Here is a 72,089-nt window from a genome sequence, read left to right as displayed (position 1 = left end):
TCAGTCATGTAAGGGAAACTTTCACTAATCAGGGGCTCCCATTACATTGCTCAAGATTAGCATTTGATCTGAGTCCAGGGTCATTGACACAGTCAGCCACTTGGGTTAGTAAGGTTGAGGGGTTTCATATCATTAAAGTCCAGGGAATGGGCTTTGGTCAGTTCTGCAGGTCCACTGCACCATAGATGCATAGAGTCATAGAAACACATTCAGCACAACCAGTCCAAACTAAAATAATCCCACCTACCTGTGTTTAGCCATATCCCTCCAAATCATTCTGTCATGGTCTTATCCAAATGTTTCTTAAATATTATAACTGTACCTGCAATACCACTCCTGCTGGCAGTTCATTCCTCACATGAGCCAAACTCTGTAAAAAAAACTTACCTTTCATGTCCTTTTTAAAACGTTGTCCTCTCACCTTAAAAATGTGCCCCTTACTTTTGAGCTTCCTCACCTTTAGGAAAAGACCCTTACTAATCACCTTATCTATACTCCTCATGACTTTAGAAACCACTATACATCACCCCTCAATCTTCTATACTCCAGAGAAAAAAGGTCCCAGCCTGTCCTTAGTGTGGAAATGGTACATTTGGCCCAATGAGTCCACATCAAGCCTCAGAAGAGCATCCTACTCAGACACATCCCTCTACCCTATCCCTATAACTCTGCATTTCCCATGGCTAACCAACCTGACCCACACATCCCTGGGTAATTTAGCTTTGCCAATCCATTTAACTTGTATATTTTTGGACTGTGGTAAGAAACTGGAGCACCCAGCAGAAACCCACACAGATACAGGAAGAGCATGCAATTGCCACACAGACAGTCACCCGAAGGTGGAATTGAACCCAGTTCTCTGGTGCTGTGAGGCAGCAGTGCTAACTATTGAACCACTGTGGCACCCGTTGGGTAGGGATTGAATCTGCAATTTTTGGTTTGAGACCAACACCTTCCCACTTGGCTACATTTATAACTCAAACTCTCTATTCCCAGCAACATGCTGATAAATCTTTTCTGAAACCTCTCCAATTTAATAAAATCATTCCTGTAGCAGAGTGACCAGAACTTCACACAGTACTCCAGAAAAGGCCTCACCAACACCCTGTAAAACATCAGCATAACATTCCAACTCCTAAACTCCTATAAGCAATAAGGGAAGTGTGTTAAATGTCTTCTTAACCATCCTGTCTTCCTGTGATACAAATTTCAAAGAATTATGTACCAGAATCCCTAAGTCTGTCTGTTCTACAACACCACCCAGGGCGCAAGCATTAATTGTACAAGTCCTGCCCTTGTGTATTTGACCAAAATGCAATACCTCACACTTATCCAAATGAAACTTCATCTGCTACTCTTCAACCCATTCACCAATTGAACAAGAAAATCTTTGTAATCTTGGATAAACTTCTTCACTGCCAATTATACCACCAATTTTGATGTCATTCACAAACTTACTAATCATGCCTCCAATATTTTCACCCCAATCATTTGTATAAATGACAAACAAAAGTGCACCCAGCACCAATCCCTGTAGACCTCAAGTCTGAAAAACAATCCTCCACCAGCATCCTCTGTCTCCTACAATCAGGCCAATTTTGTATCCAATTGATAAGCTCACCTCGAATCCCATGTGATCTAACTTTACTAATTAGTCTACCATGTAGAACCTTGTCAAAGGCATTACTAAAGGCCATGTAAACAATGTCTACCACTTTGCCTTCATCAATCTAAATCAGGGGATTAGTAGAAAGTCAGTTGGGAAGCTGCATAAAGTCAGTCAAGGGTCTGTCATTCATCTGTCAGGATTGTTATTCCAAGTCATTTGGGCTCCATGGCCAGTCAATACAGTAATAAGACATTATGCTATGTTGGGTGTTAAGGAAAGGTTAGCACTTCCTTAACCATCATTCTAATATGCTATGCCACCAAGATGGGTAGCTTCTGTAGCTCAATAGTTGCAGTTACTATGATCGTTGATTAAGCCAATGATGATGTAAAATAGCAATACACTTATAAATGTGAAGATCTATTTCCAATGAAGTGTCACCCATGCTATCTTTGTTTCTCTCCTGACATGTGCTGTGATGGGCTAGTCATGCTGGCAGTGATTGACCTGACTACACATGGGCTTTAAATATCGTGCCAGTGTTGGAAAACTCACAAGGCCCCATGGATGGCAAGTACATCTGCCACTGGTGAGTGCAAGATACCAGTGCCAAGGGCATGGTGCAAACACATAGAGACGAACATGGAGAATTGCAATAATTCCCTGGAGCCCATGGAGAGAACTCCTCCATGAAACTCCACAAAATTGATACTTTCCAATTTTTGATAGAAGTCAGTCCAGAAATCTTGACATGTTATTCTTTTATCTATTAAAGTAAAATTTCATCTTAACTGAATTTTTTTAAAGATAGTATTCTCTTTGGTGGCTGTAGCAAATCATTGACTGTCTCTGCTTCCATGACCATTGTGGGTTGCATTAGAGGTCATTTCCATTTAGAATGTAACGGAGTTCTCTGCCCAACTGAAACTCTCACCCACAATCTTATATTTGTGTCCAATATTTCTTGTAGAATCAGGTAATGATGATAGTTTTTCATCTAAGCCAGTTATAATACCATATGCCTCTATCAAATCTCTCCTCAATTTCCTTTGTTCTAAGAAGAATAACCACAGATCCTCCAACGTAATGTTGTCATAAACATCCCTACCCCAGTAACTATTTGGTAATTCTTCACTGAACCCTAGTTAGAGCCTAACTAGAACATCATAACCATACAGCATAACCTCCCTGCTTTTGTACTTAATGTTTCTATTTCCAAGCCCAAGATCTCAAATAGTTTGCTAACCATACTCTCAGTATGTTATAACACATAAGGTTTCTAAGATCTATGCATGATCCCCCAGGTCACTCTTTCTCTTCAAACTCTTTAGAACTGTGCCTTTAAGTCTACAATACCTCTCCATAAGGACCATCTCACACTTCGCCGGACTAAATTCCACCTTATATTTGTCTCCCCAGTCTGCTAAACTATGTCCTGCTTCAGTCAACTTAAATCAGCCTCCTTCTTGGCCATTCTTTCAAGCTTGTGATCGTTGGAAAATGTTGAAATGTTACCATGTTCTAATATTCAATTCATTTACACATGCATCAAAAGAAGGCCCTATCACTGACCCTGAGGGACTATCATTGCCTGCCATCCTCAATTCTGTGAAACAACCAGTTATCATGACATGTTGTTTTTCTCTGAAGCCTTTTTTTTAATCCAAGCTGGCATTGGCCCTTTTATTCTGTAAGCCATGAATTTGTAAACCTGCCTTATATGGGGTACTTTGTCAAACACTTAATGTACAATCTGTCTTTTACAAATCTGTGCTAGTTTCCTTAATTAAATAAAACCTCACTAAAGGCCTAGGAATTTTTCCCATTGTTTTAAACATTTTACCCACTAGTGATTAAAGCTAATTGCCCTGTAATTCTGAGAACTGCCCTTTTTGAATTATAGTGCCATATTCATCACTTTCCAATCCTCTGGTACCTCGCCTATATCGGGGAATTTAGGAAGATCATGGCAAGCCCTTCCATTATCTCCACACACACACTTCCTTTGGCATTCTGAGATGTAAGCCCACTGGCAGCCTTTCCTGTACCTCCTACTTCAATTTCCACCTCATCTATTATTATCTCTACTTTAATAATATTTTGTCAGTTTCTTCTTCCTTAGCAAATACTGATACAACATATTCATGAAGTATTCTAGCCTTGTCTTATGCCTCTCAGCATATATCACCCTCTTTATCCATATTAACATCTGTTAGTATCCATTTTACATTATATGCCAGTCAAAGGTTTTCATGTTTCGTTTTTTTTTTATCTGACATTCTGTTCTTATGTTCTCCCATTGTTAGTCTTAATTTAATTCCCCTTTCAATTTATTGTATTTGTCACAGTTCTTAATTGAAGAATTCATCAGATGGGCAAAATAAATCTTTTATTTTGTATTTTGTCATAATCTCTATCTCGTTCATCACCCAGGAAGTCAGGTTCAAGTTCCACTAACTTTGACTTTGCTGAAAAGCACCTAGCCTGCCTCTAGCTTAAGGAGCACCGATTGCACTATTGATGCTTTCTCTGTCAGTTTTCAGATCTATTTTACCCTCTGCATCACACTGAAATTAGCCTTCTTCCAATATAAACATTCTACTTTATATTATCCCTTGATCTTCCGCATTACTAGCCTAAACCCCATGATATGATAATCTTTCTTAGCTGTGTATTCTACCACAGTCACTTGTTAAACTTGACCAAGCTCATTCCCCAACACCAATCCAGCAATGCATCTATTCTAGTTGGACCAAGAATAAACTGATCAAAGAAGTTCTCCTGAATATATTTCAAAAATTCCTCACCTCTTTGCCCTTTGCTTTAACTTCAATCGTTGTATATCTCTTGCATATTTCTGCAATTTACTTGCAGATTTGCTCCTCTATCTCTCTCATTATTTAGAAGTGTATGGCATCATGGTCAAACCAAATATATCCTATCCTTACACCATTATGGATGTCATTGCTGTCCAATTTTACAATGTCTTCCCCATCTTGCCATCGCATCTCCTTTTCACTTTACCTATCTTATGCCACAACATCACATTTTGAATTGTCTATTTATTTGTGCAACTCATCACATGTAGTGCATTTATACACATGCTTTGTAAGTCTGTCTTTCTATTTCTCACAGTTCTTCTATCTAAAATCAAATGACTCCCAATTCTGTAGGGATGCACCCCATTCCTTTTGCGTCACAGAATTCCTTTATTGTGGAAACAGGCCATTCAGTCCATTGAGCCCACAACAACCCTCTGAAAAGCATCCCGTCCAGAGCCAGCACCCCGCAGCCCCCACCCAATCCTTGTACCCCTGCATTTCCCACGGCAAATCCATGTAGCCTACACATCCCTGTACACAATGGGCAATTTAACATGGCTAATCCACCTAACCTGCACATCTTTGGACTGGTGAAGGAAACCCACGCAGACATGGGGAGAATATGCAAACTCCGCACAGATAGTTGTCTGAGGGTGGAATCAAACCCAGATGCTAACCACTGAGCCAAGGTGTCTCTGGTCCTAGAAATAGTTGAATTGAATTTATTGAATTGAACTGAATTTACTGTCACTTTGGTGGTCATTAAGTGCTTTGAAAGGCTGGTTGTGGCATTAATCAACTCCAGTGTCCCCACTACTCTTGACTCACTCTAGTTTGCCTATTGGACCAACAGGTTCACAGATGCCATATCAGTTGTCCTTCACTCCTCCCTAGAACATCTTGACACCAAAAACAGCTACGTAAGAATCCTACTCATTGACTACAGTTCAGCCTTCAATACTATTATCCCCTCTAGACTGAACACTAAACTTAGTGGTCTCGGACTAAACCCCATTCTCTCCAACTGGATCCTCAGTTTCCTGACCCACAGTCAGTGAAGATTGGAGACAATATTTCATCCTCACTAACACTCAACACTGGAGCATCCTTGGGGTGCATACTCAGTCCCCTACTGTACTCACTGTATACCCATGACTGCATTGCTAAATACCAGACTAATGCCATTTACAAGTTTGCTGATGACACTACCATAGTTGGTCGAATCTCAGACGGTGATGACACAGCCTACACACGAGAGGTGGAAGGCCTGGAAGAATGGTGCACTGAGGACAACCTAGCTCTCAATGCCTGCAAAACCAAGGAACTCATCATTGAATTTTGGCGGGATGTTACTCATGCCCCCTGACATGTCAACAGCACAGAGGTGGAACAAATGGAGAGAGTCAAGCACATGGGAGTGGTTATCCACAACAAGCTTTGCTGGACTCTTCATGTGGACACCCTGATTACAAAGACTCAACAATATCTCTTCTTCCTCAGGCAGCTGAGGAAATTTAACATGATGACGAATACCCTTGCCAACTGTCTGGATGTATCACTACCTGGTATGGCAACTGTACCATTCAAGATCGGAGATGGTTATAGAGAGGGGTGAACTTGGCCCAGATAATCACAAAGGCCAACCTCCCATCTATAGAATCCATCTACCAGGCTAACTGTCAAGGAAAGGTTGCCAACATTCTCAAAGATCCATCCCACCCTGGCAATGCTTTTCTATAACCTTACCATCGGGGAGAAGGTACAGAAACCTGAACACACACACACACACACACACACGTTTTGTAACATTTTCTACCTGACTGTTGTTAGAATACTGAATGGACTCACAAACTTTTAACATTTGCCTGTACCTGTGTTTTGGTTTTTGCCGCTGTTTACCTATTATTTACTTATCTATGCTATTTATCTCTGCCTGATTTGCTCACAAGACAAAGTTTTTCACTGTGCCTCGGTACACGTATTCCAATACCTTATGAATTTGAGTCACTGCCTTCCTCATTTTACATTTATCCAGGTCTTAATACTCCCTCCTTATATTGTAATGTAAAGGATTAATGTTAAATATATAAACAGACAGTCTATATTAGTGAAGATTACATGACAACAGAGTCTACTGTGAAGTGTTTCTATATGATGCTTCAGCCTTTGTTCTGTGTATACATAAAAGAAACCGGTCAATAAAATGAATGTTTACCAATAAGGGCGGCACGGTGGCACAGTGGTTAGCACTTCTGCCTCACAGCACCAGAGACCCGGATTCAATTCCCGACTCAGGCGACTGACTGTGTGGAGTTTGCACGTTCTCCCCGTGTCTGCGTGGGTTTCCTTCGGGTGCTCCGGTTTCCTCCCACAGTCCAAAGATGTGTGGGTCAGGTGAATTGGCCATGCTAAATTGCCCGTAGTGTTAGATAAGGGGTAAATGTAGGGGTATGGGTGGGTTGCGCTTCGGCGGGTCGGTGTGGACTTGTTGGGCCGAAGGGCCTGTTTCCACACTGTAAGTAATCTAATCTAATCCAATAGCTTAGCCATGTAAAGATTCTATGAACCCTAACCAAGAACATACGAAGATCGTATGAGGAAAGGCTGAGGCACTTGGGGCTGTTCTCATTGGAGAAAAGAAGGTTTAGGGGAGATTTGATAGAGGTGTACAAGATGATTAGGGGTTTAGAGAGGGTAGACAGTGAGAATCTTTTTCTGTTAATGGAGTCAGCTGTTACTAGGGGACACAGCTTTAAATTAAGGGGTGGTAGGTATAGGACAGATGTTAGGGGTAGATTCTTTACTCAGCGGGTTGTGAGTTCATGGAATGCCCTGCCAGTAGCAGTGGTGAACTCTCCCTCTTTATGATCATTTAAGCGGGCATTGGATAAGCATATGGAGGTCATTGGGCTAGTGTAGGTTAGGTAGACTTTGGTCGGCGCAACATCGAGGGCCGAAGGGCCTGTACTGTGCTGTATTTTTCTATGTTCTATGTTCTAAGAACAAAACACAAACTAAGATGCACGGCAATGATAACAGATAGCGAAAGTGATAAAATCAATAGGGAAATCACTTGTTTGAATATACCAGCAAAAATGTCAGAATGGAAAATCCACTAATTGTAAAAAGCAACATGCAAATAGACTGCAAGGAAAGCACAGCTCGGCAAACAACAAAATTTGTAGAATTGGCCAGTGATCAGAAGAGAACAGCAGGAAACCATAAAACCATAAGATTCATGAGCAGAATTAGGCCATTCCGCTCATTGAGTCTGCTCCATCGTTCAATCATGGCTGATATGTTTCTCAACTCATTCTCCTGCCTTTTCTGCATTACCCATGATCCCTTTACTAATCAAGAATCTATCTCTGTCTTAAATACTCACAATGACTTGATCTCCACAGCTCTCTGTGGAAATGAGTTCTACAGATTAACCACCCTCTGACTGAAGAAATTTCTCATCTCAGTTCTAAAGGTTCGACCCTTCACTCTGAGGCTATGCCCTTGGGTCCTAGTCTCTCCTACTAGTGAAAACATCTTCTACATGTCCACTGTCTCAGTATTCTGTAAATTTCAATGAAACCCCCACCCCAATCCTTCCAAACTCCATTGAGTACAGCCCCAGAGTCATCAACTGCTCCTCATATGACAAGCCTTTCATCTCCGAGATCATTCTTGTTTACCTCCTGTGGAACCCTCCAAGGCCAGCACATCCTTCCTTAGATATAGAAAACTGATCACAATATTCCAGATGCAGTCTGACCAGACTCTTATACAATCTCAGCAGTACATCTCTGGTCTTGTATTCTAACTCTCTTAAAGTGAATGATAACATTGCATTTGCCATCCTAACTGCCAAGTGAACTTTCACATTGACCTTCAGAGAATCCTAACTAGTACTCCCAACTCCCTTTGTTCTTCAAATTTCCAAAAATTTTCCCCATTTTGAAAATATTCTATGCCTCTATTCTTCCTACCAAAACATATCACCTCACACTTTCCCACATTCACCACACTTTCCTATCTTTCACTTCTTTGCCTGATCTCCTAGTACGTCCAAGTCCTTCTGCAGCATCCCTGGTTCCTCAATATTACCTGTCTTACCAGCTATCTTTGTGCCATCTACAAGTTTAGTAACAATGCCCTCAGTGCCTTCATCCAGATCATTCATGTATAATATGAATAGTTGTGGTCCCATCACAGACCACCTGTGGAACTCCAATAGTTACTGTCTGCTCTCCTGTAAAAGGCTCCTTTATCATTATTCTCTGCCCTTTGCCAGTCAGCCAATCCTCTATCCATGCCAGTACCTTGCCCCTAACACCACAGTCTTCTGTGCAGCACCTACTCAAAGGCCTTCTGGAAGGCCAACCAGATCATGTTCACTGACTCTCCTTTGTCTAACTTGTTGGTTACCTCTTCAAAGATTTCTAATTGATTTGTCAGGCATAATCTCCCCTTGATGGTGCCACACTGGCTCAGCCCCATTTTACCATGTAGAATATGTAAAATAAAGAGAAGCATTTGGAAAAACCATGCTCGGATAAAAGTGTTTCAAACATGTCAAAGGCTTGAATAAAGCTGAAAGATGAATGAACTGATATTGTACAAGTGCGAGGTACACAATCATTGGGACTATCAGAAAAACTTAAGAAGGAACAAGCCAGTAATATGTAATATGCCAATGACATATTGGTTAGACAGAGGTTTTATTAAGAAATGGTATTTGATACAAATTTCAATTTTAGGAGCAACATTATTATAGAAAGGTCTAAGTTCAATCACTACTCAATGAATGTAGATTCCTTTATGAAAGGTTTGTATTGATCAGCTGAGAAATAGGAATACATAGCCACAGAAGACAAATTAATTAGAATTACATTGTTGTAAGAATCTTAGAGGAGATTTAGCAGATTTTCTGTTTTCAAGGGAGGATTTAAAGCTATCAATGACTAAGCACTTAACTAGGTAAGCAGAAATGAGAAAGCAAAACTGCACATTTATTCAAGGTGACAGGGAGACTTTGTGGAGTAAAATGATTAACACCATGCAGTTTGGAGAGCACTGAATAGAAGCATACCTGCACAGAAACAAGAAGGGTGCAAAGAAGACATGAATGCCACCAGTGGTCAGAGTTTACACTGTCACAGAAAAAGACTGTATTGGCATGAAAACTGGTCTGCCCAAAATGCAGACTGTCAATCCTAAAAGAGGAGGGGACATTTTAAAGCCATGACCCAAAGCAAGAAGCTCCCAGCTGAGAAATTAAACAAAGAAATCTTTTAAAGCCAATAGCACTCACAAAATTGAATGCATAGAAGATGATAAAGTGCCATTGCTGGGAAAACAATACAAAATCCAATAAAAACGATTGGACTGCAAAAATTTTAGTCAATGAACATAAAACAAACTTCAAATTGAATACAGGAAGGGGTGTTTCAACTCTTTCATATGCAGAACCATGGCTAAAGCAAAACTTCTTTTAACCATCAACTGCTCAACTCCATGGACCAGGAGTTTATTGTCAAAGGACTGTTGATGATGACATTTCAGTACAATAGATGAAAAATTGCAAAAACCTTGTATGTGATTCTAACTAAGATTGTTTATTATTAAGTTAAATAGACCCTACCCATCCACAACTTATCTATAATGTCGAGGTATTCGGAAGCCTGGACAAATTGAAAGAATTCAAAACAGAATGTCCAAAATTATTAGTCTTAGGAAGCTGAAGCTACATTGTAAGATTAAAAAAAAGTGTTTTAACACCTCAAACAAGTTCCACACCCATGTCTACTGAAGATAAAGCAAGAATTTGAGTCAATGTTACACAAAGGAATTATCTCATTCTAACAAATTCTGCATGTTGATGCTCAGGTATAGTTCTGTGCCAAAACCAATGGGGTAATTGCAAATCAACGTTGATCTCACACATTTAAACAATGCCGTGGAATGGGAGATTTATAAATGGCATTGTAGATAAGACTCAGGCAAAGTGAGCAATAAGCTTTTTTTGTTTTACTAAAATAGATGCGAATAATAGATTCTGGTAACTAGCTTTGGACAAGGAATTCAAACAACTGACAACATTCATCATGCTGTTTAGGAAACATTGTTTGAGTTAATTACCTTTTAGTATTGCATCAGCACAAAAACTTTTTCAGAATACACTATTACGCTATTGAGTATTCTAGATGGGTTAGAGCAACTAATCTGCCACATGGATGATGCCCTATTCCATGGTTCCACTTCAATGGAGCTAGATTTCAGAGCAATGATAGCATTGTAACACTTAGGAGAAGTAGCATTTTCCCTGAATAACAAATGTGAGTTCCCATAATCGGCCATTAAATTTCTAGGACACACCATGCTTGTGTCAGACATCAGTAATAATCCTCAAAACACAGAACAATCAAGCACCATCTTGCAATATCACGGGACTTCAGTGATTTATGGGGATTGTGAATCAAGTGGAAAAATTCTTACCCAATTTTGAGTATGTGCATGAATCACTATGATAATTGCTCAGGCAAGACTAAACATAGTACAGGTAGTAAAACCAACATTTGGTTTGAAAGTTTAAAAGAGGTATTAATTTCATTAGATATATTGGCTCATTGTGATTCAAAAATACCTAAACTACTTGTTATCATTGACTGGACTAGGAGCCACACCTCTTTCAGAATCAGAGGAATGATGAATGTAAACCAGTGTACTAGGCATGTTGGACTTTGGTTGAAACAACAAAGATACATGATAATTGAAAAGGAAGCATGAACTGTTACTTGAGCTTGCGAAAAATTTGTGAATATATTTTATGCTTGTATTTGCAATTGAAACAGACCAGAAATCATAATTACTTCACTGAATGCTAAGGAATTAGCAAAGATGCCAACAAGAATGCAAAGCTTTCATTCGAAATTGATGAGACTTGAAGCTATACAACTGAGTGTGTTCAAGGTACAAAACAAACTACAGCAGGCACATTGTGATGTACTGTACTCTGTGTAAATGCTTAAATAAGAGAATGTAAATGTTGTCAAAAATGTGGATTTCTACATTTCATTGACCACAAAATATATACCGGCAACAATGCAGCTATTAAGTAAAATTTGAATTGCATAAAAATCAGATGAAGAATATACTTAAATCCATGAATGTTTTACCAAGGAATGGCCAGAATTTGCTCCACATAATCCTGGTATGAGGTAACATTTCAAGCAATTAAGTTATCTCAGCATTGTGGAAGAGTTGCTGATGATATATGATGAGAGATTGCTCATACCTCGAGTTTGCAGACTTAATATGCTTCAGAGGCTATGCTGGTGTCACTTGGGTGTTATAAAGTCTTGGGTGTTATAAATGCCGGACTATGAAATTCTGTTCAGTGATCACAAAACTATTAGAAAAAATAGTTGTTTTCACTTGGCCTTCACGTGTACAAATCATTGTCAAGAGCAAAGAGAGCCATTGATGCTGCTTTGATATCCAGAGAGAAGGATAGAGAAAAGCCAAGTCACTGTCACACCAGAGAGGATGCAACAGAAATCCACAAGGATGTTGCCTTTGAGGAAATGCTTTAGTTGTGAGGAAAGGCTGGATAAACTATGGTTGTTTTCTTTGGCGCAGAGATGGTTAGAGTGGGAATCTGGTTGAGTTGTATAAGATTATAAAGCGCATGGATAGGAAAGATATAAAGCAACTGATCCCTGTAGTATAAGGATCAGTAATAGGGAGCACACTTTTAATGTAATAGACAGGAGGTTTAGAAGGGATTTGAGGGTAATCACTTTCGCCCAGAGGGTTTTTAGGATCTGGAATGCATTGCCTGAGAGGATATTTAAGGGAGGTAACCTCGCAACCTTTTAAAAAGTAATAGGATGAGCACTTGAAGAGTCATAACATTCAAGGCTATAGTCCTAATATTGGAAAGTGAGACTGATGTAGATTTAGTGTAGTTTCAGTGATACAGACTTAATGGGCCAAAGGGCCTTTTCTAGACTTTGCGATTCTACGATTCTATTATTTTGAAAACACATTCCATCTGCAATCTTATCTTGTAGAGACTGAAAATGGAATAATGAGAAGAATAGGCATGTACTACATTTTACAGAAGAAACCTTTCAATTGATTAGACCAGCTATTCAGAAGATGTGGAAGATGACCTGAATAATGAGCTGGTATAATTGGATGATTCAGCTACCACTTAAAAGGTTGAGAGAAAACATGGAAAGCTCAAAATCTTGACCTACTCTGAGAGAGCAGAGAACAAGATCAACTTGATGGATAAGACCACCACAATGATTGTCTCTGCTAACCATAGACGATATCAGGGAATAGGAAGGAAATGTAAAATAATGTACACAATGCACTAAACAGAATGAAGGGAGATGTAATATCAAGGTTTAATGCTGGGTATAGAGATAGATTCTACATCAGAGCTGCAAGATCGCATGACCATAGAGTACTCTGTGATACATTTCAATGTGAAGGTGGTGCTAAACCTTTCTCTGCATATAGTTAGAAGACAATGTTCAATAAAAGGAGAAGTTTACTAACAGTGTGGCCTCTCAAAGTCTCTATCAGACCTAACGAAGGGCACCTCACTAGCATTTGACACTGAGATTAACTCAGATATAGTACATTCAAGGTGTGACTTTATAACTTCCTCCCTAACTCCTGAATCTCTGACCATATGTCATCAATACATGCCCCTTCCATATTATCACTACCATTGTGTAGCACATCTGGTTCATTCCCTGTTTCTGCACTCTCTGTGAAATCCTTTGCTCTGGCTTCAGGAAGGCATGACACCATGCAGAAATCCCAAAGGTGGTTACAAGAATGACAACTAACCCCTTGATTATGACATCTCTTTTAATAACCAGGGGTGGAATCTTCCCAAGTCCTGAACAATGTTGACCAAAGCAAGACATTTGCAAAAACTGGATGAAATATTAAGCAAGATCCTTCTTGATACCAAGACTGAAAAGTAGCATTTTCCAAAAAGTCCTGGACATCAAGATGAGATTCTCATGAGTGAGCAAGAAGATGCATACTAATGGGAATTATTATTCATTATCACCCTCATTAGTCCTTAATCATGTGCCATAGATAGGCTGAACAGTGGCAAATAGAAATTAAGCCTGAACAGTGTGGGTTGATGTATTTTGGGAGGACTAACAAGTAAAGGGAGCACATGTTGAATGGTAGGAACCAAGGAATTAAGGAAGATCAGAGGGACCTTGGTGTAGATGCTTGGTGCCAGCAGGACAGGTAGATATGGTAGGTGAGGAGGCATATGGGATACTTGCCTTTATTAGTCAAGGCATTGAATACAAAAGCAAGGAGGTTATGATAGAGTTGTATATAACATTAGTTAGGCCATAGTTGGAACACTGTTGCAGTTCGGTCACTATACTGTAGGAAGATTGTAACTGCATCAAAGTTAGTCAACGGGGTAGGCCTTGACCTATCCTGAGCATCAGTTAAGTAAATATAGGTGGGTTATCTGGGAATTTTGTAGTTGCAGGCAGGTGGGGCAACTCAACATTGGGGAGGCAGAAACCTGGGGTGCTAAGGGATCAAGGATGATGAAGTGATAAGTTCAACATAAAAGGAGGGACTGCTAGTGCATAGATGAGATGCTTTGAGTGAGGGAGTTATAGGTGATCACCATCACTGTAGTCTTGATAGGGGAGTGCCTGCATCATAATGGTGGGAAGGACCAAATTATAGTGAGTGGGCTCAGACAATAAGGATGAGAGTTGGCATTGTAGTTTGAGGTGGTGGGTGGGGACATATGATGAAGGGACATGAAGGTTTGACATGATGTCCTGGCTGAGTCTTGGACTCCTTTTGCCCAGCATAACCTTCATAGCCTTTCATGATCTCTTGATTAGTAACCAGTGAATGGAAAATAAGCAGGGACCACACTTGGAATGGGTGGAGTCAGTGTCTCCCTGATGGCCAAACATGTACACTCAACTTCTAAGCAATCAATGCTCTTCAAAGGGTAATTACATTAAACAAATTTACAGTGTGAAGAATAAAGTCATTTGCAATTATGTCATAGTACATGGGAAATGGATGCAGCAGACAATGCTCTGGGAAGCAAATATTGGTCACAAGCAATGATGACCATGTCATTGCTCATTGCAAGTTACAGGTTGACATTTCTGTGAAGCAGAAGCAATCACAGGTGATATTAAAAGAGGAACCTGTGGGCCTCAAAGTAGACAACTAGTGCATGATCCCATAGGGAACACAAGGGTACAAAATGGATTCTCTCACCTGAACTGCAACTATAATGAAACATGCTCTTTCATGCAATGATGGCTTTTGTAAGTGTTATAGGATTGGGAGGAATAGCGTTCATAATTTATTCTGCACTTACATGTCTTTTTGTGGCATGAATAGTGTTGCATTCATTGGAATAAGGTCCAATGTCAAACTTCCAGGTAGAGGTATACTATGGTTCTCCTGGTCAGAATGCACTGCTTCCCACATATGGAGGAGTACATTAACCCACCATATGTAGATGATGCAAATGTCCACATTTCTAAGAACGTGTTCTCTTTGTTTTGATCCTTACATTGGTTTATTGCAAACATGACTAATGGACCACACCACTGCAGGGGTTATTTACTTTAAAACTAGTTTGCAGCAAAGGCTCAGAGACATGGAGGAGGACAAATACACCAGGAAACGTAGGGCCAGCAGCAATCCCCAGTGCATGCTGAACAGCCTCCACATGAAAAGGTTGCAACTGAAAGTCCCTTTAAGAAACCCTGGAGGTACAGGAGGACCAGAGTCTTTCATCCTTGATGTTATTTCCTCCAGATCAACAGGGAGCAGCATCGATACCAACTGAGGATGTCCTGAGAGACTTGCAAATCTAGCTATGTACACTCTAAGTGACCAGTTAGACAATATCGACACTGCTATGTACATAGAGCTATTCGCATAAATTGCAAGTATTTTGATCATGATCCCAGCAATTCTTCTGGGGTCTGGCCAATGGTATTGATGTGTATTAAGACTCACTAATTAAGCCTAATTGTTTCTGGTCTGGCACATGACAAGAGAAACTCACCCATCTGTCTAAACTTGAAGGTGATGAGAGAATTGCTCACCATACTCCTCCCCGAACCTGTGATTTAAATGCATTCTGAGCAAAAGGGCAAACTTCAAAATTTTTTAAAGAAATTTTGAGGTCCCTGCTGGTTCAGGAACCTGTTGGTTTGGACCATATTAATGGTCGTCAGATATTGGTACTATCGAAGAATGATGTTAGCGAAAATTACTCACAATGAAGCCAAAATATAGAAAGCAACACTGAAATAGATCTCTGGTTATGAACACCAGAACAGCATTTAACTGAACACTCTTTAAGGAAAACATGCTTCAGATCTTATGCTGAAATGTGATTCTACATTGGCCAGCATTAGTCACGGTGTTGACAGGACTGATTATAGCCATAAAGTTGCTTACTCAGTATGATGGAACATCTCATTTTACTGTAATGTTGAAAAGTTGTCTCTCCCTTATCACTGATCATCTCTTGTTGTGTTTTGATGTATCTCATATCAAGATGAGACAAAATTGTCAGATTACTTTACTTACTAAAATGAATTGCTGAGTCTATTTCGATTGAAGGAAGAGTACAGCTTGAGCATTACACTTTGTCTTTCTGCAGTTTGTTCAGGCCTCAATATGCTACAACACGTTGATATTTTTATAATATGCTCTATTTATTTTATGCTTGCAAAACTACTTGTGACAGTGAGAAGGCTAACATCAGTATTTTCTATTTTCTCTTCACATACTTCAGTCTGCATGTGTAATACATATGCTATCTTATCTAAGCAAGTCATATATTTGTTGTTTTCTCATTCTCAGATTGTTTTAGGATAGGAATGTGTGGGAAGCTGGGTTTGTGCTTGAAGTAAGCAAAATACTGCCTATTAACATGTAGCTGAAGCTGATGCACAAGGGAGCAATATAAATTGCAGGAGATGTCACAAAGGCAAAAGGCACTTTTTTTAAAACCACTGTTCATGGATTTCTGTAGGAGAAATACATAGTATTTTATTATTAAGCATTTAAAGTGACCATGAATGTGCGTTTTGGAAACAGAATAATAAAACTAACCTGGTGACTCCTGCAGAAACACATACAACTAAGATCCTTGTACATCACCCTGAATATAGCGTTTTATTACCAAAGTAATTAATAGCGTCTTGAATGGTCTATGAATTGAACTTACCTCAAGGCATCAGATAATGAATTAAATGTACATGATCAAAATCACAAGGATGTTTCCTGTGGAACAGGAGAAGTAGCATCCTTACAACCAACAAATGACAGATGCTTCAAGGATCGAAAAGCAAGTATTCTTAGCTTCACGAACTCTAGCTTAATTTGGAGAAGCTTGGAAAAAGAAATTAGATATTTTGAATTTTTTAAAAATGTACTACATCAGTAATATACTACAACATTACTAATTAGGTACAGTCTGATGCACCATCAGACATGCTTGTTGCAGAAAATAATTATGTATGATGTTCTCCATTGATACTTGTTTAAACATATCATGCTCAAATCAATCAGCAACTACTATTATAATCTAATTTAAATTGCAACATCCCTTTTTAAAAATTCACAGCTTTGGCTATTGTTTCAACATAGCAACAAAGAATATGCTCAGAGTTTTGTCAATGTCCAAGATACTGGGAAGAAACTATCAATTGAAAATACAGTATAATTGCTCCCCAGATTGTACCTTTAAGAAAAATGAAAATATATCCACAGTTGGCCTGCCATTGTTTAATTATGTTCTTAAATGCAAAATATATGCTTTCAGAGGAGCTGTGGTCCGGTTGGTTGCACTCTCATCTGAGTTCGAATGTTGTTGGCTCAAGGCCCACTACAGGAACTTGAGTGCAGAATTCAAGATCAACATTCCATTGCAGAACAGAAGAAGAACAACATCAATAACATGTGCCATCTTTTAATTGAAACATCAACCCTGGCTTTTTCTGCCCTCTCAGATGGACATAAACAATACTGGAACTGTTTTGAAGTCATCTGATTTGACCTGGTAAATAGTCAACCCTCACAGAAACAGATTATCTGGTCATCATCACATTGTCCTTCTAGGATTGGACGAAAGAGATTTGGAAGAATAATCAATTTGAAGGTACAATGTTCTGGTGTACAGCTCCTTATATCAAGAGGAAAACATGTCAGTTACTCCATACACTGTAGGATACCATGTTTTTTTTTAACATACAAGAAGGCCACTTTAAAGTTTTCTGCTTTCTTGTTCCAAATAAATGAAGAAAAAAGATAATTGTTTCAGATCTTATTCTAATTGACATTGCCTGCACTGAGAAAAAGAAATGCACTTTAAAATGACAGGTCAGAAACAAAAGCTGAAAGGCATATATGGAGTCAAGATCAAGATTTTCTGAATGGAAGGGAAACAGGCTTAATGTAAGAGGGACGATTGAAAATAATATAATACATAGCCAATATCAGTGCTTGTATTTATGGGAGCATGATATGTCATGGTTTACTGCTATTTATCCACAACTGGCAATATTAGATTAAATGTTAGATCAAGCCTGGGACAGAATTACTAGTGAAGAAAGGGGGCTGCTCAGCAAGTAACCACATAAAGATATTGAATACCTGCTTAAAAAGTCATGTTAAATTGGATTCTGTATGGATCATTATGTTAAATAATAATACCCTTAAATTCTGATATATGTTAAAACCACATCTGGTAACTATCTCTGTTAAGCCCAATCTAACTTCAAGTAAGGGCTACCCATACAGTTTGAGAAATATGCTTGAACTTGTCATATTAAATGCTGATATATCAAATGATCAAGGGCCAAAGTTGTCTCTGCAAAAAATGAACATGTTAAAATACCCATTTTACATTGCAATTTATGGCTCATGAACAAAATTGCACTAATAAGTTGTTTTGAAAAAAACCTTATACGAGCTTGACTTTTATTAGCAGGAATAATAACAATCTATTGTGACACACCTAAAGTCACTTAACCAGTCCAAATTAAAAAAAATGTAATTTATATTGCTCATGTTTTCTGTACTTTATATAATGTCTGGCCAAAAAAATTCCTTTAGCAATTAGGTCTGGATATACTGATATTTATGGAATGGAGAAACGTGAGTACATTTTTGGGACAACTGAGCAGTCTTCTAGTCTGCAGAGGAAGTAACAAGCATGTGATTATTTGAAAAGCGAACTTACAATTTAAGATTCAGGTGAATGAGCAAGATGTCCAAAAGGCTGCACAACTTACAAAAACATGCAAAGATAAGACAAGAATGTTACTATAAAATAGCAATGTAGGGAATTTAGGCAGATTTGATATGCTTATTGCCTTAGTCATCCTCATGAAGAGGTAGTCCACAAATCAAAATTTGAAACAAAGGTCTGCGCACCAGCTGCTTGTAACTCACAGGGTCATACAGCTGAGAAACAGGCCCTTTGGTCCACCAAGTCTATGCCAATCAACAAACATCAAACAATACTAATCCTATTAAGCTGAACTTGTTCCATAACCTGTTATGCCCAGACATTTTAAGTACTCATCCAGATGTTTCTTTAATGATGTGATAGTATCTCCCTCCACCACCCTCTCAGGCAACATATTCCAGATTTTTACCACCCTTTGGGTGAAAACATTCTTTCTCAGATCTCCTTGAAACCATTTGCTCCTCATCTAAAGGGATGAACGCAGATTTCTCCAGCTTCCTCATTTCCCCTCCCCCCACCTTATCTCAGTCCCAACCCTCAGACTCAGCACTGCCTTCTTGACCTGCAATCTTCTTCCCGACCTCTCCACCCCCACCCCCTCTCCGGCCTATCACCCTCACCTTAACCTCCTTCTACCTATCGCATTTCCAACACCCGTCCCCCAAGTTCCTCCTCCCATTCCTTTTATTTTAGCCTGCTTTGCACACCCTCCTCATTCCTGAAGAAGGGTTTATGCCCGAAATGTCGATATACCTGTTCCTTGGAAGCTGCCTGACCTGCTGCGCTTTTCCAGCAACACATTTTTCAGCTCTGATCTCCAGCATCTGCAGTCCTCACTCTCTCCTACTTACAAGCCAATTTTGGATCCAGTTTGCCAACTTGCCTTGGATCCCATGGGCTCTTACCTTTTGGACCATGAGACATTGTCACATTATCAAAGGCATCACTGAAGTCCACTTAAACCACATCAGTTGCATTAACCTCATCAATATATATAGTCACCTTTTCAAAAAACTCGGTTAAATTAGTCAGACAAGATCTTCCTCTAACAAATCAGAGCTGACTATCCCTGATCAATCCCATAAGTATTGATTAATCCAGTTCTTCAGATTTTTTTCAAAGGTTTCTTACGCAATTTTCAAAACAGCTTCAAAGCTTCCTGGACTGGAACAGATTAAGGGCTTTATTTAAATGCTTACATTAATGTCCTGTATCCATGCAAGGACCTCAATGTTTTTCTGTGCGCCATAGGTCACATGATCCAGTTTTTTTTTAACATGTTTCATATAAACTGACATTCCTTAAAGGAAGAGCTGCAGGTCTGGCATTGTCAGAAAATGTCTTTTGATTAATATCCCCGGTCCAACAAAAATATTTCAGACTTTGTATGTTTCTTCTGAAATCACTTCCCTTTCATGTGTAATATTAGCCTTCAGAATCTGGTGTTTCGCTTAAGGAAAGAACCAGCTTCCAATCTTGAAAGACTTCACTCAGATGCAAACATCAGCCTCTGATTCACTTCAGCATGTACCTATTTGAACCATTTCAACAAACACACAGATCAGTTTAATAACAACTTCACCTTATGACCCAAATATCATCAGTATGCTACAGACTAGTCATAAAAGATGACATGGTAGATCAGCTGGTGTATATTAAATGTATTATATGAAGGAACAAAACTGTTCCCAAAATCAACAAGAATGCTTACTTTTACAACTAGTTAAAGGAGATGATTCCTTTTATAAATCCCTCTCCATCAGTTACAGCTATTTTTAAAAATCTTTATTATTTATAACATATAGCCATCATAAAAATTATCCTCACCTCCACCTTAAAAGGGAGAACACTTATTCTTAAACTACACCTGCAAGTTATAGCCCTCCCCAGAAGAGGCAATATCCTCCCAGTATTCATCATACCAATTCCTCTCAGAATCTTAAATGTTTATTTCTCTCAGTCTTCTAAATTTCAATTGATATAGGCTAAACCTGTTAACCTTTCTTCAAAAGATAAGCCCTCCATCTCAGGAATGAGGTGAGTGAATCTTCTCTGAACTGTTTCTAATTGCTTCAATATACAACATTGGAAGAAGGCATACTTGGAAGGAATTTAAGATCAATTTAAGTGAGTGTAAAATATTCCACAGCATGACTTAGGAGCTATGAAGACAGCAAGCAAAAGAGAGAAAGATATATTTTTATATATATATATGAGAGAGAGAGAGAGTGTGGGGGGGAGGGGAATGAAAGAATAGTAACTATGCAGGATCAACAGCGAGACCGTGACGATGGCAATGCAAGGATAAAAGAGGGCGACAAAGTAGGATTGAGAATGAGAATGCAGTGAGACCAGTGGGAGGAGGAAAGAGCTGTGACAGAGCAGGATCGAGAGTGAGACTAGAACAATGCTAATGGAAGGATGAAAGAGCTGTGACAAAGTTGGATTGAGAGTGACAGCACAGTGCAACTAGAAGAGGAATAAAAAGCTGTGGGAGTAAGGAGCATGGTCAAAGGCTGAGTGAGTATAGCTGGGAAATTGGTTCAAAGTGGGAATGTGGTGGATAGATAAGGCTTTAGTGAAGTTTACTGCAAGAAGCAAAGTCTCCAGAGTGAGAAGTGAGTGGCAGAGGATAAAAGGCAAAATCGAGTGGCCTACCTGCAGTGAGACCAGTGATGGAGTGATGCTCCAAATTACAATATGATACAAGTGCAGCTAACAGATGAGAAGGATTGATGACTCCTTCTTGTCTTTAAAGTAAATGTAAGGTCTTTCACTCATGTTTAACTTTCTAGTCCTTTTCTTGCCTCTTTTTATTCTCAACAACAGCTAGTTAAGTACAAGATTGCTGGGTGAGTTTAGATGAAAAATCATTAGCCAGAAATAAACTATTTCTCTCCACTATAGCTCCCTCACCTTCTAAGCATTTTCAGAAGTTTCAGTTTTTATTTGCAGGATCCATAGGATTTGTTCTTTTGCCAAACAGACAAAAATGTTGCATCCAATCTCATATGTGCAAAGGCTTTACACATATTTTTTTCTAACTTGAAGTTGATAGTATCTAGGGACAACATTTGTTTAGAGATATTAATAACTTCACTGAATTCATTTGATGGTTTAGTAGATGTGCAGCTGTCCCATTGACACAAGAACTGGTTTGAAACAGGATCGCACTTCTTTGTGATGCTCCTCTGTGTAACTTGCTGAAACTCATTGTAAAGGTTCTCAGAGGTCTAACAGTATTACAACAAGATGGTACAACAGATCCATTACTATTAAAAGCATGCACTAGGACCCAGGAGAGAAGCAGACAAGACAAGTCAGGTAAGGAAAGAATTTTCCATTAAAGAAGGAGTACCACAGAACTATAGACTTGAATCTGATGTCAGTGTTGGGTAAGTTGTTGGAGGGGATTCTGAGAGACAGAATTTGAATGTATTTGGAGAGGAGAGGACTGATTAGGGATAGATAACATGGCTTTGTTTGTGGGAAATCATGTCTCACAAACTTGATTGGGTTTTTTGAGGATGTGACCAAGAAGATAGTTGAAGGTGGAATGGCTGACATCGTCTACATGGACTTTAGCAAGGCTTTTGACGAGGTTTTGATTGATAGACTCTAGGTAAAGTGAGATCACATGGGATCAAGGGAGAGCTAGCTGATTGGATACAAAATTGGCTTGACAGTAGGAGGCAGAGGTGGTGGAGGATTGTTATTTGGACTGGAGGCCTGTGACCAGCTGTGTTCCACAGGGGATAGGCTGGCCACCAATATCCATTACAAACTCACCGATTCACACAGTTACCTCGGCTATACATCCTCACATCCTGTTTCCTGCAAAGACTCCATTCCATTCTCCCAGTTCCTCCATCTCCCATTGTATTTATTCTGATGATGGAGGAGAAAATGAGGACTCCTCATTCCTGATGAAGGGCTTATGCCTGAAGCATCAATCCTCCTGCTCCTCAGATGCTGCCTGACCGTCTGTGCTTTTCCAGTACCACACTCTCATTTACTCTGATGATGCCAACTTCAACAATGGAGCCTCTGAAATGTCCACTTTCTAATCAACAAAGAATTCCCCAGCACCATGGCCCTCAGCCGAGCCTGATCCACCTCCTGCAGTTCACCCCTCATTCTCTCCCTTCCCTCTCCACAATAGGCGATAGGCCCTTCCTTGTCTTCATCTACTATCCCGCAAGGATCCACATCCAAAGGATCACTAGTCGCCATTTCCACCACCTCCAGTATGATGCCACCAACAGACACACAGGCCCCACCTCCCTTGTCAGCCTTCCACAAGGACCATTGCCTCCAGGACACCCTGGTCCTTTCCCCCTACACTCTTAACACACGCCCACAGCCCCATGGCACCTTTTCCTGCAGTTGCCGAAGTTAATTCCTCCTTGCTCAGTGACCAAGGGCCAAACTTACCTTCCAGGTGACACAGTGATTTACCTGCACTTCACACAATCTAGTTTACTGCATTCACTGCTCAGAATGTGGTCTCTCCTACATTCGGGAATCAAAGCATAGACTGGGTTGCTACTTTGCAAAACACCTATGATCTACCCATAAAAAAGACCCTGAGCTTCCAGTTACCTGCCACTTTAACACACCACCCTGTACCCTGGCCAACATCTACAGTGCTCCAGGGAAGGTCAACGCAAGCTGGAAGACCAACAACTCAGTTTTCACTTGGGAACTCTACACCCTTCTGGGCTCGATATCGAATTCAACAATTTTGGGATTTGAGGCATCTTCTTCCATGTTCTTACCCCAACTCCCACACACATGTCATCACACATCGCCCATTGTTAACTACTAATAATTCCCATTAGCAGCTATTCATTCTCCTAGGCTGACCATTACCCACTCCTTTTCCATCCAACTGTTCTCTCTTTGGGCTTTATTCTCACCTATCATTTAAGCCTTGCCCCCCACCCCCCACTATTTCTGCATAAAAAAGCAACTTTTCTTGAGCTACCATCAGTTCTGAAGAAGGGTCATTGGATCCGAAATGTTAACTTAATTTCTCTCGATAGATGCTGCCAGTCCTGCTGAGATTTTCCAGAAATTTCTGTTTTCGTCTCTCTTGTGTAGGTCCTGGTATCTGGTAATAGAAGATTGGATCAGATGATTTTACCTTTTTTGCTTGTCACAGGAGGTGCATAGTTCACCTGGAGCTCCACAGCAACAAAGAAAGACTTTTCACGCAAAGCACAACTCTTCCATCCTATGATATTCCTGCTCAGCTTGCATTACAGACAGAAAATCAGAAAACACTCTGGTTTCTAGGAGACCAGTCAATTTCAGTTGTCTTCACATAATTAAGGCCACAATTAAAACTTTACTTTTAGTGCAAACATACGAAAACATTTTTCCCCAAAATTTCTTTATCAAAATATTTATTATTCAACAAGTTTAATTTTTTATTCAATGTCTAACCATAAATTAATAATTCCTGCTGACTATGTTTCCTTCACTGACAATTTTAAATGACTTCCTGTTGGTTGCATTATCACTCAAACTTCACAAAAACCTGTCTCATTAAACCCACATTTTTGAGTCAAACAGTCAGGGCAGGCAGGGACAAAGCAGGGACAAGGTAGGGCTGACAAATTAAACTGCATTTATTTCAATGCAAGAGGCCTAACAGGGAAGGCAGGTTAACTCAGGGCATGTGAGGAACATGGGACTGGGATATCATAACAATAACAGAAATGTGGACAGGACTGGCAGCTTAATGTTCCAGAATACAAATGCTACAGCAAGGACAGAAAGCAAGGTTAGAGAGGAGGGGGAGTGGCATTTTTGATAAGGGATAGCATTACAGCTGTACTGAGGGAGGATATTCCCGGAAATATATCCAGGGAAGTTATTTGTGTGGAACTGAGAAATAAGAAAGGGATGATCACCTTATGGGGATTGTATTATACACCCCCTAATCGTCAGAGGGAAATTGAGAAACAAATTTGTAAGGAGATCTTAGTTATCTGTAAGGCTAATAGGGTGGTTATGGCAGGGGATTTTAACTTTCCAAACACAGACTGGGACTGTCATAGTGTTAAGGGTTTAGATGGAGAGGAATTTGTTAAGTGTGTACAAGAACATTTTCTGATTCAGTATGCAGATGTACTTACAAGAGAAGGTGCAAAGCTTGACCTACTCTTCGGAAATAAAGCAGGGCAGGTGACTGATGTGTCAGTGGGGAAGCACTTTGGAGCCAGCGACCATAATTCTATTAAAATAGTGATGGAAAAAGGACCAGATCTAAAGCTGAAGTTCTAAATTGGAAGAAGACTAATTTTGACAGTATTAGGCAAGAGCTTTCAAAAGCTGATTGTGGGCAGATGTTTGCAGGTAAAGGGACAGCTGGAAAATGGGAAGCCTTCAGAAATGAGATAACAAGAATCCAGAGAAGGTATATTCCTGTTAGGGTGAAAGGAAAGGCTGGTAGGTGTAAGGGATGCTGGATAATTAAAGAATATGAGTGTTTGGCTCAGGAAATATATGTCAGGTATAGACAGGATAGATCAAGTGAATCCTAAGAAGAGTATAAAGGCAGTAGGAGTATACTTAAGAGGGAAATCAGGAGGGCAAAAAAGGGACATGAGATAGCTTTGGCAAATAGGGTTAAGAAGAATCCAAAGTGTTTTTACAAATACATTAAGAACAAAAGGGTAACTAGGGAGAGAATAGAGCCCCTCAAAAATCAGCAAGGCAGCCTTTGTGTGGAACCGCAGGAGATGGGGGAGATACTAAACGAGTATTTTGTATCCGTGTTTACTATGGAAAAGGACATGGAAGGTATAGAATGTAGGGAAATAAATGGTGACATCTTGAAAAATGTCCATATTACAGAGGAGGAAGTGCTGGATGTCTTGAAACACATAAAAGTAGATAAATCCCCAAGACCTGATCAGGTGTATCCCAGAACTCTGTGGGAAGTTAGGGAAGTGGTTGCTAGGCCACTTGTTGAGATATTTATATCAATGATAGTCACAGGTGAGGTGCTGGAAGACTGGAGATTGGCTAATGTGGTGTTACTGTTTAAGAAGGGTGGTAAGGACAAGCCAGGGAATGACAGACCAGTGAGCCTGATGTTGGTGGTAGGCACATTGTTGGAGGGAATGCTGAGGAACATGATGTACATATATTTGGAAAGGCAAGGACTGATTAGGGATAGTCAACATAGCTTTGTGCATGGGAAATCATGTCTCACAAACTTGATTGAATACTTGAAGAAGTAACAAAGAAGATTGATGTGGGTGGAGTGGTAGACATGATCTATATGGACTTCAGTAAGGCATTTGACCAGGTTCCCCATGGGAGCCTGGTTTGCAAGGTTAGATCTCATGGAATACAAGGAGAACTAGGCATTTGGATACAGAACTGGCTCAAAGGTAGAAGACACAAGGTGGTGGTGGAGGGTTGTCTTTCAGACTGGAGGCCTGAGACCAGTGGAGTGCCACAAGGATTGGTGCTGTATCCATTACTTTTCAGTCATTTCTATCAATGATTTGGATGTGGGCATAAGAGGTATTGTTTGTAAGTTTGCAGATGACACCAAAATTGGAGGTGTAGTGGACAGCAAAGAAGTTTACCTAAGGTTGCAACAGGATCTTGATCAGATGGGCCAATGGGCTGAGAAGTAGCAAATGGAGTTTAATTTAAATATTTTGCATTTTGGGAAAGGAAATCTTAGTAGGACTTATACACTTAATGTCCTAGAGAGTGTTGCTTAACAAAGAGACCTTGGAGTGCAAGTTCATGGCTCCTTGAAAGTGGAGTCGCCTGGGGTGGAGGAGTCCATAACTAGACGGCATAGGTTTAGCGTGACAGGGGAAAGATATGAAAGGGACCTAAGGGGCAACATTTTCACGCAGAAAGTAATATGTGTATGGAATGAGCTGCAAAAGGAAGTGGTGCAGGCTAATACAATTGCAATAGTTAAAAAGCATCTGGATGGGTATATGAATAGGAAGGATATGGAGGCAGAAGGGCTGGGTACTGGCATGTGGGACCAGATTGGGTTGGGATATCTGGTTGGCATGGAGGTGTTGGGCTGAAGGGTCTGTTTCCATGCTGTACATATTTGGACTCTATAACTCTAATTCAGAGCACAGAAAAATTTATATTTCAAAACCTTATCATGTTGTATTTAGAGATTATTTAGAGGCCACTTCCTATGAAAGCTTATTGCCCTGACATTTGTACTGGGACCCTTGAAGTAATATTATGAAAACACTAACAGAGCAAAATAGTGAAACTGGAGATGTTGTATGTACAAGGTGATGGATTGTCAAAAGAAATTGTGCTCTTTCTATGCAAAATATGGTGGATGATATATCTCACACTCATCTATAACACATAGAGTCAAAACTTTCCAAAAGTTTCCTTATAGTGCACTAAAATATATTCAATATTAAAGTTCTTTTCCCAATATCTGTTATACTAAATGCATTCTTCCATGTGTTCAATTAGTTGAGGGCCATTGTAACAATCGCAGAAAGAATGTATAAGAGGAAATTGTAACATTTGCAACAGGGTCAGCCAAATGGACCTCACAGAATATAAATTAGAACGTAGGACATAGAACAATACAACACAGAACAGGCTCTTTGGCCCTCAATGTTGCGCTGGCCTGTGAGCTATTCTCAGCTCGTCCCCCTACACTATCCCAAAGTCATCCATGTGCTTATCTAAGGATTGTTTAAATCTCCCTAATGTGGCTGAGTTGACTACATTAGCAGGTACAAATGTGTTGCTGGTCAAAGCACAGCAGGCCAGGCAGCATCTCAGGAATAGAGAATTCGACGTTTCGAGCATAAGCCCTTCATCAGGAAGGGCTTCATCATTCCTGATGAAGGGCTTATGCTCGAAACGTCGAATTCTCTATTCCTGAGATGCTGCCTGGCCTGCTGTGCTTTGACCAGCAACACATTTGCAGCTGTGATCTCCAGCATCTGCAGACCTCATTTTTTACATTAGCAGGTAGGGCATTCCATGCCCTTACCACTCTCTGTATAAAGAACCTGCCTCTGACATCTGTCTTAAATCTATCACCCCTCAGTTTGTAGTTATGCCCTCTTCTACAAGCTGACATCATCATCCTAGGAAAAAGTCTTTCACTGTTTACCCTATCTAATCCTCTAATCATCTTGTATGTCTCTATCAAATCCCCTCTTAGCCTTCTTCTTTCCAACGAGAACAGACCCAACCCTCTCAGCCTTTCCTCATAAGACCTTCATTCCAGACCAAGCAACATCTTGGTAAATCTCCTCTGCATCTTTTCCAATTATTCCAAATCCTTCGTGTAATGGGGCGACCGGGACTGTACACAATATTCCAAGTGTGGCCGCACCAGCGTTTTGTATAGTTGCAGCATTTATTGCAGTTCCGGAACTCAATCCCTCTACCAATAAAACCTAATACACTCTATGCCTTCTTAACAGCACTATCCACTTGGATGGCAACTTTCAGGGATCTATGCACATGGACTCCAAGATCCATTTGCACCTCAGCACTACCAAGAATCTTTCCATTGACCCAGTACTCTGCCTTCCTGCTATTCTTCCCAAAGTGTTTCACCTCACATTTAGCTGCATTGAACTCCATTTGCCACCTCTCAGCCAATTCTACAGTTTGTCCAAGTTCCCCTGCAACCTGTAACATTCTTCCAAACTGTTTACTACTCCACCAACTTTAGTGTCATCTGCAAATTTACTAATCCGTCCACCTATGCCTGCGTCTAAGTCATTTATAAAAATGACAAACAGCAGCGGTCTCAAAAGAGATCCTTGTGGCACACCACTATTAACTGGACTCTAGACTGAATATTTTCCATCAACCACCACTCGCTGCCTTCTTTCAGAAAGCCAGTTTCTAATCCAAACTGCTAAATCACCCTCAATTCCATGCCTCTGCATTTTCTCCATCAGCCTACCATGTGGATCCTTACCAAAGGCTTTACTGAAGTCCATGTATACCACGTCAACTGCCCTACCCTCATCTACATGCTTGGTCAGAGCTGTTAATTTGTCCAATCACGGAGCCCTGGCTGACAGATATAAACAGGAGTGTCAGACATCCTGTTCACTCTGAGAACTGACTCTGAGGAAACTGGACCAGTGTCAAGGACTCTCACTTTGTAAATAAAGGGTGACTTGATGACAGGATACTGGCCACTGTGGAGTTATTTCAGAAATATTTATTGATTGACTTTGAAGACATAATCTTGATTTGAACTTGAAATGAGTTAGCATTTGTAGCAGGTTGGGAGGAGGTGACATGAATGAGAACAAAGTAGTTGACAAACTACTGTAGCATAACCCTAAGGAGATTTTAATTCCCAGTATTCATCTGCATCAGCTGCTTCCATTTCCAAAACAAACCCAACTGGATGAGATAGTTGTTTAGTAGATAGGTGCAGGATATTAAGCCCCAGGAAGCCACAGTTTCTCCCTAACATATGCCTCCAATTAATATAGCAGTTGGAAAGGGTCCTAATGACAGCATCCAAAGCAGATCTTCGTGTTTAAAGGAAGACTTCATAGCCTTGAGTGGTTGCTCCTTTCAACTTCTCAGTGAAGTAGGTTAATAATGAAGTCAATAAATGTAGTAGCATCGGTGCAGTTACATTGTCTATTTTAATGGCCATCCATTTTCTGTCAGGTTAGAATATCAAAATCATCCTTTAAGAAGTTTTTTTTTAAATTGGCATGTAGTTACAAAAGTAGGTAAAAAAGGACTGCAGATGCTGGAAACCAGACTCTAGATTAGAGTGGTGCTAGAAAAGCACAGCAGGTCAGGCAGCATCCGAGGAGCAGGAAAATCGATGTTTAAGTTATTTAAAATATAAACAGCTTGATTTCTTTCTAAGAATAGCCCTTTCCCGAGCTTTTAAAATTGGAATCCTGAAATGGTCTCCTACAATACTAGCATATGAAACTTCAGTAATATACTTTCTTTTGAAATTCAAGGATCTAAATGGTTAATTAATTAAAACTGTGGGGATACTAGGCCCAATCTAACCCTTTCAAATCCCATCCACTTGTGTCATGCATGAAACCACGATGAGCTTCTGATCATATATCCATGCCTTTGCTAAGGCTATATTTTTTCATTTTTGTATCATCGCAAAACATCTCCCCTGCCTCAGCTCTTCCACTGCTCAAACCCACAACCGTGCCTTTCAACTTGAGTACTCAATGCACTCCTGGCCAACCTTCCTTATTCTTTCCCTGTAAATATCAATTCATCCTAAACTTTGACACCTGTATCTTTATTTGTGCAAATTCTGTACAACTTTCAAACTTTCAATCCTATGCTCATAGACCAACATTGGCTTCCCACTGAACAATACCCGATTTTAGAATTCTCGTCCTTGATTTCAAATTATTTGTCTACAATCTCCTCCAAACCCGCAATCCCTTGAGATAATGTTTTCCACCAATTTTGAAAATTCCTGATTTTAAACACCCTGGCTTTTGTGGCCATTCCTTCAGCTGCCATGGTCCTAACTCCCTCAAGTACTCTGCACTCTAGCTCTCTTTCCTCCTTAAGATAGTCTGTAAACCTACCTCTTCCACTGAGCTTTTATTTAGCTGCCCTATGTGGCTTTGTGTCATAGTTTGTTGGGTAGAACGCCTGTGAAATATTTTGAGATATTTATAATTTATATCTTGCCACATTAAAGGTGTTATATAAATGCACAGTGTTGTTATGGTTCAAATTGTCAACAGTGTTTTTCCCCAATACTTCTAATACTGCAATTGACAGCAAAAGATAATTCAACCAAATGAATGTTACATCCCAGAAAATTTTCAATTGAAGCATAGTGGACACTTGATTATCACAATTATTAAATAAAACAGTTATAAAGTTTTAAAATGCTGTTGTAATTGGAGCTTAGAAACTCATGCAGAGATTTGGGTTTGATCTATTAGTTTCTCTGCACATATGTGCTAAAAGCTTTCTTAAAAGTTTAAAATATATTGGCCTTAATGATTCACAAGAATCTGTTAACTATTAATTTGTCATACTAAGCACATGAGTCTGTTTAATGGGATGAGGGCACCAGCAGTTCAACTATTTTATGTTGCAATTTAAGGGGAGGCGGACAGGAACAAAATGAATGGAAAAGACGTAATGCCTAGGAAGACATAGGGCATGAGGATGCCAGGGCAAGCTGATGAGAAAGTCTGCCACCGTTCTCTGGTCCTTGAGCACAGTTGTCTTAGAAAATTTTCAGTCCTCTATCCCTCACTTCCCTCATTACCTTTACTCTACTCCATGGCCTTTCATGCTCCCATGCTAACTCATATTGCACAGTTGCCCTGCCCCCCACATGGTCCTTCATATCCCCATGTTAATTCAATATCAACTTACCTGGTAGACCATAGGGAGCCATGTAAAGATAAAAGGAACAAATTAAAAACCCAGTATGTACAGACTTGGTAGTGAAATAATCTCTCATTTATGATAGGATTAAAAATCTTAAATCTTCTCAAGTCATTAATTTCTCATATAAAAATCAGGCCTTTGTTAAAACCCCTAATCCTTGTGCTAGTATTTTTAAGATGTCATCAAACTGAGAACTCAGAAACCCCTGCTGAGATATTTGAGTTTTTGTTTGAAACTCAGCCAAGCATTCAAAATTAATTGGGGAAATGCCAACAAGGAGTTCAACTAAAACTGCTCAGACAGATGCTCTACTGGCTGACTTGTGAATCAAAGCAGTCCAGTAGGGACTTCTATTTAATACTCACTAATATCTACAATGATTTACTGTTTAGAGTGTAGAGGGTATAAAAGTATTTCATATCATGACAGTTATGCAGACTTATCTGTCCTACCAGGGCATTTAAATTTATTCCATCAAACAACGACCCAAATGTTATAGATGAAGGTCCTGCAACAGTCAAAATGGGGTTTGTTTGTAGTCATCACCAAGTTCAAATGAGTTTAAATTTTCCTCATACATGAATCATCTGCCTTTACCTGAGCAGCAAAATTAGGAATCTGTGGAAAACGGGGGCAGAACTTCAATTCCAAGAAGCAACCATATTTTTGGGCAAAGTCTTCTCAAAAATGTCAATCTTAAATCTGGAAGGCAGAGTTAAAAGAGCAAGTAAAAATCAAAATAGTTTCAACACAAGAGTGAAGTAATTATGTTAAGACTTGGAAACTCTAATTGAGACTTGAGTCAGGCAGATCTTTGGCTAATTTAGAAAAGGGTAGAATGTCAAAGGTCATTAAAAATATAAACCTAAAAATTAAAAGGAAAATTACCTTCCTATGTATTCTTGTGGAATTTGATTTATCTATGATATGACAAAATATCAGCAATGCTGAAACCTCCCAGTAATATTAAATAAGTAATATTTTGGTTCTGTGAAGCCTTGTCCAGACCTTCTTTACATTCCGTTTTAGATCTATAACCTTAGCTCATATAAATAGGCCTTAGTGGGCTCCTGATGAAGGGCTTATGCCTGAAATGTCGATTCTCCTGCTCCTCAGACACTGCCTGACCTGCTGTGCTTTTCCAGCACCACACTCTTGACTTAGTGAATTACAGAGTAGTTTCACCAAAATTGTACAAATGCTGAGTACAGGTAGGATAAGCATGATTTAATTTGTATAGTAAGTTCTGGAGACTGAGGTGGATGGCAATTTCTTTGAATGATAAGATGATAAAAGAAATTGACTGAGCAGATACAGAGAAACTGTTTCCTCTTGTGAGATATATTCAAAGCAAGAGTGTAGAATCTTAAAAAAGAGCTAGGCAGTTTTATATTGAAGTCAAGGAAGCAGTTTTTATTACAAAGTGGATCTCTCGAACACTCTCCTCAAGAACCTTTAGGTGCTGGATGAATTAAAATATCCAATAACATAATTTTAGTGAAGGCATGGTGTTAAGGAATAAATGGAGCAAAAGGGCAGAAATGAAGCTCAGGCCCGGTTAGATGCTGAAACAGGAACTCAGAGTGGAATGGCCTATTTTCGTTCCTGAGTTTATGTAGACTCACTGATATTGAAAAGCCAAAAATCCTAAGATAAAGCTCTGCAGTACTAGAGTCAGAATATTTAATAATTTTAGTTGGAAGCTTAAACCAGGAAAATCCATTACTTGATTTCAAGATCTCAATATTTTCAATGAAAATAATATTAATAGATACTGGACATTAAGTTTCCCAGTAATCATTTGCACATTATTTCAAACAATTCTGCAACAATTATGTCACAATTACTAATCCTCTTATGTGAATACCATCATGTATCAATGACCTACAGCACACTAACATTGCTCCCTGCAGCTGCTGCAGCACAAAACTGAACAAAAACAAGATACTTTAACCCTTTTAACCACCAATCCCTATTAACCCACCAAACTCCACCACTACACCCATACCGACATCTCTAATTACACACACATGCAAGTATACCGTAAATACTAAAAAAAACAACATAATTTACAATTACAATCAAATCTTGGGGTTAACATGATGATAATAAAATCTTGGAACTTTGGTCTTCATGGTTTATGATATCACCTGAACCCCTCAATTAGATTACTGCTTTATAATCATTTCCAGGTATCCATTATATCTGAAACAAAGTTTAGCTTTGGAACAGTTTGAAAATTGCCTGGAACCAGATTTGCTGAAATATGTGACCTTGACATCTGACCCAAATCTTTGACCAACCATGCCCAAACTTTAATGGGTTCAAGAGCTCTGTGCTGAGTGATTGGCCTGTAATTACAGGCTTTGACTCGAAAAGTTGTTTTGTAAATATGCAAGCATGCATTACTCCACAAAAACCCTTTGGGTACTGAATTACCTTTGTGAATGTAAAATACTCATGCTCTCTTTGCCATACTTCTCTTCCAATTCTAAGTTTAAAATATTATGTTGATTTAGAAAAATGCATGGGCTATCAACACCTTGTTTAATAATCATTTTGTTTTTATTTTTAATGTAAAAATCAAATTACTGTCCTCAAAAGTATTGGATTAGATTGTTCGCAGTTCTGTGTAGGCATGATTTTTAATAAAGATGTAGATTTAACATCACTTTGATGTCTGACTAACAGAAGAGACTCTGTTTTACTCTGTATATCGAGGCTGCTCTCAAAGTAATTTGAATTCTACATATGTTATGTAATATATATGTGCAGTAAAGTTAGTAATTCTGCAGATGTTCTGGAAAAATAATCCCTTAATACCTTGAGCCATGTACAATAGCAGTTATATACCTACCTGAAAATGCTTTAAATCACCTGTAATTTATTTGTTTTAATAATATATTAGCCTCTAACCAACTTGAAGACAATTGTTTCCATTCATGTAAGTATGCATGCAATGATGTCTTAAACATTTAAATTTCATTGCTATATTGCATTTACATATATAACATGGATTAAGAAATGTAAACAAATTAGTTACTAGCAATTCTAAAAGCATTTATGACTTAATTTTTTTTAAAAATTGAAATGTGTTAAGGTGTCTTAAAGTGTTGTATGATGATTGTGTAATTTTCCAATCTTCTTCATAGTCTATCTAAAGTTTCAGTGCTAATGACAGAAATATTAAAGTGGTAATGATCACTGTTGCTTGACAATCTTGTAAATGGTGACCTGTTTAAAAATAAACCAGGATATATATTTTCTAATCAACACATTCAGAGATGTTCTTATGCCATAGAGCATATGGGGACCTGAACCCAGGCATCCTATATCAGAGATAGGAACAGTATCACAACAGCACAGAGCTCTTAATGAACCAGGGTATACTTTACAGATATATTTAAGGGCTGATGTTCCCCAGTAAGGGCAGTTGTTTAGGAAGTGGAAACAGCAGACTAAAATTTATATTTAGCTATGAAGTTTAAATAAGCAATTATGGAAAGCTGCTGCTTCCTACTTTGATATGTGAATGAATTATTGAGTTATTAGCTTATAAAACAAAAGGAAAACATGCAAATGTAATATTAATAATCATTATGAAAGGAACAAATATTACAATAGCAATTGTTTTGCCAACATGGGGTTGGATTTTCTGAGGAACACCAATCATACTCAGATTGCCATGTCAATCCTTTTTGTATTATGAAAACATTCTATATTTCTGACAGGAAATTCTGACCATGGCTCCAATAGAAATGCAGAGGTGTTTTAAATCTGACTGGTCGATCATAGTCATTCAGAATCACAGCCAACCATTTCGACATCTCTTGTGAAAAGGAAAGCATGTAATGTAAATGAGAGTTTAGGGTGGCAGGAGGATACAGTGACAGTGGTGCCAGGTAGGTAGCTAGTAGGTACCAGGATTACAGATAGGTAGGATGCTAGGGGACAGGGTAGGAAGGAGGAGAATTAAATGATAGGTGTTTAGGACAGTCTGGGTTAGCTGGAGGCTGGGTGGTGTCAGATCCATTGGTCAGGATATCATGAGACAGAATGAAGGGTTCTATTGGTAGGCGGGAGTTGTTGGGTTCTGGAGGAATGTGGTTTGACAACTGTGACGGCAGGGAGAGGTAGTGTCAAAACTGGTTGTGGGGGCATTTATGGGGGGGCGGGTGGATGTCACATCCTGGGCAAAGAGTGGTGTCAGGTGCCTTGGGGAAGAGTGGTGTTGCGTCCAGGGCTGAGAGAGGGTGTTGGTTACTAGTGGGTGGTAGCTACATCCAGGGGAATCTGGGATTATTGATTCACAGTCTGGGAGGTGTAAGAGGTCTAGATGGGGTGTATTTGGGGGAATTTGTGAGAGGTTTGAGAGTCAGTTACATATTAGGATTTAGACTAGGTTTTTAATAGCCTAACCTTTCCCAAGCACCTATTTATTTAACAGCAGCTCAACCCTCCCAATTCTGCAAGTTAATTGGAAAGTTTCAGTGTTCCAAATATGGGGGAATAGTTACTCAGAGTTTTCAATTTAACATACAATTTCCTCAGAGTTTGCTACATCAGAGATTGCATATGATTCCAGTTTACAGCTCCAATTTGCAGCTGCAAAAATCTATTGCCTGGTCATCAAAATCTCCGGACAATGAATTATGGTATTGTGGAAGCAGTTCAAGAGCTTACAATATTGCATGAATTAATATAATGCAAAGTATGAAGCGATAATTTGAGTTTGTATTTTTTAAAGATTATTGTCTTCACCAAGCAATTGACACAAACCATTCTGTCAAAATAATAGCAAAGCTAATAATAGTCACTGCTATTTATTTGCAGGTGGCACAGTAACTTCAGGAAAGGGCAGATGTGCAATTAAATGAGAAAGTCAAAATGTTTTGTTGGAGATCTGCAGTTAGCTTGACGAAAAAGACATCTCACTGTCTTACTTTCCATTTTATACATTGAGCAGATAAAGTTCTTTTAAATACAGTATACGGTGGATTTGAAATAATCTCTCCACACTAAGTTAAATGATCAATCAAGTCAAATTACCTTTCCAGAAATCAGATGTTTTAGTTATTGCCAGTAAACTTCTTTGGCATTAAAAGCTATTGCAAGTTATGAATTCTTTTTTTCAACCACGTTACAGATTTAGTTTTCAAATTTTTTCTTTATGTTGCATTTTTGTCTTTCTCATGATTGTTCACTAATGCTTGAATCAGAGGTGGTATAGGTGGGCGTTATTTACCCAGGTTATTCACATCCCAACTAGAGTTGCAGCACATGATTTCCATCTTGCACTGACAACAACTTGCAGGTCAAAGCTTTGTTAGCATCCATGATGCGAAGTTTATCATTGAGAAAGGATGCTGCACAGGAATAAGACTACTCTCTTTAGAAGGGAAGCTAATCTACTTATCATTTGCTACAAACCAGTTCTGGGACTCAATTGACGAAGGCTAGCTATTGATCATTCCCCCAACCTTTGGCCAGCGGTGATATAGCTGCTATCCTCAAGAAAAGTGAATAGAGAAATAATAAATTTTTCATTAAACTAACAAAATAATGAGCTCCTGAGAATAAATCTGTGGGCTGCACGGTGGCACAGTGGTTAGCACTGCTCCCTCACAGCGCCAGAGATCCAGGTTCAATTCCCGCCTCAGGTGACTGACTGTGTGGAGTTTGCACGTTCTCCCCGTGTCTGCGTGAGTTTCCTCTGAGTGCTCCGGTTTCCTCCCACAGTCCAAAGATGTGCAGGTCAGGTGAATTGGCCATGCTAATTGCCCGTAGTGTTAGGTAAGGAGTAAATGTAGGGGTATGGGTGGGTTGTGCTTCGGTGGGTCAGTGTGGACTTATTGGGCTGAAGGGCCTGTTTCCACATTGTAAGTAATCTAATCTAAAATTGTTTTTAATGCTAATCTATGATAATTAATATCATTAATAAAAATGTTTCAACTATAGATCTTTGAAACAATCAAATAGAATCACATTAATTTTTCTAGCATTAGCTTGGCTCAGTTAGTATATTTTCTCCTTGATTTACAAGGATCAGGATTTAAGTCCCACTCCCCTACAGAATTCTGTGCTCTAGGCTGAAGCCTCAGTTGAGGACTGAAGTGATGTTTTACTGTCAGAGATGTAGTGTCCTTCCTATAAGATATTTAATTTGAGGCTTATTAAAGTGGAGGATTAGGATGACATGGCATCATTTAAAAATAGGAATGGTGTCTTGGTCAATATATTTACCAGTATTACTTCTTTAGCCAATTAGGAACATCACATCAGTGCTTACAAGAATTTACTGTGTGAAATACAGTGCTGACAACAGCCCTGCACTTTAAAATAATTCACTTTTGAAATTTAATAAAGCACTTTCTTTGGTTCTCAGGCTATCTCAAATCACTTTACAGCAAACATCTTGTTTTGAACAGGAAACAATTTTGTTATGGAGGGAGATGTGTCAATTAACATAATTATTTCCTCATCAAAATTAAATCTATTTCTTAACTCTTTTTTTTATTTTTTACAGTCACTACTGTTCAATAATTCTTTTAGAAGCATTTGAAGGAAACCTAAGTTCTTCTGAAATATACTTTGATGAAGCCATAGATAATAGTGTATGGAGCGTATGTAACTCCTTTCATTGTATCGACAGATCAACTGTGGAGGAGTTGCTGGGAAATGTTTCTCTTGTGTAAAACCTCTGAGCTGTGCAGCAATTAAGTTTGAGAAAACAAAATATCACTTGGCCTGATGGGCTGAATTTAATCAGCTTCATCCCTGCTGGAGCAGTGATATCACTTGTGGGTGAGGACCCAAATGCTAAAGAAGCAGGTATCAAGTGAAGGGATGCTTTTGCTCTGTCATAGGAAGTTATTTCAATTTAAAGAAATCCTGTCATGTGTTTCAGAGAGTGAGCAGCACTCAACACATAGAGAGGACACTTGGGAAATTGTAACTCTCCATGATTACCCACATCCCAACATTCAGTCTCTCTCTCTGTCTCACACACACACACGCACGTACACACACACTTTTACCTACTCTTACACAAACATTTTACTGGGATCTGAGGGAGCACAGTAAAGTGAGCGCTTTCACTGATAGATGGAAAAATATAGTCTTTTCAACAAGCTGGCATAAGGAACTCAACAGTAAAAGTGTGGCTCCTGAAAACTGGAGACAGAGGCACAGTGGGATCTAGGCCTTAAAGTGGTGGGAAAGAAGGGTGCCTAAACACTTTGGAATGCCAAGCCCTCTCCTCTATACCACACAGCTTGTGAACACTCTCCTTCCTCTCTTGCTGTCATCATCTATATCTTCACTTTTCCAGTCTCCAATCTCACTCACCCTTATACTAATACTCTCTCATGTCCGTGTCTCACAGTTTCCCTCCAAGGTTAGGTCTTTCCTTCTGCTCTACACAATGTTAAACACTCACACCTGCCTGCTTTGTCTCCTTGCAGGAGAAGCTAGCACTCAACTCGACAAAAGAAAGAGTTTAAGGAATTCATTGAGGGAGAATAGTGAAGGCATTTCTCGTGAAACACATAGCCATTGGCAATATGTTCCTGCCTGTTCGACTGGGATCAAGGTCTTAGTTCCAGAAGGCTGTGTTTTGAACAGCATACTCTCAATATCCATAACTGGTGAACTTCAGTTCCACTGATCAAAGTTTTGTTAAGAATATTCATCCCACTGGACACTTATCTCAGTGACCCTAAGGAGTTGCTGACAGCTCAGGAGTCAAGCGCTCCTGCTGTTGAATCCAAAATTTAGTGTTATTTCAGCATTTAATAATTTATTTGATTATTTTAATTATTTAGCCATATAAGGTCATGTCTTTTTATTTTGTGTTTGTAGAAACTGTGGATTGAAATGAGAAAGAGCTACTATATAAACCAATGGTTCAAAGAGTGGCGACAGTTAAAAGCAAATAATCAGGCATTGTGTGAAGAACAGTTTGAACAAGCAATAATTAAAGAATTAAGTTGCAGATGTTATGGTGTACAGGTGCAGCTTTTGCTGGCAACAAGAATTTGAGTTGTTTCTGGACTAGTGGCCACTTATCAATGACAGAGACCCTTTTGCTTGCCAACTACTGTGTGATTGATTGCCAGGTAACTGAACAATTTGGAACTAGGAACAAGCTAACAGACAGAAGGAGGTGTGTTGTTTTGATCCCCAGCTCGAGAGTGTTCTCTCTTTTCTCTGCAGTCAAAACTTATTGTAAACCTGAAGAAAACTAGTCGGTCTTTCCTGCAACAGAAAACTGTGATGTTTAACTGATAACTCAGAGACATTTTATAAATAAATCAATCACTATGTGTTTCTTATCAACCAATGGAACGATCTGGAAAAAGATGATTGAAGTGACATGCTGGTCAGTACCAGAAGATTTATAATGACCATCTCAAACTCAGAACATGGGACACAAACTACTGAACTGCATTTCCCATTTTCCCCGTCTGTCCATAGTTTATTTTACCCTATCTATTTGTCTGTGCGTATGAAGGTGAAGGTATAAGAGGATTAGAATTTTTATTGGTAGTATTATGATATGTTGATGATTTATAATTGTTTCCCTGTGTTACAGTCTAATTACTTGTAAAATAGTAATTCTTGTTCACAGCAGAATACCTGACCTATACTTTCTATCAATCTGAGTCTGAAAGTCAAGGACCTCTGTTTACATTTTAAAATCTTTAGCTTTTGTGAAAGCTCTGGGACTAGTGAGCTTGATATCCAGTGTGTTATCACAGGGAGTCACAACAAGTAACATCTGCACATGATTCCCTGCTCGCTATCAATTCTGCCTCAGTGAAATCTGGAATTTGATGGGATGATGTGGGGGATCTGGACCTAATGTCAATTTTTTGGGATTAAACTCCTTGCTCCCACTCAAACCCATCATTCTTTGAAGTTTACATTTCCACGAGATAGATGAATTATTTGTATTGGTGCTGAAAATGAATGTTTGTTGCAAAAGGCGCGAGATTTAAGATTTGTTGCAAGCAAGTACAATGGGACCTTGATCAAATAGGACAATGGACTGAAGATTGGCAGATGGAGTTTAATTTAGATAAATGTGAAGTGCTGCATTTTGGAAAGGCATATCAGGGCAGGGCTTATATACTTAATAGTAGGGTCCTAGGGAGTGTTGCTGAACAAAGAAACCTTTCAGGCAGATAGTATAGTGAAGAAAGTGTTTGGTACATTTGCCTATATTGGTCAGTGCATTGGTATTGGAGTTGGGAGGTCATGTTGTGGCTTTACAGGACATTTGTTAGGACACTTTTTGAATATTCTGTGTAGTTATGGTCTCCCTCCTACAGGAAGGGTGTTGTGAAACTTGAAAGGGTTCAGAAAAGATTTACAAGGAAGTTCCCAAGTTTGGAGGATTTGAGCTGTAGGGGGAGCTTGAAAAGACTGGGCCTATTTTCCCTGGAGCATCAGGGGTTAAGGGGGTGACCTCACAGAGATTTATAAAATCCTGAGGGGCATATAAAGGGTAAATAGAAAAGATTTTTTTCCCTGGGATGGAGGAATCCAATACTAGAGGGCAGAGGCTTGAGGTGAGAGGGGAGAAATTTAAAAGGGACCAAAGGGGCAACATTTTCACACAGAGAATGATTCGTGTATGGAATGAGCTGCCAGAGGAAGTGGATGGAGGCTGGTACAATTACAACATTTAAAAAGTTTCTGGATGGGTATATGAATAGGAAAGGTTTAGAGGGATCTGGGCAAAGTGCTAGCAAATGGGACTAGATTTCTATAGCATATCTGATCAGCCTGGATGAGTTGGACTGAAGGGTCTGTTTCCGAGCAGTACATCTCGATGAGTCTATGACTCTAAACACTCCTTTGTCTTCAATGCTGTCAAGAATAATGGCATGATACTTAGATCCAATAGTTATATTAATATTAATAAACCTTCTGTGAGAAAAAAATCACATTTTTATTCATTACACCAGTCTATAAACTTTAAAATCTGTATCAGTCAGGTGTAAATGAATGCATTCAAGGGGTGGCATGGTGGCAGAGTGGTTAGCACTGCTGCTGCACAGCGCCAGGGTCCCAGGTTTGATTCCAGCCTCGCATGAGTGTCTGTGTGAAGTTTACACATTCTCCTCATGTCTGCGTGGGTTTGCTCTGGTGTCCTCCCACCGCCTAAAAAGATGTCCAAGTCAGGTGAATTGGCCATGCCAAATTGCCCATAGTTTTAGGTGCATTAGTCAGAGGGAAATGGGTCTGGGTGGGTTAGTGTTTGGAGGGTCGATGTGGACTGTTTGGGCCAAAGGGTCTGTTTCCAGACCGTAGGGAATCTAATCTAATTTCAGAGAGGCTTGGAAACAGACCTTCTGATCCAATTTGTTCATGCCAACCAAGCTATAGTTCCCAAACTATACTATTTTCATGTGCCTGCATTTGGTCCAAATCCCTCTAAACCTTGCTTATTCATGTAAGAAGTCCAAATGTCTTTTAAATATTGCAACTGTCCCTGCAACTACCACTTCCTCTGGCAGTTCATTCCACATACAAACCACCCTCTGTTTGAGAAAATTGCCCCTCAGGTCCCTTTTAAATCTTTTTCCTCTCAGCCTAAAATATGTTTGTGTTTATTATGCTGAACAAAATTTCCTTTTTTAGATATTCATACCTCAACAATATCCCAGTTACAAATCAAATAAAGCAAAATGAAGGTTGCAACTAAATCTAGGAATTGCCATGCTGGACCTAGCTATGATTTACAGTTGGCCTGTTAGGAACTGCTCTTGGGCTTGCAAATATCTGCAGGCTTTTATCACTTCTGGGGATTTTCTTAACTTTGGAGAAAATAATAATAGCCACAGTAAAGAAGGAGGTCAGTTAGTATCAACAATTCTAGCATGTATAGACCAATTTGACTTAATTATTCACAGGTTTTTGTTGGGTCTTTATAAGATTAGGATATTCCAGTTAACAGTCTAGGACAATCTCAAGATATTCTCAATAATTTATAAGGGATTCATTTACTATGTGCTTCATTCCTAGTCAATTGGTATAGACACAAACAAAGAGTGAGAAATAAAATTTATATAAAGTGTGAGAAATGTCCTTGGAGAAGAAACAAATGTGTCTGTGAAACAAATCAACCATCAAGAATGTCACTCAGTCTTGCAAGGATACCAGACCATGCTTATCTGTTAAAGAATATCCTGCTTAGGTAAAAATAGTTAGCATTAAGAGTGGGCTGCTCAGCTGGGGATTATGAAAGCTGCCACCATGACTATATCATCTCAAAATATAGACAATGAGGGATGTGAACAAGTGTGATCTAAATTAAAAATTTTGATTTTTGCACTGGTCTTCTTGGGGAATCTAGGCCTCGGAAATAAGGAATGGACCGAACCAAGATGCTGATGACTAAATTTTGAACACTTCAGACAATTGTATTTCTAAAATATTGATGTTGCCTTCCTGCAAAAATAAAACTGATGTGATCCTGAAAAGATTGAAACAATGTTTTTTAGCCATCCCTTTAAGGCACAAAGTCATTACTATATGTACAATATCTGGAATGGAAAAGGGCCAAGTACAAAAACAAATACATAGCAAGCCAGCTCCAACATCTGAAAGTACAGTTGAAAGTTAAACAAAAGACAGGATAACTGATCGGTGTAGGAAATAGTAACTCCGGTCAGCAATAGTCTGTGTGTATAGAATGAAATTCATCTCTAGCGTATTATTGAAACCGGCCTTTTGGGTATCTAATTCCCCAATAACTGACAAAAAAAGAGCAGCATATATGCAATTATACAAAACCAACAATGCACAAAAAAGGTTTATTGCCAGGAACAGAATAAGGTAGCAACAAATGGACTGAGAAACAACTTGAGGAAAATAATGAGATACAGGATATAAGGAGTGAAATGAGGTCAATAAGAAGGGATCGAATCCAACAGGTGAGTACTTTACTTGATTTATTCTTTCACTGAGAATGAATTTGTTGGAATGATTTCCAGGTCTTGGCAATAAAAATTTATTAGATGCTTAAGGATCCTGAAAGGAAGTGTGAAAGATGTCATGTATTGAGCTGCATGGAAAACTGATTGACAGACAAGAAGAGGAGAGTAGAAATGAACTGATCATTTTTCTGAAGAGTAGGCAGTGCCTCACATAGGTCAGAGTTTGGTCCCCAGCTATTCACATTATATATGAAAGATTTAGTTAAGGGAATTAAATGTAATATCTCCAACTTTGCAGATGACATGAGAGGGTGAAGATTTTCAAGAGGTCATGAAAACAAAAGCAGGGATGTACTGCTACAAAAGGCTCTGGTCTGATTACATTTGGAATATTGAGAGCAGTTTTGTGCCCCATATCAAAGGATGGATATGCTGTCGTTGGAGAGGGTCCAGAGGAGTTTTGCAAAAATGATCCGAGGGATGGAGAACTTGTCATATGAGGAGTGGTTGAGGACTCTGGGTCTGTATCAATGGAGTTTAGAAAGATAAGGAGGGATCTGATTGAAACTAACAGGGTACTGAGAGAACTGGACAGAGTGGACATGAAGAGGATTTTTCCAATAATAGGAGAGACTAGGATTCGAGGGCACAGTCTCCAGGTGAAGGGACAACCCTATAGAACGGAGTTTAGTTGCCACAGAGGGCTGTGGAGACCAAGTATTTGAGTGGATTTATGACAGAAATGGTTGAGTTCTTGATTGGTAATGGGAACAAGGGTTCTGGGAAAAGGCAGGAGAATGGGCTTGTGAAACATATCATCCATGATCAAATGGTGGAACAGACTCAATGGGGTGAATGGCCTAATTCGGCTCCTATATCTTTTGGTCTTATAGTTTTATGGTGAATTGTAAGAATGATGCAGTGATGCTTCAGTGTGATTTGGACAGGCTGAGTGACAGTGTGATTTGGACAGGCAAATGTACAGCAGGTACAGTATAATGTGGCACATGTTGGGTTATCCACTTTGGTAGAAAAAACAGGAAGGCTGTTTGCTATTTGTGTGGTTATAAATGGGGAGAGGGAAATCTGCAATAAGACCTGGGTGTTCTTGTGCACCAGTTGCTGAAGGTAGGCAGGCAGGTGCAGCAGGCAAATGATATATTAGTTTTAATAGTGAGAGGATTCAAGGAGAGGAACAGTGATGTCTTGCTGCCATTGCATTAGGCCATGATGAGACCACAAATGGAATATTGCGTACAGTTCCACATCTGAGGAAGGATGTTCTTGCTATGGATAGAGTACAATGAAGGTTTACCTGGGATGGCAGAACTGATGTCTGAGAAGAAATTGGGATTTTATTCAATGGAGTACATGAGATACTCTATTAAAATTGGGGTCATCCTTTTAGGACAGAGATGAGCAGACCATTTTCTCTTACAGTACTGTACAACTTTATGCATCTCAACCTCAGAGGATGGTGGAGACAGTGAAGATAGCACCATTGAGTATTTTTAATACACAGGTTGATAGATTATTGTTTGGAAGTGAGATCAAGGGCCATTAGGGGTAAATGGAAATGAGCAATTTGAAACACAAACCTTACTAAATAATAAAACATGCTCAACAGGTCTACTTCTGCTTCCATTTGTATGTGCATGAAGGATTTAAGCCAATGAAAAAGAAGAGGATGAGTGAAGAACAACAGGAAAGATCATTTTTAAGTGGAAGACAAGAAAAAGTAAATGACAAAAGAGTGGTTAAGCAGGTCAAAGGGACTGGGAATGGGAAAGGTAAAGAAACAGGTTAAGTGAAGGTACACACGGTGGAATGATCAACCACTGCTATCTGAAAGTGAAAACAAAAGCAGAATTCGAATAAAAGTGAAACCCGTGAAGGAAAAGTAAATAAAATGCAGTCAGAAGGGAAAGGGAGTGTTGGAGATGTGTCAGATGAACATGAGAGAGTGATGGAAATTATAAACAAAATAATCTTTTTTTTCTTCAGTTTAACATGAAAATAAGCAGCAACATCAATGCATTCAGCAATATACGAGCGAAAACATTGAGGAATTAGGTCTGAGTAGAACTGGAACAAGAAATGCCTCACATATCCCCCCAAAAGGGAGACATAGTTAGAATTCAGTTTGTGGACATTAAAAGCAATATATTTTTTCTGGCAGGCATGAATTGACAGAATTTGTTCAAGATGTGAATAAGTTTAGTTAAGTGAGAGTAAATGACTCTCACTTGGGCCACTGTTCATGAAAGAAGGACATCTTGCAGAGGATTGGAGGTGCAGAGAGAGATTGGTCAAGCATAGTTGAAAAGAAAATGGTTAGGGCCAGGAATTTGGAAACTGTTAAAGTAACAGATAACATTAAAAGAGTCACAGATGTAGAGGGAAAAGACTGGACAAAGGGAGAAAAGATAGTCAAAATAGAAAGAGATGAGTTGAGTGGAACAAGCTGAAATAATAGGTTTTTCAGGGTCACATAGCTTGTAATCCTTGGGAAGAAGATCAATGCCGATAGTTCATGTTGAAGGACTACAAGACCATTGAAGGAAGATCTGGAGAGGAGGTGAGGTCAATGATAGATATAGAAATGATTGATGTTCAGTGGTAGGGTCATGAGCAATGATAGGAAGGAGGTAAGTTAGAGAGTTGATAATCTGGCTGTACAATGTCCCATTTGGTTAAGCAGTCATCAGCAACACCATCTTTGAGTACTTGATGACATTGTTGGGGTTTTACTTGAGAAAACAGAGCACAGCTGGTTCACAGAGAGATTGAAATGGCTCAGTTTGCATCAGGATTTTCAAGAAATGGACCAGGAGAGAATGAGAGGCCAGAGGGACGTGTGTTGGTTGAGGGAGAGTACTGGTGTCGAGTAAAAGAGCCCTTGTCTTGTTCAGAATTCATTGTCAAAGATGTGGGTCCAGAAGGCAATAGAAAGATAGCCCAGTATAGTATGGAGAAATCCACTAGGGTGAACGCATTGGAAGATTAAGTTGAAGCTTTCACTGAGGAGAAGTCGTTCAGGGTCAGAGAATGCCAAAGGGTACTATGAGTGCTTTATGAATACACAAGGAGTAAGATTAAAATAACAGGGGGTAGAGGGAAGTGAAGGGGACCAAGTATCTTTAAGGTCATCACTGCATGAGTTGTAGAAGTATTAATGACATTTTCATTCCAATAATCTACAAGCTTAACGGACACATTCTTAATTTGAGCTTAAAATTAAAATTTTAAGCATTCAGACAGATCAGTTAGTTGGATAGCTGGTTAGTGATGGGATCAGTGTATGTTCAACTCCCATTCAGGCTGAGGTTAACATGAGGACTCTCCTTCTCAACCTCTCTCTCACCTGAGGTGTGCTGACCATCAGGTAAACCACCACCAGATATCGCTCTATAGTGAGTGAGCAGCTTGATGGTCCAGTAGAACTATGGTAATTTTGCCTTTAACATTTTAAATTTGGGCTTTGTAAAATGACATCTTTTAACATTTCTAGCATATTTCAAACCTGAAAAGAGAAATAAGAGGTAAATGATGCTGTTTTTTGACAAAGTGTTGGGGGGGGTGGGGTAGATTCTAGGGTCTGGAACACCTGATGACATTTCTTACACAATTTTCTATAGTACAACTCAATAATTATGCAACTGGCCTCTTTGTGTGTCCCCCATGGTATCGTTCAGCAGGCGAATTAGGAGTGCTCATTGTTGCTGGGACTTTGTAACGTGCATGCCATCATAATTAACCTCAGTCTTGCACCACATCATGTGCTGCAAGCCAGGAACTGTCCTTTACACTGTAGTCCTGCACTGTTGTCCTGAAGAAAATAACCCATAAAGACATGTTAACTCTTTGGTTCACTGACCCCAGGAACCTGGCGATGCTGGTGGTCAATGTGGCGAAAAGAGGGCAGTGTTTTCTCCTGCCAACTGGCAAAGGAGTTCACATCAATAAACCAAGCCAGCCTGTTCTGAAAAAGCATCCCAGGTCAGTGCTATGTTCTGGGTGAAATATAGCATGCAGCAGTGCAGGAAGAAGGTTAATGACTTTTCATGCTCAGCAACGGCAATTGCTACACATTCTCTTTGCTATCTCACAGTTACCACTTTCTCAAATTCTGTTACTCATTATTACATGCTTAATGCCCACTCAGTGGTTCTCACCAACTCATCCTCCCAAACTACTAATCTTTCTTTCCCTCTGCACTTCCTACTCACTCACTGGGGACATCGTATCACTTCTCCAGGTCCTGCATCACCACTAACTGCTTTTCCACCGACTATCATCGCACTCAGTCCCTTCTTTTGTCTCATTGCAGAAACAAATGGCCCACATGTTGGAATAATGGCTCCAAAGCACCATGACTATGTACCTGTCGTATGTAGACTGCTCTGCAGGACTGACTGTAGTCAATAGCCTGGGCTGGAAGCAAATTTTAAGTGATTATGTCACTACCCCTAATTGCTGATAGACCCTTTTCACCTCACATGGATAAGTTCCCCTTGATATTCACACATGGCTAATAAATTGAAGCAGCTGCAGTGCTTGTGGTGCTGTAGATGTGACATGACATAGCATAGAGCTGTACAGCAACAAGTCCACACCTTTGAAGGTTCAATGCTCTAAAACTGCACCAAGCTGTCTGTCTCTTTCTCTGCACAAACAAAAATGTAAATCATAGAGATGACAGCTCCCAAATATGTACATAGAAGGTGCAAGCAAAGAAACAAAATAACAGTCATATTATGCATAAGATATTTGCGGCAAAGTACATGTTGTATTTGTCTCGGAGAGCATGCATGTTGTAATTGTCTCTGATCTCCAAAACGAAGGACTGAACTGTTATATCTTTTGGTCCAGTTTTGGCACAATGATGCAATGAAGCTGGTTATTTGCCATTCCTAATTTGCTTAGATGAACAGTAGAGAGGAACAGTGGAGCATACAGGGTACTAGATGAAGGCCTGGAAATGTAAGTGGTAAGCTGTTGCTGAGAGGAAAGCATTTTGGTCTTCACGTTGGGAATTGGCACCATCTAGTTTCTCAAAGAAGGACAGAATTGGAGGCTACATAGAAATTTGGGCCGATAATGGAACTGGAGATGGAAATAAAATATTTGCTGATCATTAGTGAGGTTCTATACTCACTACTTGAATGTGACAGAGAAATCTGAACATTTTTGTGACATTAAGATTCTGATTTTCAATTTTGACAATACTTTCCCATATTTCTTACCATTGGTCACATCACTCAAGGAAGTGGAAAATTCTACTCGAGGCTTTTAGTCAAACATCAATTGCGACAAAAAAGGAAATGAAAGTGAAGATGAGGAGAGCTCTGATATGGAGTATTGACGTTTTTGAAGAGAGAAAGGCTTGGGAGTGCATGCGGTCATGCATGGTGTTGAATGTAGTTCTCAAAATGTGGCAAGAACAGTAGTCCAAGGAACAATGAATATCTTGGAGTTTTCTGTAATCAGAGATGATCTGAAAAACAAAGCATAGAATTTCACTTTTAGCTTTTATATTTTTGTTAATTCAGTGGTGATTTTCTCTCATATGCTCCTGAATTTACAAGATTCCATATACATATTGGACCTAGATTTGATGAACACCTATCAAAGGATGATAGGTGTTTTAAATTAAGAGTACTGGGGGAGACAGTGGCATAATGGTGTCAACCTAAGACTAGTAACCCTGGCTAAAACTTGCAAGAACACAGATTTGAATCTCATCAAAGCAGGTGGTGAAATAATAAACGAGATTTTTTAAAAGAAATAGTTTAACCGTAGACAGGAAACCATTGTTATTTGTCATAAAGCTCATCTGGTTTAACTATGTCATTTAGCGAACAAAACTCTATTGTCTTCATCGTGCCTGGTTTACATGTAATTCCAGTTACTACAGTTATGTGGTTAATACTTAACTGCCCTCTGGTAGGTTACAGTACATCATTCAGTTCAAGAACAACTAGAGATGGACATCAACAAATGGCCACACCCATATCCTATGAAAAATGAAAGAAAACATGCATTCCAATTTCATGGAATGAAAAATAATACCTGGCCTCTCTGTCAAAGTACTTCTGAATGGGAAAGGTTGCGGCTGTGGTACAAAGTGAACCCCTGTCTAATTTGACTCATTCACTGATGTTAAAATATCAGTCTCTTAATCTAATATTCTGTACTGGATGAAAAGAAATGTCCTTTAATTGCATAGGTGGAAGATGAAGTCATTGTTTTTAGTGCTTGCACCAAACCTAATTATCAATTCCATCCCTCTACTTGGCAACTTGATTAAGACAGTACATCTGCACTTTGGTTCCATGTTTAATCTCAGGTTGCGCTTCCAACTAAAATATTCATGCCATGACTAAGACCACCTATTTCCACTTTTGTAAAACTGTTCGACTTAGCCCCAGTTGAAATCACCTACTGCTGAAACCCTCATTCATGCCTTTGTTGCCTCTACATTTGAATATTCCAAACACACACCCAGCTGGTAGCCCTCATTCTACTTTTCGTAAACTTGAGGTCATCCAAATCTCTGCTGCCTGTTTCTTAAGTGGCAACAAGTCTCATTCCACCTACCACCCCTTTGCTCTACATTGACTTCAAATCAAACATCATCTTTATTCTAAACTTCTCCTTTTTTCCATATCATGTAACGGTCTCAGCTCACTGAGATATCTGCACTCCTCTAATTCTGGACTTTTGTGTATCCCAATTGTACTTGCTTCATTATTGATAGCCAAAAATCCAGGCCCAGGCAGAGTATCCCGCCTACACCTGTTCATCTTATAAAAACATCTCTTTAGTCAAGCTTTCGATTAACTATCTGAGCTAATATCTTTTTATGTGCCTTAGAGTCATACTTATTTTTATAATACTCATCTTGTTACAGGCATTACATAAATATAAGCTGTTATTGTTCGAGTAGCTATTTGCCTTAGTAATGAACTTCATCTCTACTTTCCCTATGAATTTACAACATATTGGTGAACATGCCAATTTCTGTTTAATTACTATCAATTTTGTTCCATGAAATGATGGCAATAAAGAATTAGTTTGAACGTACTTTTATGGAAGCATTATTGTTTAACCAACTCTTCCAGAAATGCATCATTGTACTTCACATCAAATTAATTATTTTGGAAGAGTTGCTATTGAATGTGGAAATGTATTTTTATGTAAGGAAATGAATGACCATTCAATGTGTTTTTCATCACCTTGGGTAAGGGAAGAATGTTGGCCAAGTCACTGGGAGAATTCTGCAAATTTTTCAAATACTGGCAAGAAATCATTACTGTCAACCTGAATCACTGAACTAGCCATATGGAACATCTGTTTTCCATTTGGTGTGAGCTAGAGCACTTCCAATTATCATGACACCCAACTAGTATTGCTTTGGAATTTAGCCCAAAGTACTTAAGCATACTGATAGGCCTATGGTGCCTTCCAATTCAAACAAATTTGCAGTATACAAACTTAACTTTTACTTTTTAAAATGATTCACAAGATATGGATGTCTGTAGCTGAGATATTAATGATAGTCTGGTTCTAGTTGCCCTTGAGAAGGTGGTGGTGAGTTGTCTTGAACCGCAGCAGTGCGGTTATAGGTACTCCTACAGTGCTGTTAGGGAGGGAGATCAAGGATTTTGACCCAGAGACATTAAGGGAATGGCAAAATATTTCAAACACAGAATGTTGAGTAGCTGGGCAGGGAGCTTGCAGGTGGTGATGTCTCCAGATATCTGCTGCCTTTGTCCTTCTAGGTGGAAGCAGCTGTGGTTTTTTTTGGAAGGTGCTGTCTAAGAAGTCTTGGTGAATTTCTGCAGTGCGTCTTTAGATGGTACATATACTGCTGCTCCTGATCATTGGTGCTGGAGAGAGTGAATGTCATAGAGTCATTGAGGTCTACAGCAAAGAAAGAAACCATTCAGCCCATCAAGTCTGTGCCAATCAATAACAAGCAGCTAACTATTGCAATCCCATTTTCCAGTGCATGTCCCATTGTCCGAATGCCTTAGCATTACAAATGCACATCTAAAAATTTCTGAATTATTACTTGTTCCTGCCTCTACTATCTTTCAGACAGGGAGTTCAAGATTCCCACCATCCTCTGGATGAAATCAATTTTATCACATCCCCTCTGACCTCCTATCCCTTACCTTAAATCTATGTCCCTGGTCATCAATCCTTCTACCAAGGAGAAAGGTTTCTTCCTATTTATGATATCTATGCCCCTCATACTTTTATACATCTCAATCATGTCTACTCCCCTTAGCTTCCCCCAGTCCAAGAAAAACCACCTCCCGTCTGTCCAATCTCTCTTCAGAAATAAAATTCTCCATCACAGGTAAATCTCTGCCCCTCTCCAGTCTGTTCACATCCCTCTTTATTATGTGAGTTCCACAACTGCATGCAATACTCTAGCTGTAGCCCAACTAATGTTTCATGTAGTTCTAACGTTACTTCCCTGATCTTAACTCTATGCTTTGGAAAATAAAGGGAAGTATCCCAAATGCCTAATTAACAATGTTATTTACCTGTCCAGCTACCTTAAGGGACAGTGGACATGCACACTAAGGTCCTTCTGATCCTTGCTGTTTCCCAGGGTCCTACTATTCACCATGTATTCCTTTGCCTTGTTCATCCTGCCCAAGTGTATTACCTCATACTTATTCAGACTGTAAGCCATTGATTACTGATGAGGCCATCTGTCCATACCCTCCTACAATCTAAGGCTATCCTCCTCACTATTTATCACTTCACCTATTTTCATATCATCTGCAAACTTACTGATCAAACCTTCTACATTCAAGTCTAAATCAATACATATACTACAAACAGCAAGGGGCTCAAAACTGATCCTTGTGGGACCCCATTGGACTCAGGCTCCCAGTCACAAAATCCCACCTCCACCATTACTTTCTTTTTCCTGTCATTCAGCCAATTTTGGATCCAATTTGACAATTTTGTTTGTGGTTCAAATCAACCGACTGTCTTGTCCTGAATGGCTTGTTGGTTGTTGTTGGAGCTCAGAATGGGATGATTGGGCACAACCTTTGGGCGCCAGTTGATTTGGCACCAGCCCATTTGACAACGGGCATTTTGGCGCTAGGAAAAAAATGTTGATTGATTCATCATCATCAAAAGGTAGAACTTTAAAAAGTTTTAAACTGTAACTTTATTGAAAAATAAAAACATTAAATCTGTTAATCACTAAAAACTGTAATGCTGATTTACAAATAAAGAAATGTTCTTACCACCAAAACATCCATTGCCAAATGGGCTAGCACCAAAATAGGTTTGGCACCCAAATGGCCGTGCAAAAGCGACTGCGCCAAAACATGTCAAACCCGTTGGAGCTGCACCCATTCATTAAATGGAAACTATTTTATGACATTCCTGACTTGTGCCTTGTAGATAGTGTACAGGTTTTAGGGAGTCAGGGGTGAGTTACTTCCTACAGGATTCCTAGCTTCTGAGTTGCTCTTGTTGCCACAGTATGTATCTGCCTAATCCAGTTGAATTTCCAGTCAATGGTGACCCCAGGATACTGATAATGAGGGATTCAGTGATTGTTATGCCATTGAATGACAAAGAGTGAAGATTAGATTTTCTCTTGTTGGAGATGATCATTGCTCGGCATTTGTGTGATGCGATCAAAAGGTTCCAAAGATATCCTGGACTAGCTTCTGGTTAATAAAAAAGTTGAAATTACCAGCAGTTACCATCATGGTGCCCCTAAATGCAACAGCAATTTTAGGTACATGCACAGTTGCAGTTAAATGCAGAAATTGAGCAGATGCTGTCAATGAATCTACACTTTTCAAAGGGCCTTGCTTTTGATGCCCTGTGGCTGGAATCATGATGAAACCAGTGAACTGAAAGAGTGTTGCTTCATTGTGTTAACACTTGTTACACCCCTTTGGTTGAGGTGTTACTGGATATCAGGGTATCAAGTTCACAACTAGAGTGAAAAAGTCTTGGAAGACCAATTTTATATTTGTGGAACCTAACATTTCTTCAGTCGGATAAAACACTATTTTTTATTTTGCTTATGATATTTCAACATTGGCCTTAAGCCCATGTGCATGCTCATTTCACACTCTCTAAAATATAATTTAAGAAAATAATCAGTGCATTTGATTTTCTGGATTGCTGTCTGTGAGAATAGTTGAATGTGATTGGCTGTTCAGATTACCTTATGACATGATAGTTGTTTGATTCCCGAAAACTCTTTCTAACTTGGTGTCAAAATCAAACTAATGCCAAGAAAGGGGAAATAAATGCCTCGTGAATTAAAAGATATTTGTAGGCAGCATCCTTAGATGTCATCCGCGGGCCTAATCACTTCACCACTGATCCTGAAATGTAGACGATTAAGTACTCCTATGTACCTCAGAGTAGCAGAATATGTAGAAATATTCATTCGTTTCTCAGCACACGTAATGTTTTGGACTTTAAGCAAAATAAAAAGGGTATAATTGATTCGGGTGCCACATAATACTCAAATTAACACTAGATGGCGCTGGAGGCTTTGGCAATAGGCCTTTGAGGTTCATCTGTTCCTGTTCCAAACAAATGTGGGGGGCGCTGGGGTTTGGGAAAACGTTATTTGTATTTATAAAGCGACATCAATAGTCAACTTTTTTTTTGCAAACCTCAAACCGTTGATTAATCCCCACTGCGATAATGTTAACATCCTACTAGCACCAATAAAGACTAGTTTGACCGGATTGGAACAACACCCTTCGTTTGAATTTTGTTTAATCACACGCAATTGCTAAATTTACCTTCTAAAGCAGAAAAATATTTCAGACGAAGTAAACGTACAAATCCATGAGTTTGTTGTATTCAAACGCATGATGTGATTACTATTTCAAGTTTCCAGTAAAATAACAAAAAGCTTTATAAAAAGATTATTAATGATAAAGAGTCCTTTACAGAGAAGTTCGGTTTGCAAAACGCCTGTTTCCAGTTTACATGACCAGTTATTAATTGGGTTTTGTTTTCAGTACAAATATTGGTAGCTCTTGCAGCATCTGTAATAATTGTATTTCGAATTGGAGATTTAGTCTTTATTTTTCTAATTTGCTTTTTTAAAGGCAATTGCTCCAAACAAGGCAAAGGCTTCCCTGGTCTCTAGGGACTGGTTTAGTAAGTGAGACCAGACTAGATCGTTAAGGATAATTGATGGGTCTGAATTTACATTCTTATGTATCGGATCAGACCAAACAAGAACGAATTGATATGATGAAAGAAACGTTGCGAAAAGCACCACTGTCGGTGATACAAAAAAATTGCAATTAGCAAAAAAATGAATGAGCACCTTTAAGGTAAATCTGCAATTGTAGCGCGTTCTCCTTTAAGAATTCATCCTTTCCGTGTGAATATTTAAAGCTATACCCGCAGGATCGATGACGTCTCAAAAAGAAATTAAAGAGGACTGACGTTAACATACAAATAAAAGATTCACACTAAAATGTAATCAGGAAAGGTTTGCACTTGTTTTGTTTCTTGCAACGAATTTAGACTTGATCATGCATAATATTAATTAGAGGCTTCTGTCCAGTATCCCCAGCTTCTCCTTAGTTGGAGCAGATTTGTCGTTTCCATAACAAAGCAGAACTCCCTTCTTTCTGCAGGATCTCCAAAGACCTGTTGTAGTCACTGAGAGCCAATTTAAATAAAGCAAACGGAATTTTCACCCGGACTTCGTTATATGCCAATGTAGTCACTCTCATTTTCATTTGTTGGGGCGGTTATTGTGGAGGTTGGGTGATTGGGAAATCTGCTAAAACATTTCAAAGTCCGCAGCTGCTGTACACTGAGCAGTCCTACAGTCGGTGAGTCAACAGGAGAGAGCAACTACATGTCCGGGCGGTTTTGTTCTTTTTCAAAAAAAATTGTTAATTTTTTCCCCATTCTAGTTAACTCGGCATGTCATCACCGGAAAGACTGAGGGTGGAAAGATTAGTCTCGGTTTATCGCTTGTTGGCCACTTTAAAACTACAGCCTCGCCGTTTATCGTTTTTATTAATCAGTGGGAATGATCATCTATAAAATCTCAACTGAACTAGCGGGATAAGTACAAGACCTTTGCTTCCTCGGATTGGATATTTTGAGATTCCCCCGTGTCTATTCTTTTTGCGATAACAGGTCTACGACTCAAGTTAACAGCGAAAACTGTGAGACTAAACGTCCCAAAGAGTTCCTTTTCAGTTCTTAAAATTATGAGCTTTTTTTTTCTTGTTCAACCCTTTCCGGTAACCTCGAAGAGTCAGGCTATCAACAAGGATTTTCTTCGAGGCCTGAATCTGGATTTTCTTTTAAAATATAGAAATCAAGGTCGTCATTGGAGAGTTTTGTCAAAAAAAGTCAGCTTAAGCGCTGGGGGAATCCCATCACCAGCAGCCTCCCTCGATCTGAATAAATCTCTTCTCAATTAATCGAAACAGTTAAATGAGCATTTTAAATTGGCGGCTACCTAAGGTACGCCCTGCTCTATATTGGTAAGAAGTGCAATTGGATTACCCAAGTGAACGTGTTACATAGTCCACTGTAATTTTTACCACGCATGCATATTACATACAGAGTAAAGTCATCCATCTGAGAGGCCCTATAAGACTTCAGAACAGTAGTGTCTGTAATGTCGTTGATCCACTTCCACGAAATATGTATATTCATGGGAATGCTCACCTTTCATATTGAAAAGTTAGATGAAATTAGACAAGGTGCTTTATCTTAAACGCGGGCCTTAACTGTGAAATTAACAAGTGGAAGTCTCACGCCGCTCATAATTTGTTCAAATTTGTTTCTTTTACAACAGAATGTTGCTTTGATTAAAATGATGCAGTGCCTTGGTTGGAGTTACAGAGCGGTGCAGTTTTTAATTCAGTACAATGATTTTGTTTTTTTTTAAAAAAGAAGTCAGTAGTTGTCCTGACGACCTGTGAGTTGGGAGGACTTGGAAAAGAATCATTAAAGATGAATGAGAGAAATCGCGTTTGTAACTGTGATGATTCTTGTCCCCATCCTGCCTGTTCAAAACCAAAAGGCTAAAATAAGTTAGGAATCACTTCCCTACGAGTTAGGTTTGCCGATTTTTTTTTTAAAATGTAGGTGATTAGATTACGACGCTTTCTCCAAATCGTACAAAAATCTTTCTTTGTGTGTGAATGGCTGAGGAGGGCTTATTTTAGCATTATTTAAGTGATAATTACTCAATATCATTTCAGTTGCCTTGGGGTTATTTGCAATGCATTTGTTTAAAATAAGTTTAAAAACCAAAACGGTCGCTTGAGCTCAGTATTTGTGCTTAATACGTAACCTGCATTTAGACTCCATATGGATGGTATGTAGATTTCCTATTTAAATACGAGATGGAGCACTGAAGTATTTCCGATAGAAAGCGAGAGCACTGGGAAAGACTGAAAGTGGACAGTGTGACCTCGTAGCAGTTTAATGGTATCAGTGTCAAACCCCTCCGAAGGGAACAGCTGCAGGAAGGCGGACGCCGTGCCGTCATTTAAACGCGGATTGTCTGAACCTTTCGGGTCTGTCCTGGGTTAGCTCTCTGAGATTCTCTGTTACATCGAGTTCAATAAAATATTGAGCAAACTGGGATGGGGAGATCATTTGAGAATCAATGATCACGGAAGGTTGGTGCCACCGCGGGGACCTGTGAGCATGCACCGTAGTTGGCCAATGATGTGATTCTTGACCATTAGACTTCCCCCAAGAGGATCGTTATGAGAAACTCTCTCATCCTTCTCATTGAGCGGATCAACTCAGACAATGTGGCGCAATGGTGATTTGTTTTTGCCATATTTCCCTAAATACCCACAAATATCAAAAATTCGAGTGATACAGAATTCCGAGCGTTAATATGCCCTTGTTAATTATATAGATTTTTTAAAGAACGCATGAAATGCAAGAATTTCACTGTTGAAATGCAACAATGAAACAGGGGTTTTCACACAGAGCAGCCATATGTATCTTTTTCGGTTTCGACTTACAAGTTTGGTGCTTTGGAAAGCTTGTTCGCTTTCTTTTATCATATATATCTATTTCTGACGATTGGCCACTGAAGGTGTGCACTGGCGTCTTCTTCCAATGCACCCTCTGACAAAGAGACCTTGCAAGGTCATGTGACCCCGTGGCAGGGCACAATGGGAGCTGAGACAGAGAGAGGGTCCCAAGTCCCTTGCCAGCCTGGATTCGCTGGACACTGAGGGATCTTGGGATTTGTAGTCCGTAAAATGAAAGCGGACGTCATTGGCAGCCACAAGAATTTGACACACTAACTTATTAGCAGTCATTGAAGTGAAAAGCGGGGCGGATTCGATGCCACATTTACAGGATAAATAGCAGGCCTGGGGAGGTTTTCTTAAAATTGGTGACTTAATTATGAAACAAAAGTGACATTCCGAGATAATATCGCCAGGAAACAAAACATGAACGCAGCTCATTCTCACAATTAAACGTGCGATATGATTTAAATTGGCCGTATTTTAATTGAACGATGCTCCCGCAGACACCTGGAAGCTCTCTCCTATACATCTCTAAGGATTGGCATCAATCGGTGAAGATCTACTGAGCATGGATTTGTCTTTTAATCGTCAGAGATCCACTGGTAACGATCCGCTGCTGGTGTCAGAACCTGCAATCTCTCATCAGATCCATTCTAATCCCTGCTCATCGATTTGTACGTTTTCACCACATTCTGCACTGAATCCCTTCAGCTCAAAGTCAATCAGTCTTTCACAGTTCCCCCCGAAATCTCATTGCTGATAATCTACAAATCGTGACCAACACTAATCTCCTAGCAGTTTTTTCGAAGGCTTCCAAACATTTACGCGTCCCCAATGCATACAAACCAGAGTATTTATTTCTAGACTGGGCATTTTTTGATTTTATGGTGCATTGAGAATGTCATCGATGTCACAAATAGTAACATTCAAGCACGCATACAGTGAATACATGTACAAACAGAAAAACCAACAATAACCGAGCATTGAGGCGGAACACCCCTTTGCATATTTAAGTGTGTGAAAAGTGTATGTCGTTTTAATAGAGAATTAATACCACGTTAGCAGCTTTTTTAAAATGTAGAATTTTGCTTTTTGTGGAACATTTTAATTCTGTTAAACTGCTCATCTTTAACTCGTTGTTTCTTTGGCCGTTGTACAACTATTTTGTCAAGTTGGTTGCTAGGCCAGTCATATTTCCCAGCTACTGGGCAGGTTATTCTGCCCAGTTGTACCAGTTATTCTGCCCAGTTGCTATACTTCTACCCAGTTGTACCGGTTATTCTGCCTAGTTGTACCGGTTATTCTGCCCAGTTGTACCGGTTATTCTGCCCAGTTGCTATACCAGTTATTTTGCCCAGTTATTTTGCCCAGTTGTTGGGCCGGTTATTCTGCTCAATTGCAAGGACAATACAAAACCGTGACTACACTAATTACTCAGCGACCTAGATTAACACATACGAATCAGTCAAGTACTTATTTTGGACTTCAGAAACTTTAATTTGCGAAACTGCTAAACTCTAGCGTCAACCGGACTACGTAACTGAAAATAGCTGAGAGCACCATACATTCTGCATTTTGAAACTACCCTTCGAAAGATAATTTGACGTTGAATCTGTTCGAGGTAGAGCGATCTGGACTTGTGAACAAGGACTGTTCCTCTGCTCTGCCTTTGAGGTTGCTTTATGACTTTGCGCTAAAGAGATAGTCCGACCAACAGCCCTGTCACTCTGCCCGTTCAATCGAGCTGCCGCATTGGCAGAACAGAGGTACTGTTAGAGGTGAATATGTCAACCTGTTCCTGTTTGAAACATTGACCTACAAAATCATCTGACATTCAAAGTGCAAACTCGGACAGAAATGCTAGTGCAGGATTTTTTTTGAAGAGGGGGGAGTGGCGCCTTATTTTTATACATTGAACAGTTGATGCATATATTCCGGTGGCCAGTGGGAATCATTGTTTTCTTTACCATTGACAGCACACGTACAATGGGCAGCAAGAGTTGCTGCAATCTCTGGAACCAAGTGAACGTGGTGCAGCTCAGCATTTATGTTTGCATACTTTCCGATGTTTCACGTTGAATATCGATCCAATGCAGTTCTTTTGAACGCTTGCGTTAAAAAAAAGCCACCGAATCCCCCCCTTTGAGCGCTGAGCGGTGATAAAATGTCCTTCCCTATTTGTACACAACATTGATTGCTTGCTGCTTTATTTATCAGCCCCAGAGCTTTGCACGAACTGCTCTGAACACGCTATAAAATGCTGTGTGTTAATATAAATCCCTCTGCATTTATCCCCACACTCACTCACGCCCTTATAAATCGAATACACGTCTTGTTTGACCTTTGACAAGATTTAAAGACTCGGGAGGAAAATCCTCGTGACTTTCTTGTCATACCGACATCACCCATATGTTAGAAGTGAAAGTATTATACGCTGCTATTTGAAATGATGGCAAGCGCGCCCGAAATGGACGCTGCCAAGCGCCTGAAGAGAGCAGCCGCTAGCATTTTATGAGCGTGTCCCCATCAATCATCTCTGGCGATCGAAAGGGATTTTTTTTTGAGACAATGCAATAAGTGCGCTACAAGACTGGCCTTTTTCAAATGAAAACATGTGGGCCTGGGGAAGGTGGAGATTCCAATGAAAGCATGCGGATGGGGTGTAAGCTACGCGGTTTGATGTGTCCGTGTGGTTGTGTCTTGTGTGTATGTTAAAGCAGGGAGTGGAAAGTGCTCTGTGGAGCTTATCCACGGCTCCACAAACCATGGCAAACTGATAGCCAGCACCAGCTCGTGGGCAAATTGAATGTAGAGCTGAATCTCAAGGGAAGCTGCAGAAGTCAACTGCAAAGCACCATGATCGAGGCTGACATGAACACTTACTGGAGTGGGGAGGGACGAATAGAACCTAAAGGAGATAGAATTTAAAACATTAGACTTGAAACAAGATTGAAAGCAGCACGGGGACCTAAAACAGTCTCTCATTGACACCAAGGTTAGTTTTATTGTTATAAGGCACTGGCTTGCTTTATACCTTGCATCGCAGAGCCATGCCAAAGGCCTGTGCTGGGCCCCTCTCCAATACTTTCGGGAGAGAGCATTAATGGGGCCAGGACAGTCTGATGACCATTATCAACTTTATGTCTTAATTCACCAAGCAATCCAAAACCTTGAATCTTTCCCTGTGTCTGATCCAGATAGATTTTAAAATTGCCACCCATATATCAGGACTAGGCGTAGATTTACCACCTATTGAATGAATTAATACAAATTGAACAAATGTATCCCGGAAGCAATGAATAAAACGGTGGTTTGTTTCTGTCTGATATATGAACAATGCGAACAGGAAGAGCAATGATTGGTCTGTCTTAATAAGCTGCCGGGAGGTTTGAGTACACTCAGGTAGACTATGCAACACTTCAATATCACGGCCATCCAATCAACACACTGTAAAATTTGGAAGCTTTCTCATGGAAAATATATCTTGTTCCCCCTTTCTGACACATTTCAGGTTTTGACTTGAGTTGCAAATTAATATGGTTTTGAAGTGACGCTGTGCGAAGTCAATGTTCAGGCTCTGTTAACTGTTTGAAACTCACACCCCTTACATCCTCCTTTGGGGGAAAAAAAGTTTGATTTACCAAATATGGGGTGATACAACTCTCTCAACTTATTTGTAGACTGAAAAATAAACACACACACTACAAACTTGGCGTAAAATTGGATACATGAAATGGTTGGAGAAATCGCAACATCAAGTTTTCTGACTATATGCCACGGAGAGCCACCAATGTGATGATTCTGTTATTACTGTATTTTAGAAAAAAAATATTAATACGATCATTCCAATGTATATTTCTGTCGTTTTGCAGCTACCGTCATTGCAAAGTGCAGTCCCCATCAGGCAAGTGGTAACTGAATGTTTATGACCAACTCGACAAACCGCACTATCCAAATATTGCTCAGATGGCGCAAACCCAATAGACTGGTAACTATGCATGTTTTTATTTAATAAATCATGTGTTGTTTCTTGGTTCCCCCCCACCCCCATTCTCCATCACAATTTCAAACTGAATTTAAAATTAACCTGTCTCTTGATGACAGATTTTTAAAAATTGTTTTGTAGATGTGTTGCAAGTGACATCCGTCGCCTTCTATATAATAAAAAAGAATCAATTTAAACATCTGCGATTGACGAATAGTCCTTTCAACGCACACCAAGTTATTACAGCCTAAACTTTGCATTCAACAGCAGGGGGCAGCAATGCGACCGAACACGGTTGTGGTCGTATTCAAAACTGTATGAGAACGAACAATGGCTGAGGTGAGCGGGCTGCTGGGTGGTGAATAACTGGTCTTTAAACGACGGATCCTGAGATTGAACCAAGCATGGTTTGACGGGTCGGAAGTGCCGCTTAGGTGAGTATGAACTTCCTTCTTGGAATGATTGTCAACAGATTCAGACTGATTCTTAGTGTCTTCAAAACCATAGCAAATTACTCTCCATTGATTGGACCCCAAGTCGAAAATCTCTCTGTAAGGGTATGAAAGATGGCGCCTTTGATGACTAGGTGGTCAGACTGGTTTAATAATAACACGAACATCCTTCATTTGATTAGAACCGGAAAAAAATCCGAATGTGTCACAATCCTTCGCGTAAAACACACCACCTACTGTATCATATTTAGAGATGTAATGTTTTGATAAAACATGTTGAAAATAAAAAAAAGCTGATGAGAAAAACAATGCTAATGTATTGATTTAACGTGAAATGACTCCAACTAGTGTCTGCATTGATTTTTACTGGTCATTTGCAGATGAATCGAAAGTAACTACGTTACTGGTGAATATAACAAATGTTTGAGCATTGCTCTGATTCTAGCTTGTTCAGGTCAACCAACACCACCTCTGTTATGGAAGCAAGAGACTGCGAATGCAGGTAATCTGAAACAGAAGCAGAAAAACACGTCAGGCAACACCCGAAGAGGCAGAAAGAAAGTGACCATTTCAGTTCGAAAATCTTCCATCAGTTTTGATTAAACATCATTGACCTGAAACGTTAACTCTGTCTCCTCTCCACAGACGCTGCCTAACTTCTTGAGGATTTTCCGCACTTTGTGTCCTCTTCTTCCCAGCGTCTGCAGACTTATCTGTTGTGTACTTCATGTTATTTTAAGTGCATTGTTAGCACAATAGCTCCGCCAAGTTCAAAATACCCTTGAAATTTTACTAAACTGCAACATACTAAGTTAAATGCCCATAAACAATGCAATTTTAAGGCACTAGCGGGTAGATGTTAGTGTATAAAATGACTGTAGTCTAATCCCCCGATTCAGAGAAGGTTAAACAAATGTTTTTTGGCGATTGTGTTGTGAAACAGTCTCTTTCTGTATCAGTTATAATGTCAAAGTTGCCCATATATCTCAAGAAATGCTCTAGTGTTGTTAGCACCGTATTGGGAGAGGGTCAGTTGGCTTGATCTTTCTGGAATACTGATTGATACAGGCACCCTAAGTGAATGTGATAATTAAGACAGAATACAATTTATATTCTTTATCTTTCTCTCTATGTAGTAATTATGTTAGTGTGTTGTCCACACTAATGTTTCAATTCCAACATCGGAAGCTAATCTCTACTGTATGCAGTGTGGATCCCCATGTTGGGTCCAGCCCTTTTTCCCACACCATATACCATATTTCCATCAATATTATTTCACTCACGGTGAGTACCGTATATATTAATTTATACCCATTTCTTATATTGTAGAAGAATGTATTTTATATGTCTGCATGTACTGTAAATAACATAATTCCTCACATTGTATACTATTGAATTTTAAACTCTATCCTCAATAGCAATCACTACACATAACATTTGCTATATATATCTTCTAACATCAATTTATACAATTATTTAGAGTCATAGAGTCATTGAGATGTACAGCACGGAAACAGACCCTTCGGTCCAACGTGACCATGCCGACCAGATATCCCAACCCAACCTAGTCCCACCTGCCAGCACCCAGCCCTTATCCCTCCAAACCTTTCCTATTCATATATCCATCCAGATGCCTTTTAAATGTTGCCATTGGACCAGCCTCCACTGCTTGCTCAGGCAGCTTATTCCATACACGTACCACCCTCTGCATGAAAAGGTTGCCCCTTAGGTCTCTTTTATATCTCTCACGCTAAATCTATCTTCTCTAATTCTGGACCCTCCCACTCCAGGGAAGAGACTTTGTCTATTTATCCTATCCATGCCCCTCATGATTATATAAACCTCTATAAGGTCACTCTTCAGCCTCCTACGCTCCAGGGAAAGCAGCCCTAGTTTATTCAACCTCTTCCTATAGCTCAAATTCTCCAACCCTGGCAACATTCTTGTAAATCTTTTCTGAACTCTTTCAAGTTTCACAACATCTTTCCGATAGGAAGGAGACCAGAATTGCACGCAATGTCCTGTCCAACCGCAACATGACCTCCCAACTCCTGTACTCAATACTCTGATTATTAAAGGAAAGCATACCAAACGCATTCTTCACTATCTTATCTACCTGTGATTCTACTTTCAACGAATTATGAACCTGTACTCCAAGGTCTCTTTGTTCAGCAACACTCCAAGGACTTTACCATTAAGTGTATAAGTCCTGCTAAGATTTCCTTTCCCAAAATGCAGCACCTCGCATTTTTCTAAATTAAACTTCATCTGCCACTCCCCAGCCCTTTGGTTTCTTGTCTTAAATACATTATCGCCTGTTGTATATGAAAGACTACTATCAAGGCGAAAAGACGTAGAACGTCATGATCATATATGAATCCCAGTACTATACTGTATATACATACCAGGTGGTTTCTGTATTGCAAGTATAACTTTTGAACCTGTACAAAGAGTATTTCTTATTCAAAGTATATCATCAATGATAGAATTCTTCACACTACATCAAACCATTCGTCATACTGTATGAAACACAATTACTCACACCAGATAGAAAAACTTGCCCTGCAACAGATAAACCATTCACTACGCTATTTCGACATCTCACTGCACACGATAGACACAATACCACTTCCCATTGCCCAGCTTATATCTTGCACACGAGCTGAACATTTTCCGCTCGGTTGCTTGGGACCTGATGGTTTGCTTAATGGAATAAGAACACTGCAGGTGGATATCACATTTTATTGGGACGAATGGGATTTTTAGGGGAAAATGAGAACATATGATGCGCACGCAGAATCTTAGCAGTGGTTATACAGCTTCCAGCTCCAATGTCCCAAATGTGCTACTGTATCGAGAGGGTCAACCGCATTCCTAGGAGGGGAAATTACCTTTGCATGACTGTCACCGCTGGATATTTCCCAGTAAATATTTGAGAACGAAAAGAATTGACATAAATCTAGGGAGAGGGCAACGATTTGCGTTTTCAACTGCTCCGGAGTGTTGGAGCACAACAGACGGATTATTCCTCTCACAACACTCAAAGTATGAGACCCGAGAAACAAATCTGACTGCAACGTTCTGGTGTGTAATGTACCAAGCAATGCTCGTGGAAATTAATATCTTGACGAAATTAAGCATATTATCATTGGTAATGAATACACACAGAGGAAACCATCTCTTACACATAATAAATCTGCAAATAATCTCAACAATTACATTCTTGAGATGTTATATCACATGGCTATTTGATACAATATTAATAGAATGCTCCAATCCAAGTTATAACATTCAGAAATCGATTGCGTGAGTGTCACGTGGTGTACAGGATTGTATAAGTGTCACTGCGACACGACTTGCACGTTTCTCTGAATGCTCATTTTCAGCTTTGGTAAAGGTCATTGGCCGTACCAGCCTCTTGCCCTTCTCAAAGTCGCACAATGGGTATAAACCGACGGAATCATACGCAAGGAAAACACAAATGGGAAAATCGTGTCCATGCCAGCGTTTTGAGAACCGACACCACCGCCCAAAAAAAACACATGCACAGCCACCCACCACTCTGTCTCCATTACTCTGCGCATATTCTCGACTGAAATAGGCTCTAATAAACAAGAATGGAGAAAGAAGAGAAAAGGGGGTGATTCAAAATGAAAACAAATCTATATTTTGTAATAAATTAGGTTCTATCTATTACAAGTGCAATTGGACTGATGGGTTAAATGAGACTAATTCACGAATAGCAACCTGCAAATGAACCTAGACTCACCATTGCCAATTACTCGACATACTGTTCAGCTACTAAAAGCGCGAGTGAGCTATGTTCTTCCAAACTCAAGTGGAAACTATTTCACTCTTTAAAAAAAATTAACAATAAATGTTGTGCAGTTTTCAGGATTCAATTATTTCTTTAGATTATAGAACCGACTTGTACTGTACAGAAACCAACAACTAACCACTATTCCACCCGCTTTGTATTACTGTTTGGCTCAAGAATAGGATTTCTAGCAATAACTTAAAGGTGTACTGGCTCTAGCAGGATTATACTTACGACAACGCACACTACTCGTGACAATCTAACAAATGTTGGCAATTGGTTCTGCATTTGTAGCGATATTGGAACAGAGAAGGCCAGGGGGAAATTTAATTGATTAAATTATGAAAGGTTTAGCTAAAGTGGACGGTAAAAACCTATTTCCCTTAGCAGGAGATCAAGAACCGTAGGGTATAGATGTAAAATAATTGGTAGACTGATTCAAGGTGAGTTAAGGAGAAATGTTTTAAGCCAGATGGCGGACTAGATGTGAAGTGCAAAGTCTTTAATAGAGCTGGTGGCAGAAAAATCTCATTGCTTGAATGTGAATGTGCTTGAATTGCCCATCACCAATAAGGTTAGGAACCCGGAACTGGAAAATGGGATAAAACCGTTCGCCGGCATAACACGTGAGACGAACGACCTCCTTCTGTGTAGCTAATATTCACGACTCAGATTTACCCGCACTTATTGGCTTTCATAAATAATCTGCATAAAGGAGTAGTTTATTTGTCACTGAGCCCATTTCTCCTTTAAGACAAACGGGAGAGATGCTACATAAAAAAAGCTGACGTTCCAGCTTAGCCTTACATCTTCCAGATTGAAGTCTGGTTTTCATGTGTCAGTTTTATGGTCACATGGCTGTCATTTTATGGGACAAAAGAGACTTAACAAAGAACGTATTGACTATTGCTCTCCATCGTCACCCAACAAGCTGTTGCCCAACTGTCACATTAACCTGGTCCTGTATCTTCACAAATCTCCATTAACATAATGCTGCAGATCTAGTCAGACACCCATTCTTCTCATTTCATATCCTGTGCTAATGAACTATGTTATCCTGGGATGTAAGAGCAACATTACTACATACGAAAAAGAAAATCTGAACACGCCTGAGAGCCACCGGCCACTCATTTGTACCCAAAACAAAACTAAATACAGACTCACGGCGCTAAGGGGGCAAAGGGGATCTCAAGCACCGTCTTTCTGAATGTTAGGTTTCGTTTGTAAACCAGTCTGTTTAGGAGTTTTGCGTGCTGCAAAATATCTTGCTTTCTGCTACGTGGCCGGTTTTCTAGCGATGAATCTCAGCCGTTTAACCCAAGATTTTCAAGTGGCCGCCAATACTGTCACAAACCAACAGTAACGTTTGGAGCCACCGGAACTGAAGTCGATTGTATTCAACGGCAGTTGTTAATTGTGTTCCTCTGTTCACACACTATTGGGAAGTTGATTCGACAGGGTTCTTCTGAGAGAAAAATAAAATACGTTTCAACGTTTTAACAATATTCAAAACATTATTTAATGAGAAAGATAATACAATAGTTGTAAAAAGCTTGACTTTGGTATCGATACATGTTCACCTTTAACTAATGCTAAAACATTTTCTGAAATGGCCAAGGTTTAAATCGCACATACTAAATGCTTCTCTTCAGTATGTTCTCAAATAAGCTCATCGAACCTAAGATCTTGAAAAGTTCTAAGATCTCGGCTGTTGTGCTAATTTCCTCTAAAACTTTCGGTATATTTATGGCCATGGGTGACATTGTTTTGTAAGGTATTGTCATCGAGATACGGTTGGTAATTCGAAAGAAAACAGCCTTGACGCACTGCGCACAGTGGACCACCTGAACGTGAAATAAAGCAACATCCATGGGTGTAGGCGTGACGGGCTAGCCATTGCTAATTGCCCACAGAAGATGGCCACCAACTCTCATGGCCAGGTGCAGTCCATGATGTAGATTTGTCATAGTGCTGTTGAAGAGGGAGTTGCAAATTTTGACTCACTGAAGATGAAGAAGTTTTCTGAGGCAGGATGGTGTGAAATGTTTCGGGGAACTTGAAGATAAAGGTATTCCCATGCACTTTCAGGAAAGGAGTCATGTGTTGCAAAATGCTCTAAGTTTGATCTAATGTAGTAGCTTAGGATTTAGACGACTTGTCGTTAGGTGTCTAGTCAATGGTGACCCCTAGGATGTAGATGGTTAAGATTTTAGATATGACAGTGTTGTCAGGTGAAAATTGCCATCTATCAGCCCAAACCGGAAAATTGTCTAGATCTTGGTGTAGGTAGGCAGGGACTACAACATGACGTGAGAAATTGTGAATGGAACTGAACACTGCAATTATCAGGGAACATTCCCATCTTTGACCTTGTGATGGAGGGAAGATCTTGACGAAACAGCCGAAGGTGTTTGGGACTAGGACGTTATCCAATGGAACTGATGCCGTCGGAATGAAATTATTAACATCCAACAACCGCAATCATTTCCCTTTGAGGTAGTATGACTCCGATCAGTTCAGAATTTCTGGCTGATTCTTTCAGATTTCAAATTTATGTTGAACTCATTGATACCATACTTAGTGAAATGCTGCCTTGATGGTAAAAGCAGTCACTCTCACTTCACCTCTTGAGTTCAGTTCTTTTTTTCATGACTGGACAAAGGCCGTCATGAGGTTTGAACCCAACGAAACGCAAACTGAGCATGCTGACGAGGTTTCTGCGAAGAAGTGATAGTTGATTGCACAATTAGTGGGCCCTGCCATCACCTTTTTTTTCACTGATAATTCAGGGTATTCATGATGGAGCAGTTGTCGATGGACTGAAGTTGTCTTTTTTGTTGTCTGAACAGGACATAGGTCAGCAATTCTTTACATTGTTGGATAGGTGTAGGTGTTGCACTTGTACTGGAATCGCTTGAGTAGAGACACAGTCAGTTCAGCTGTGCATGGGGTTGAATTCGCAGCATGGTTTAAAGCCCAGAGATTGTTAGTCAGTGTAAGCTCAGATGTAATAGTGGACTACCGGCTGAGTAGAAGCCTTCTTTTCTCTCGAATACTTGCGCCTATTGTAATCTGCTACGCACAGAATGAACACTAGCTATGTGATCCTGTTGGTAAAGCAACTGAGTTTAAATGCAAAAAAAAATTGTTAGGTCACATCTCAATTATTGACACTAACCAATCACAGTTAATTCGATAAATATTAACCTTTGAAAATACTAATACTTCTTTCATTTCATACAGTTTCTAAAACGAGTAAAAATAAAATCTAATCCCCAAATTCTGGGGCGCTGAATATAAGTAAGGAAGATATGGTGAAAAGGGGAAATTGGCACATTTTTAATTAGTAGAATATGACTGGGAAAATAACATTGTAATTGAGATACATGACTAGAAGGCGGGGGCGGCGGCAGCTCTCGAAGGAATGCCTCTTCCCAAAGCTTATCGCTTAGATGCACAGTACATGTAGCGAGGTGAAGAGTGTAGTTAACAAATTAATTTTAAAACCAAAATGATATAAAGACGGTCAGCATATTCGATTTTGTTAGCACTGACAGAATTGTTAAAACAATTTGTGGAGTACAGTGAAAGCACACGAAAGAGTCTTGTACATTTAAGCTACAATTAAAATCGTTATTTGTGCAAACGTAATACTATCAGAGACTGAAAATATTTTCGATTCAAAGCTAAGGAGACAGGATTGACTACCTGGTCCAAATTCATCTTCTTTAATTTTCTTATTAACAAAATTATTTCAGAAATAAGTTCGGTTGCACTCAAGAACTCCATGCTGTTCAGCTCATTTCTAAGTTGATTCTTTTACTGAGACTAAGCAACCTAGAGGATATGGCTAGCCCAACTCAAAGTAGCTCCTCGAAGCATTTTAAAATTGCACATACCTGTTCAACTCAGGCTTGACTAAGCATATAGTGTCACCTGAATTTCAATAGCTTAGAACAGAAAATCAAGGGGCAAAATGCGGTTCGTGGGGAGGAACAACCTAAGAAAACGTGTACTGTTAAACATCTGTTCAAACATTTCATATTGTTACGTTCAATACCATCGCAAACCTAAGATTTCAGACTCATCTAACTGCATGTACCTGCACTGTGCTTCACATTGCTTTCATATATACCATCTTTGTATTAATAGGCATGTTTTTGAGTGCATTGAAGGTGCGTGCACAATTTAGTCTACTGATTTATGTATTGCACACATTAATTCCAACTGCATATGAATGTATACGTATTATTGCACGCTTATGCATGCATATCAATCATATATACATATATATATATAATTGTCGAATATTGCACTGTATACAGTGATATACATGTATTCCCATATTTTGGAAAGAATTTGTGTTGTTAAACTGTTTTATCAGGTAGTCTATGCGCTTTAGTTCTAAGTTGCATTTTAAATATTGACAATTAATAGCCTCATAATAGTTTATGCTTATACAAAAAACTACGAACAGGAACAATGTTGAGCTCACCTACCTCATTAATTTAAGAACAGTGTTTCTGCTGAACCACACATTCCACAAACCTCGACACATCATCAGGGTAGAATGATCACAGACATTGACATTTATTTTATCATATAACGCTTCATTAATAAACAATATATGAATTTGACTATTTAAACTTTGAGAGACACCTTTTTGTGCATATTGAATAGTGCGTATTAGAACACCATGAGAAATTACTCACTGTTTGTACAAAATATTATAAATCTAAATCTTACACTTTCGTTAGTCAATAAAAAGATAAAACACTTCTCCTTCCAGTTCTTCACTGCATTAAGATTTGTGATTAAGTTAATTTAACATGTGAAGGCATCCTGGAAACATTTAAACAATAATATTTATGGTTTAACTTGTAATTGAGGTGTCTGTTTAAAAGGACTAATCCTCTCCGGGGTTGGTTTGATGTTTCAAACGTTACTTCTCCTCCCCCCGCCCTTTAGTTTACCACGTTTGCCTTTCTGGGCAGAATTGTTTTAACTTTGATATCCTTGTCCTTCTTGTATTATTCTTTCTCACCATCTTCCAAATCGACCAAATAACCACTGTTAACTCCGAAAAAAAAATTTCACACAAATAAATAAAATAAATTCACACAACCTATTCCAATTACTTCTACTGCATAGATAATTAACCTCACCATCAAACTAGTAGCCCTAAACAAATATATTGAAGTGCCCTTGTATTTAGTGAAATAAATTATTTGGCTGATAAAGTTTCAATAAATATTTGGACAAAGTCAACCACAACATAATAAGTTATGAGGATTCTGTACTTATAAAACATGTACTGAAAACATTTCCTTTTTTAATCAATAATAATTCGCGGTGAAGTTGAGCACTGGGTAAATAGTCCAGATATAACTCAACCATGATGTGTACGATAGAAGAAACACGAAGGATTTTAATATACTGTTTACATTTTGGTTGTGGAAACCACACATACCAGCTTGATACCAAAAGCCAACCATGTGGTTTTACGAAATTGGAAGCGGAAACTCTCTACACTGCACCAATGTTATGCGATTCCCTTCTAATTCAAGCAATGGAGTGTAGAATAATGTCTTAAATATCTGTAATAAGGTCTGTATAAGGTCAGTTTGACTCCCCTCTGGTGCAACAGTGTACTCTGAACAATAAGCTCCCCACCTTTGTAGAGAGCTTTGCGGAAATGCTTTGAGATTCGGCTGATCCAACAACAGCCGTGGACTAATTCTCTGAAAGACTCCAACATTTTTTTCTTGAAAGTAGCTTGTGAGAGTATAATTGCACAGTATCACTTCAGATCTAGATGGATTACACCATCCCATCTCATAATTGCTTAAAGATGATAGGGATGTAAATACATCAAGGGAACCAGTAAACATTCCTGGCTATAAAATGATAAGTGCAAACTAATCGTGTAACTTCTGTTGTGTACCTTACTGTGTTTGCAACGGAATAAGTCGACATAACTGAAGTAGCATCTTCGTGGTTCCAGGAAGTAATTTAGTTATTAAATTTATGGACAGTCAGTCCTTCGGTTCTTTCATGCCAGAGCCTTCAACAACGCTTACAATAACTCAACTTTGAATGTGGCAAATTAAATCCGGATCTTTAAAAGGATGCTATGTAATGAATGACATGTACTCTCGTGCACTCATTCGGAAACTTCGGTTAAGGAATGGTGGACTCAGTAAGTAAGAAGAAGTCGGTTAATTTAGGAGCTAAAAGCTAGCTTTTAGATTAATCGCATTTAGGAAACGATCACTTGAAGTGTCTTATTTCAAAACCTCGCCAGTTCATTTATGGAGCTGACCCACAACACCCAGATTCAGGCCCGAAGTGAAAACGATGGCCCACCAGATGGAGTGACCTGTTCAATACCCAGCCAGTCTAGCCAAGCACACGCTTTCTTTTCATCGTTTTTATCCGCTAAGCCTTGCAGAGGCAAGCTTCTGAACAACTCACGTTGCTTGGAAAGGAGCAACCAGAGAGAGAGATCGACACTATCAGAGTTTATCAAGCGTACCAGAAACCACATTCACAATCCACTTTTGAAAATAAATCTAAGGCAAATGGACATCAACTTATTACCCACGATTTCGTGAGCCACTGAATACTGGATCGTGACCCAGCAGGAATCTTTTGTAGATTCTGCAACATCTCCCTTATTTGTGAGACTATAACTTAATTCGGTTCCC

The sequence above is a fragment of the Hemiscyllium ocellatum genome, chromosome 6, assembly GCF_020745735.1.
Source record: "Hemiscyllium ocellatum isolate sHemOce1 chromosome 6, sHemOce1.pat.X.cur, whole genome shotgun sequence".
Lineage (NCBI taxonomy): Eukaryota > Metazoa > Chordata > Chondrichthyes > Orectolobiformes > Hemiscylliidae > Hemiscyllium > Hemiscyllium ocellatum.
This window is presented reverse-complemented; position numbering follows the sequence as displayed.